General features: G+C 37.2%; 1 protein-coding gene across 1 annotated transcript; it reads right to left on the bottom strand.

The window, feature by feature from the left end:
* Window positions 1-23,794: 23,794 nt before the first annotated feature.
* On the bottom strand, window positions 23,795-60,921 carry SLC6A15 (solute carrier family 6 member 15). Its single transcript, XM_058804945.1, has 12 exons — window positions 60,764-60,921; window positions 49,742-50,218; window positions 40,913-41,070; window positions 40,305-40,431; window positions 38,588-38,769; window positions 37,239-37,349; window positions 33,596-33,837; window positions 33,297-33,489; window positions 31,880-32,072; window positions 29,259-29,418; window positions 26,502-26,664; window positions 23,795-25,146 (listed from the first exon to the last, which is right to left on the bottom strand). The coding sequence occupies exons 2-12, from the start codon at window positions 50,028-50,030 to the stop codon at window positions 24,775-24,777; spliced, it is 2,190 nt and encodes a 729-aa protein (XP_058660928.1). The 5' UTR covers window positions 50,031-50,218; window positions 60,764-60,921; the 3' UTR covers window positions 23,795-24,774.
* Between the last annotated feature and the right edge of the window lie 11,168 nt (window positions 60,922-72,089).

Genomic DNA, 72,089 nt, shown 5'->3' with positions numbered 1-72,089 from the left:
TTGCTGTTGGCCTTGTTGCAGCACATCAAACACAGATGGTTTGGTATTGGGGAATGACTTGCCTAGCTAGAAATTAGGCTGGTAAGGGTGGTGTGTTGGATAGTCCTGACATAAAGTTTCAGCAGTGTAAAGACTGGGCTGCCCTATGTACCCTGGCAGTATGTCCTTTGTACACTGTGTGAAGAATGGTCAGGGACAGTGGTTTGAAGTCAGCTTTTAGACAGCTGTTCAAAGAGAATCTTCATGCAGCACTGGTGTTTTACCTCCTTGAAACCAGTGATGTTCGAACACTGCTGAATTTCTTCATGGTGACTTGCATCTTGACTCCTAATTAGTAAATGCATTTAATAAATAATGCAGACAACCCAGCTACTTTCCTCAGTACAAAGCAGATATTTATGCTCTCTTTAATAAATGTCATATGACTGGTGAATAGCAAAAAAAAGAAGTTCCTGTGAAAACAAAATAGGATTTTTTCCTTTTTTATATGAAACTCTAATACTGCATTTCTGGCACAATGGGATGCTGTTCAAAGAAGAAAATTAACAGCACTTCCTATCACTTTGTCGCTTAGAAATCTGCCCTTGAGCAAACTTTTTTGTTCCCAATTTCTCAGTGTAAATGAAATCCAGAGCAACCAGCAAAAGAACAGGCAATACTGTTCTTCAGGAATGTAATATAGTTATTTTCCCATCTCTGCTGGAACTCTTTACTAGGCTTCAAACTCCAGTTTTCACATTATCCAGATTTTTTTATTCTTTAATATTTTTACTGCCTTTTCCATTGAACTCTTTCTTACTGAGATGTTGGATTATTCTCTCACTGAGAGTCTCTGGTTTATGCTTCTGTTTATCTTTCTGTCCATCCAGCTATGCATTTGTGGCTATGCAATATATAGAAACATAGGTCAAAGTTTTCCACTTAAGTTCTCATGTAATATGTTGGATTTACACGTTTGGTTATGTAGTTTTTATTACCTTAATATAGCATGAAGAAAATGAGTGGTTTCAGGTAGAGCTTTTAGTCTGATCATTTGTAGACTCTTAATTTTTTGACTATTACTTCTGCTTCAAGATCTTTTGTCCCTAGTCATCTTGAAGAAATTTTTGAATACCTATATATTCGACAGTTGTTTGACAGTTGTTTACTTATCTGTTATGATTTATATTTTCTCTTTAGTACACAACTACTTCTAAAAAAGTACATGAGTGAGAAGTAAGCAATGCCACAGAAGGGTGAGCTTAGTACTATTTTATACCTTAACCTCACATGGGTACCTTCAGGAGTAGAAATATCTTTCCTCTGTGTAATCCGTGTAATTGCACGCATTCTGACAGATGAAGTATGGGGGCAAAGTGATCATATATTATATGCATCTTTTACAAAGATTATTATATTGCATGTTTTATAAAGATTTTTTATTAAAAAACCTTATGAAATATATCTCTTAGTGTGGAAGCATATATTGTTTTATTTATTTACCATCTGGTGGCCTGTGAACTCAGACCTGTGCAAGTCCTTTGTGACGGTGTTCACAGGGGTCTTATGTTGTGGCAAGAGACAGAGATCTGCCTCCATATTTCAGAAGGCTTGATTTATCATTTTGTGATATATATTACATTAAAACTATACTAAAAGAATAGAAGAAAAACTTTCATCTCAGAAGGTAGCTAAGCTAAGAATAGAAAGGAAAGAATGATAACAAAGGCAGCTGTCCCAGACTCTCTGTCCGAGCCAGCTGGACTGTGATTGGCCATTAATTATAAATATCCAATATGGGCCAATCACAGATCCACCTGTTGCATTCCACAGCAGCAGATAACCATTGTTTACAGTTTGTTCCTGAGGTCTCTCATCTTCTCAGGAGGAAAAAATCCTAAGGAAAGGATTTTTTATAAAAAGATGTCTGCGACAGTCCTTATTCTTGAAGAAGGCTTCCCCCTTTGAAATTGCTGTAAATCTGGCCACACCAAAGGAAAAGAATTGCACATGTAATTATTTATTCTCTTAATATAGAACTCACATGTATTAGCAGAATAATGTAAATTTTACATAATTGGTAATAATGGTAGAGGAATCAAATTTAGGCAGGTCAATAAAATGTAAATGATTATTAAATAATGTGAATCAGTAATAAAAATGTGCAAGTGTCAGGATTTCAGCTAAAACAAGTGAGAAATTGAACAAGTTCAAATGTCAGTCTACAGGGTGTAATTTCCTTACTTGCAGACTTTTATAAACTCAACTACTTGCAAAAAACTATATTTAATTGGAATGTAAAGATTGAGAAGGTTCTGCATAAACATATTTTGCCCTTTTCTCTACAATTTTTAATGGGATTTTTTTTTTGGTCAAGCTTAAAAACCCAAACACTGATTTTTCTTCTTTAAGAAACTGAAATCTGGACATTTTTGTCCATAAAATTCAGAAATTTGTGTATGTGTTGGCTAAAGAGTTAACATTCTAGCCAAAATCATGTGTTTGTCAAAAGAGTTTGAGGAAAGTATATGCTCTTTTTATTTAACTGAAAACTAACTTAGCAATTGAAAAATCATTTATAGAAAATATTTCTTGGCACCAATATTAAACCAAAGAGTGTGTGATTTAGGCTGTCCAGCCAAAGGAACAGCCATTTATTCATCTTTCTGCTATCACACATAGTTTTAAAAAAGTTATTATTATTGAAATTTTTACTTGCACAAAACCACCAATTTCATGTTTTATTTTATGTTAAAGTAAATACTAAATAATAAGTAACTACTTTGCCTTTGAAAACAATGAGATTTCTGAGGATTTAGATTATGTAATTATCTGAAGTCCACAGAAGAAGCCAGTATTGGATGAAACCTGTATTTTGCATCTGTAAAAAAGCAGTGATTTCATTTAGTTCTTTAATAAACATTTAAAAGCCAACAGTATATTAAATCCTACAATTAAAAAAGAAAACCCAAAAACCTCCTTTCCCATTTAGACCTTAAGAAACATTTCACTATGTGGTCTGGACAGGTACTTCTGATCAAATTACGATAATGGGTCAGATTTCATCTCTGCTTTATGTTGGGATTAGGGAAGGCAATTAATATAGAGTCAGTTTGGGAATCATCCTGTATAAAACAATGTACTTTAATACAGGAGGCTGCAAAAGGTAGCAGATAGTAATGATTTGTTATCAACATACAGTTGCCCTTCTGCCTCGTGTCATGAAGGCTGAATAAGTCAGGTTTCCATACCTAAGCAATAGAACTTTATTGCTTATTCTAGTCTTGGAAACACCTGTGCACCAACTTTGTCATGCCAATAAGGATTACAGATTAAAATGCTTAAATAATTCACCAGTTTTATATGAAAGAGAGACAGATTCTGACAATACAAAACAAGCTAAAATAAACAGAACATAGAGGAGAACAGGAATTTCCTGTAAAAAGCATTGAACACTCCAGATGTCATTGTGTAATTATAATCTGAAAAAACCAGGCATTACTTTAGCATCCTGTAAAATAAATTGGAATCCTTCCTTTGAACATTTTACTCAGTCCCATGCTGCACAATGTGTATTTACCATTGCATTGTCAGGTTCTGTTTTAAAAGCTGTACCCTTTTCAAGTGGTGTGAAACTGAAATGTAAAAGGAAATATGGTACTGTATTATGTGCAGAAGAAAAGCTTATTAGACTTCAGAAATAGTTAATAAAATCCAATCTTGAAACACAAAATATATTTGCAAAACAGAAATATGAGATAAGACTTTTGTCTCAATCAAGAGGACTTTTCCAAAAAGTGTGAAATATAACAGAGGACAAAGTTACGTTTTTGTTTCATTTTTAACAACTTGGAAAAAATACTAGAGCCAAAATGTTGCCTTTAATGTTATTTTCAATATTCCATCATGATTTTTATCAGTCATCTCCCTTTTTAACAAGGCCTTTTTTCTCTTTCCATGTTGGGGCCAACTTTACTACAGAGCAAAACAGATCTTCATTTCCTTTTTCATTTTTAGCATAGACAAATGGTGAGAGGAAACATACCAGTCTGATGTGATCCCACCCTCTCCTTCTCTTTTGTAAAATGAGATATCAATAAAACACTAGATCATTTCAAAGTGTTAGTTACAGAAAATCTAGCTATCTTAGGTGTTGAACATAATAGAAAATCACAAGCCATGTTTTAAGGAGCATCAGTTTCAACTGGTTTTACAAGGATGAGGCAAAGAAGGTGAAAATAAAACCAAGCATGTTTAAAAAAAAAGAAAAATATTTCAAGGAAGACTTCTTTCAGTATGGGGTAAAAAAGCTATAAAAATAAAAAAACAGGACTTTTTAATAGGTGTGGGGGAGGTACTCGCAAGCAGTTGAAAAGAATCAGAAAATGAGAAATCACGGGTTGAAAAAAGTTTAAAAGGTGAAAATAATGAAATGTAAATAAATGAAACATATATCAGAACCAGACTGGCTAAAGTAAATTGAGCAGAATTTACAAGAGAAGAAAGAAATAAAAAGAAGCAGATTTATTTCAGAGTTAAGGCCCTTCAAACAAATCCAAAATGTGTAGGAAAGTTGACCTAAGTGAAATGATGTGCAGTTAAAACTGGAAACATAATTAAAAGTAAAATGGTTGGAAATATTATTATGAACAAAAACCTGAATACTTAAAAATTGAAAAGAACCAAAGAATAAAAATTAATACTTCTGTCTGAAGCATAAAACTCAAAGTAAATAAAATAGAATTTAATTCAGAGTACAAAAATAATATGACACAAAAAGCTGCAAGAAATAAATGTGTTCATTTCTAAAACCTACCCCAATGGAAGACTTGACCTTCATTTTAAATATACAAATCAAAATGGGAAACCATTATTTTACATAAGTAAAACCAAAAGCTGTCACTTTTTATGTGCAGCACTGTTGTGTTTGGGTTTTCTCTTACAATTTCTAAACACAGAAGTTGGAAACACGCTAAAAGCACAGATTTTTTTTTTTTTTTACAGCCGTTACATTGGCAAATGCATTCCCTGAAACAAGGTAAGATCACAGCCCTTCCCTGATACCCCCCAATAGCAGGCTCAATATCTCCAACTTTCTTGACTGAAAAGTGGCTACAACTGGACACAGAAGATTTTTCATACAAAAGCAGACTTTTTTGCATGTATTTTTATACCAAAGGACAAAACTAATAATTTCTTCAATGAGAGGAAGGATAAGAGAGAAAAATCAAGTTTCTATCAACTTTCCTGATGTCCCATGAAAGCTGGTATTAAATTTTCTTGAATGACCAGCTAGTTGGGATCAAGTACATCTTTATTTTAGTTACTGTTATGGCTGCTTGAGGTAGGAACCTGTTCTTTTTCTGTACTCACAGTGAGCTCTGAAGATCACATATCTGATTCCTGTTGAGAAAGAATAGACATTTAACTCATCAAAGACTTAAAGATAATCTGGTACCTAGGGTTAAATACTCTTTCTTTTAACTTAAGTACTTTTCTAACCTCAGTTTGAAACAAAAAAAAATAAAAACCGCAGTGTGAGTCTGGTGAAATGAGGCTGCCAGACTAAATTTCAGATATTTATACTTATTCTGTTTTTAAAGCTCTAGATTTGCTAAGTTTTTATTCATAGTATTGCCTTGAATTTACTGCTTATATTAAGCATCTCTACCATAAATAGTTCTATTTCTTGTTCCGGTGTAATTTTCAGTATATGGATTAGAACTAAGGAAAATCAACACTTCTGAAATCAAAATACCATGTCACCTTCAGTCACATTTTTAAAAAAGAAAACCTTTAAGAATACAGCATGAAGTTATTCTGATCCACATTTACAGTAAGTATGCATGTGAAGAAAGAGACTTTCATGACATAAAATCTTACTAATGAGTATTATATTTCCCACTATTGGAACAATAATGCACCATTCTCTTTTAAAATAGAGTATTTTATTTCAAAATATTACCTGTGGTTACTATTGTATAAGCATCCCCAATGGTTTTAAAGTTGCTTTTGAAACTCAGTTTGATGCCAATAGCACTGAACTTGTGTTTCTTTTGAAAACTCTGTAATGTATGGAACAATGTATTTGAAAAGAAATCCCTATATAGGAAACATTCCCTCATCCAACATGGAACAGAGGATAGCTGCTCTCCATACTATAGAAACATTTTCTAATTTTGTATAAACAAAATGGAAATGAAACTGTTCTTTATGAGTGTATCCTTAAATGTATAGTAGCGTATTCAAGGCTGGCATTGAGCAACAGGATTAGAGAAATGAATGTCACCCAATGATTTGGCTAATGTTTTCATACCAAGAGACAACTTCTTTCCTGTTCTCTGCAGGTCAGCTGCCACAAGCACTCATGATTGAGAAAAATGGTACTGTCTCATTTTGTTGAAAAAGATAAATGTCAAGGACATCCTACACTGGGATTGCAAACCCCTCATGATTCGTAGGCTAACATACGGGGTCAGAGGCTTGTCACAGCAATAAGAGCACTGACACAGTACCAGTCTAAGAGAAGATGATGCTTACAATGAGGAAAAGGAAGGATGGACATCTGTAAGTGTAGCCAAAGGCTACACTGCTGCAGAATCCTGGACAAAATCCTACAAACTATATTCCACAAGATATGAGCTTAGGTGTCAGGATCATTTAACTTTTTCTTGGTTTCCTTTTTGCCATTCTCTTGTTATTTCAACATTGCCAATGCTGCTGGGCTTTGATGCATTCAGACAAGGATTCTGTGTTGCTAAGACCCTTCACTGAAAAAGGAAGGGAATGTTTACTATGCACAGTATGCAGCCTCCTCTGCCTGAACCACAGTTTCTGAAAAACCTTTATGAAAATTAACTTTTTCTAAAGAGGGGAAGGCAGGAGAAAAAAAAGTAAAAAAACCAATATTTGCTCTTTTGCCCATTATTACTGTGCCAGAGAGGAACTTTGCTGTTTCAAAAAATTAATGAGTCTCCCACTTAGAATATGTCACCAGACTTTAACATCATTTTCCATATTGTGTTTTGTTTTCCATAGTGAGTTAAATAATCTGCATCTAATATTATTATGTTGTACGAAAGCTGTCTGAAGAAACATTTTCAAAGTTTTATGACAAAAGGTATTGAATTTCCAGAAAGATGATTAGCTGCTCCTTGTCACAAAACTGATGCATGATTTGGAAGCTTTAAATACAGTTATTAGTTACCTAGGGAGAATGAACAGTTATTAATACAATGTGCATTTGTCACTAATCTGACAGGGCAGTTAAAGTACAAGAAAAAAGAATACAAAGGAATCTAATTATTATGCGTGTGGTTAATGAATTTTAGTATGTTTACTGAGGGAAAACATGAAATTTTTCTTCATTAAATTTGTAGATGACTCACAAAGAGAAAGGGTATTTATATTCAATTTATTTGGCAGGGTTTGGCAGCAGGGGAACTGCTGGGGTGGCTGCTGTGAGATCAGATCAGCTTAACCCAGTACAGTCTTTTCTGTTGCCACACTTGTGCTCTGGAGGAATTTGAGAAAAGAGCAGTAACCAAGAGAGGTGATCAGCAAATCTTGATCTGAATGTTACCAAAAGCAGAATATTTTTGAGAACTATTTTGTAGTTGTAATGTGGTGTAGGGAAAAAGGGTGTGGCGTGCATGTGTTGTCCACCAGCATCAGTGCAGTCATGATATCAGTTCAAATTTGGTGGACAATGCTGTTTATGAATGTATGATTTATCAATGTGTATCAAACCTCTGTGTGAGGTTTGTGTAGACTGTGTGGTGAATGCATATTTTAATGATAATTTTTAAATATGTTCTTCGTAGAGGTGAGAGGGGGATATCTGGGGCTGCAGAATAGAAGTAACCTGAAGGAAGCTGCAGCCTGTGGGGGGACCTGCACTGGAGCAGCTCTGGAAGAGTTGCAACCCATGGGAAAGCCCCTTGTTGAAGAAGTTCATGAAGGATTGTATCCCATGGGAGGGACCCCACAATGGAGCAGGGGAAGGGCAGAGGAGGAAGGAGCAGGAGACCTGAAGCATTATGAGCTGTCCACAACCCCATTCCCCTCCCTCTGCCCCACTCAAGGGCCTGGGGGACACAGGTATGGGAATCAGGAGAATCTGAGCCTGGAAAGAAGTGGGAGTGGTGAGGTGTGTTTAGTTTTGGTTTTGTTTCTCACTAGACTACTCTATTTTCAATTGGATATAAACTAAATTATTCTTCCTCAGTTTTAATCTCTTGCCTGTGACAGTAATTGGTGAGAGATCTCCCTCACTCTACCCATCAGCTTTTAATCTTATATTGTTCCCTTATCCTGCTGAGGAGCAGAAGTGACAAAGTGGCTGGGTGGGCACCTGACAGCCAGCCAAGGTCAACCCACTGCAGTACTGAACAATGAAAGGGTAGTTTCTTATCAATGTCCCTGTTCTCTGCAAAGTCTGTGCAGTTAAAAGAAAAATCAATAAACCACACAAACTGGTGGGCAACTTTTAAAAAGCAGTAAGTAAGAAAAAGGTACAGAGACAGCCAGATGAAGGATAGTTGGTTGAAATCACTTTCTGATAAGTGCAATTTTTGGGAATATCATGGTGAATTTCTTATGTGTAAGCTGAGCATAAGGATTGGAAGGTGCAAGTGTGTAGATCTTGTGATTTCCTATTGTCTTCCTCTGTGGGGCACTTGAGAAATAATTTTTTGATGATGATGTCCACTTCTGGTGTTTATTCAAGAGAAAAATAAGGCAATTGCATTACTTTCTGTTGGTAAGTGTGGAACAAATTTCTTAAAGTACAGACATCTATAACAGGCAGAAATGTTATAGTATAGTCCTGTAGGCTTAAATAAGACAAATTCAGACTAATATTGAGGAATTCCTTTTTAACACAGAGTAGCTAGCCATTGAAATAGCTTTCCTAATGAACCATTGAATTTTATGTCATCTGCAGTCTTTAAATAAAGACTAGATAATTTTTCTCGCATGTCTCTAGCTCAGATGTTGCAGAGTGAATATATCACTTACCAGTTTAAAGTCCACAGCTTCTACAAGCAGGTGAAGCTACAATGATTCCTTATAGACTTGAAATCTCTGTTAATTCTTAAGCGGATTATTAAATATGAGTGATAGGTTGGAAAAGTAATTGCCAAGAACAACAAGGAAACAGGCACAAATTTAGTGAAGTGCTTGTAGAAGTGAAAAAGGCCAACATAGACTTGTTTTGTAAACACAAAGGTCTGCGTCCAAAAAAATGTGTGGATTCAGTGCATGACTAGTGATTTCATTTTAATGCATCTTACTATGGGTTTTATCTCGTAAGACAAACTGGAAAGATTTTGGAGAAAATCAACAATTCTATAGGACAGAGCTTCTTTTTTTTTATTGTGGTATTTGTATTTAATTGTGTACATTTAATGTTTGAATTGTAACATTTTAGTCAATGGGTACAAATGGCAAAGAAAGGAAAGAAAACATGGTGCAGTACACTCATCTTTCTGTATACCTACCCCCCAAAAAATCTGGTTTAAAAGTAGGATCACTAGCATTTCATCACGTCCAGATTTTTGATAATTTTTATTTTCATTATTCAAGTTGTATTTTCTGGAGAAACAGCTCTAGAATAGGGTGAGGCCAGGAGTTTATCACAAACCATATTTCATATGTAGTCGCAGATCATTTGTTATAACTATAGCCATGTCCCTCCATTCAGGCTGAAAATTTCACTGATTTTTGGAGGTGTTTAGAGAATGCTTGAAGACGAAGAAGAAATTGCTCCTTAATTTATCCAGCTTGGAACAACTAGTATAGCATTGCTCCCTGAATTTTTCAACACAAGAAGCTGACTTTTATGTAGCTCTTGACAGCAGAAGAAGAACACAGCAAAAATAACTTGTCTACCATTAAACATGGAGCAAACTTACAAGAGAGCAAATAAGTGTAAGAACTGTTATGGCTGACACCATGCAAATGGTTTTGGTTTTTTTTTCTTTCCAGTCTCTGTATTCTATCAGAGTAGCATTATGCTTTATTATATTAACAATAATGCTTTGCTCCAGAAAATAAGGGTGATTAATGATTGATTTGCCATTGTTTTCTACTTTACCATGTGGTCCTTGCTATGCTTCAATTTAAATGCAGAGTTTATTGCCAACAGCTTTGTTTTACATCCCTTAAAGATTGCTTTTGCACAGTAGGAATAGCAAGGAAAACTGCCAAAGGAAGGCCAAAATTTTCACATAGCACTTGTGTGCACACAAAGGCTGCACATCCCAAGTCTGTCAGAGGGCAGACCAAGATGATCAGTATAGTTCCCTTTTCTTTTAAGGACAGTGTGTCTTGTGGAAAAGAAATGTCTGAAGTTTGACATCCTGCTATGCACTTCCTCAAAAATAGAAATTAGGGTACTTCCCAGTTCGTATGAGGGCTGTTCAGATTTGGGAGTCATGTGCAGCGAAAGTTATTTGGTATGAAGTCCATTTTCCGCTCTGGTTTGATTCTTCCCCTGGCTTTAGCAGCCTACCTGGTTTAGCCAACTGCATTCTCTCCTTTTCTGGATGGCATTCACAGGCAGCTCATTTATCAGCTCCACACTGGAACAGAGTTTTCCTGGAGCAGTTCTTCTTTCTCAGAATTGAGGATGACAGCTCAAATGTTCTTAGACCCCTTGCTAAATGGATTTTGGATGGTCTCTTAAGAAGAGGCAGAGCTGGATACTGATCAGGATGTCTTGCTGTACTAAAGTAAGATGCATGGGTGTAGCAACCTTAACCTTTTTTTCATTTTCTCCTTGTCTGCAGGAAAAAGCATTGTACCAAACCACAGCAATGTGGATTCAAATACAGGCAGATTTTGGAATAATTTTATGCTAAGTATCCTTTGATTGTTTCTCTTCTTTTGGGGCCCGCCAATTCATTAACTAACTGACTGACTAACTAACTAACTAGCTAGCTAACTAACTAACCCACTCTGAACTAAACTGGCACTAAACCTCCATTCCTACATCCCTTAGAATCTAGGAATTTTAACAAGCAGAGCTGATGCTTTCCTTGTGCAATAGGTGGAGTGGCAGCCACTGACACGTTCCAATATTTTATCCTGCTTCTAAACAATGTTTATCCTGTAAAGCACATTTACCAAGAGTAATCCTACATCATTAAATCTCTTAGTATTCATAATTTGTATCAGCTGATTTCTATTATCTTTCACTCTTCAAAAAAAGTTAGAAATCTCTTCCACATGTGATTGCCCAGATAGCTGGGTGTTGACTATGTGTGAGTCAGTGGGGGAAAGTATATCACTACTTGTGAAATTTTAGAAGATACACCAGGGTTCGCATTGTGTGGTTTTATGAAATTGATGATGCATTCAATTGGTTTGCTTCAAGTTATCTATTATCCAGTTCCTGTTTTACATGAGGATAAAGAGTACTATCCAAGTACAAACCTAGACCATTTATTATAGCAAGTAATTCATCTCTATCCACAAAAACAAAAAGCTATTTTCCTAGAAATGTTGTAAAACAGATCATGCAGTTGATTTAGGAAAACTGTGCTTTGCTCGTAGTAAAATATGACTGGCTGGTAAGCAGACATTTCTTTTCAGTGGCATTGATAATGAAATTTCTGCCTGGCTCATACTTGTGGATTAAAACAAAGGGTACAAAGGTCTCAAGGCAGGGTGGTGTTCACCTTTAGAAACGTCTCCCTTCATATTTTAAAATTAAATTTATTTTCTATATATAGAGAAGAGAAATTGAAGATCCAGTGATAAACTGTTTTTTTCTGCATTGGGGGGGTTTCTGTCGTCCCTTGTTACTAGACAGAATGAGACACTACAGCATCCCGTGTAATTTTTTTCTTCTTATTTGGCTGGCAGTACTGTACACTTTCAGCTATGCTTCACTGTGTCTTTTGTGTCCATGAGTTGTAAGTTTCCAAAGCTTAGAAGTTTGAATCAAAGAAGCTATGAAAATGCACAGGCAGCAGAAATGACAACCTACAATATCTTCTGTGGTTCCCGATGGATGGGAGCCATGACTTCTGACTCCTCTCATTTTGTGTGGGTGGTCACTTGACAAGTTATCTGCAGGGATATTACTAATACACTGATACTTTTATTTGAAGTCCAAGCCTATCAGTTAGAATGAAATCATGCTGAAGAAAAAACACATTTTTTACGAGGGCAGTGAAAACTTTCTTTGAAATGAAACTTAGCCTCATGAAATCTGCAGCTCTGGCAAGTGTCTCCAAGTGGATGACCTATTCATCACCAGCAGTTTCTGTAGTTGGTTGAGGAAAACTATCAACAAAACACCTCATTCCCATGAGCATTAGAACATCCCTGCCAAAAATAGGCTCATTTTTATGACTGCATAACCTGCCAGCATCTAAATGTGACTATTAGCCACAACACCGTTGAGAAAAAATGCTTTGATTTTGTGAGCTGAGTACTCACAGATCCCCATTACACAACAGTCCTAATAAGAAATCCAGGTCTCATGTGGCCTGGATTTCCAGGAAGAGCTGCATGTGCACTAGCTACAGAGGTGTTTTACTTCATGCAAAAGCCACCAAAACTTCTTGTGCCAGTCTATACATGGTGCAGTTTTTCTGAAAAAGCTAAATATATCCTTTCATTAAAAATAAAATTAGGCATTAATAAAAGGTTTCAATATCTACTGTTCTCATACTGTTTCTTTGATTTCTAATTCTTTTACTGGAAATAACTGGGGAAAACATTATATTTTCAAGAAAATTTCAGTATCAAATAAGCATCTTTCTACCACACAGAATTTCTAAGCAGCTATCAACTTCAGTTTGTCAATTTCACAAAATTATTACTAAGTCCCAAACCCTCCTTGAAACCTGCACATAAAGCATTCTTTTTGTCCTGTAGTTCTCTGAGTGAAAGCAGCCTTTCCCACATTCCCCTGTATGTGAATTAAGCCTGAATTAAGAGTGCAAAATTACAATATTGAACTTCTTGAGAAGAGCTTCAGTTGATGTCCCTGTTGGATGCATTTCATGTTCCATTCTGTGTGGGGGCAGCATCATGTATCATGCTGTCTAACCCATTCATAATTGATTACCTCAAGCGTCTGTCCATAAAGCTGAAATATTATGCACAAGATTGTATTGAATGGGCTGGATGCACCTTATGACTACACTTGAAAATGAAATGGGTAGATACTCTGCCCAGAATAGTGTGCTCTATACTGCCATAATGTAGTGTCACAGAAAACTCTCAGGCTCTTCTGTCATTGAGAAGAATAGTTTTCATGTGGATTGACCAATCTACTGATCTCTGTACCAATCCATATTTCTGTCTTCATTAATCTATTTCACAAGAGATATGCAGTTTCTCCAGATGTGTTGCATAGATTAGAATCTGTTCTCTTTCCAGCAAATCTTGTGACCCAAAGCACATTAACAATGTACAATGAAGGACTCACAATAAATTAAAATCTACATTTGTTTACAAATCTGTTAATCTCAGATAGTATTTTTCTATTTTCCTTTGAATTTGTGAACAAACTTTTGACTGAAAGGCTAAAAATTAACCTGAATCTCATAATGCCTTAGGAGTGGAATAATTTTATTATCCTGCAGATCAGGTATTGTTACTGTTATTACATTGATCAGATTCATGGTTGTACTATTTCATTCCCAGTGTAGTCCTATCCTGGTAGAAAACTGAATCAGTGGATCAATGACTCTTGCCTTTACAAAGACAATTTCTGTCCTGACCAGCCGCAGCCTAACTAAAGAGGAAAGTGAAATTACTTATGAACCTATATATGAAAGTTCTAAGCCAGCTTCCTTCAGAGAAAGTGTGAGCAGATATTTATGTCTCAAAGTGGTCCCAGCTTATGTGGCTTAAGATACAAGCAACCTCAGCAGTACCTGAGATCCCAGGCTATGAAAGAGCTATGCTTTAGCTAAGTCAGGTGGCAGTGACTGTTTTTGGTGGAAAGAAAAAGTCAAGGGATTCTCTACTCCTGGTAGAGCTGGCTGAGTCTAAAAATGACTGCAGGAGACCTAGGACTTTATCACTGCTAATCTGATATGACTTTCCTTCACTCAAGTGCACCTAGAATTCCTTATGCCTTCTTTAAAAGAAACTCAACATAATAATAGAATATTAAATATTAACTAGAAAAAGAATAATGACTCTGCTATTTGACTATCTTCAATGTAAAAGTGACAAAATATTATTATTATTATTACTATTACTATTACTATTACTATTACTATTACTATTACTATTACTATTACTATTACTATTATATAAGGGTGGCAACATATTCAGACTTTATGCAGAAAAAGACAGGTAGAAGGGAGATAAATTAAATGAAATCACACAAGAAATCTCAGTCAAAGTTAGGTTTAGATCTAGTATTCCCTGATGCATAACTCTGTACTTGAACCTTAAGAAATTCTCTCCTGTCAGCTACTTGTTGCACATGCCGAACTGGTTTCAAGCTTACACTGTATACCTGTCCTGACATTCTTGGTGCTCAGCTGTTTGGACATTTTTGCAACCTATGTCACAGCTCCACATGTGCCTTCTTTGTACAGCACCTGCTGCCAGACAATCTCATTCTCCCAAACACACTTGGGTGATAGATATAACTGCACACCATCAGGAAATGTCAACATGCATTTGAATTTTCTACTTTTAAAGAAAAAAAAAAACCCAATTATTTTTTTTCCACCTCAAAAAAAAAGTAATAGGAGAAAAAGATAGCTAAACCCCTCAATTAAACTAGGGAACTGCCTGCTCCTTCTGTTGGTTAAAAAAAAAACTATTAAAAACCCCCTACTTCAAACACATTTCCCAAGGGTTATAGGGCTAGTCAGCTCTGCAGTAGGTATGTGAAATTGTATCAGTACCATCATCTCTTAATCCCACAAAATAAATTTTAAAGTAAGGACACATTTCTTTCTTTGTCTTTATAAGGAAAGTTTCAGCTTCTTCCTCTCCTTTCCAGTGACTGTGATCTGATCTTTGTTTCTAAATCTATGACAAATTTAGTTTGTGTTTCTTTCTAGTTTTTTCTTCCCTGTGGAATAGAGATCAAACATCCTATTTCACAGGATCTTTGTGTAAGGACAGATTTAAAGTAAAAAAAAAAAAAAGTTAAAAATAAAAAGCACGCATCTTGGGTCCCACAGTACTGGGAAGGGGCTAAAATGATCCAAAATAATCTTGCATTCTCATAGGCTTAAAAATATTGGGGAATCAGTGTTGTCATAACATCAGCAAAGAGAGAAGTCCTATGTATGAGCAGCAATAACAACCCAACCCATTCCTATTTGCTGACAGCATCCTGCCTCCTGTGGATTGGTACCTGCCCCTCTCCAGGAGTAGTGTAGTGGCTGGGAAGGAAGTGTATCCCATGGAAATTGCACAGTTCTACCTGCACAAGAAGACTTCTCCCACTTGCTGATTTGGAGGTTTTTACAAGCTTACCAAGCATTATTCATGACAAAGATGACAATTTCTCAGGTTTTGTAACAAACCTACCTCATAGGAATAAATTCTCAAATCTGTAATCTGTTTTTATTCCTTTCTTCTTCTTCTTCTTCTTCTTCTTTTAATTTTTAATTTATTTTTATTTTCTACTTTTTATGAAAAGAGATGAAAAGTTAAAGGTGAGGAAATACCGAGTAACACAACCTCCTACAAACATACTCTTCCCTCCCATGAAGTAAATTGTCACGGGAAAGAATTTTTTTACAACTCAAATAATTATTTTTAATAACACCTATCAATGAGTGGAACTGTCTCCTCCATGTAGAAAGGAAGCACTTGCCAGCAGAGATGAATTCTTTCTAATGCTGGTGATGATGCAGCTACATTAGTTCAAGGCTGGACTGTCAACATAAATTAGGAGCCAAAGTACTGCAAGTCAAAAAGATACTGGCACTAGCAGCACAGTTTGGCACAATTGTGTGATGTGAGTCAGGATGTGTAGTACATGAAAGATTCAAAAAACAAAATCTTCATTCCTAATGGTTGCACAGTCATATCTCCAAAGAGTTGTGTGGCACCCATTAAAGTAAACAGAGATTTAAAGCTTAAATCTTCTGTCCCACATTCAAGACTTTCCACATTGTAGCATGACTTTCTTCATACAGAGAATGAAATATCATATTTTCCCCTTAAAACTTGAAATCAACAAAATGAGGGATAAATCCCTTTAATTTATGTGCACTTCCTCACTTCCTTAGCATGATATACACATGAAAAAAAAAATAAAAAGAGGCATTATTTTCTCACTTTTGGAGTGGTTTACTTATTTTATCTTTCAAGAAAGGCAAGTGAAGAGGAATATAAGTGAACGTCACAGTTAATGTCTCTTTTTGTTGCTGTTGCATTTTTCTAACCATTTTAACAATTGTAATAAATCTGAGTTTCGGGTGATGACTGGGGCAACAGTGATGCTACCCCACAGATGACTTCTGTCCAAAAGGCCAACTGTAAGAGTGTTCATGATCTCTAAGCTTTTATTTTCTTTCCATTAAAGAATTATATCCATGTCTCCCTAAAGATCAGTACTCATTTGTCCTTTGTCAGTAAAACACTGTCTTGAGGGAACAGTAGGTATCTCCCACTGAGTATGTTTATCATACCACTGCCTGCCAGTACCTTGCCTGAAGCAAACCCCAATTTTCTTCATTTCTAGGCACAGTCTTAAAATCTGTTACACCACTTTCTGGATTTCTGAAATAGTTTGCCTAGGCAGCACTCAAAATATCATATATGTCTGTAAATGTACTAGGAGTCAAATCTCAGATCTGACTTTGGACACATTTGAAGTCTTAAAGAAATGGTTTGCCATAGCTAAGTAATTATATACTGTTAAATAAAATTAGCTATTCAGCCTTACGACTATGATGATGAAAGGTCAACTGCACACTCAATCCCCTTCAAGACAGGGAAACTTCCTGAGTTCAGCAGCAGCAAGCAAGCAGATTTAAAAACTAAAAGAATGGCAAATTATTATATTCACTTTGAAGACAGGATAAGGCTCTAATATTTCCCTCACAATTTTTCCAGAGATCATTAACGTGCTTTAATAAGAATGTGCTTTATGAATTTAATACATATTGTGAAAGTTCATGTACACATAAGATAGGCTTTTAATTGATATAGGGAATTTGAGAATTGCTTCTTCTAGGCCAAAATTTAGATTATCCCATCACATATCTCTCTCGGTGAAATGCTACATGACTGTGCAGATATAATAATTTCATTACTAATAAACGAGACGTGTCCATTCCCTACCCAAAGCCAGCAGTCCATTCCTTTCCTGACTGTACAGCATCTCCTCCCTCCTGCATCTGTGCTTGCATTCACTTTGTCCTGTGATGAATCAGTTTGATTCACAACTTAAAAAAAAATAATTGGAATAAGAGGTGAAGGAGTTTCCTGGGCTAATGAAATGGATCTGTCCATGAGGGTGTGATGAATATGAAGTGGGCAGGAGTGAGAGTAGGAAGATAGAAAGAATCTCCTCCTCCTCCCCTTCACCAAATTGCTAGATTTGTTCAGTCGCTTGTTCAGCACATGCCACAACAGGTGCTTCGGCTAAGAATGGTTTGAAGTGTTGCAGAGAATGAGAATTAAATCCCTGTGTCCTTTACAGAGCCAATACAAAGAGGTGCAGGATGTGTACACAGTCAGAGTGTCTTCTGGAGCAGACTCCTTCTGACCTGTGCAGTACTGGCACAAGTGTTTTCTGTCCAGCACAGCAGTACAGGCTCAGCTTCTCTGCATTCAAACTGCAATTCAGAAAACAAATGTAGATAATTCAACAGTGATTTTTTGTGTGTGTGTGAGGCTGTTTTTGCAAATTCCAGATGCTTCAACAAACTATTGAGTCCTGAAGATTGATAATTCTGTAAGGGGTAAAAGACAGATATGGAAGGATAGAAAACGGAATCTCTGAAAACAGAAGAAAAAGGCTGCATAATGAAACCTAAGAATTCTGATTCAGTTTTGTTTTTAATGATTGTTATAAAGTCATGATTTAGTGCCAACAGTGTTTCTTATACAGCTGTATGGCCATATATCTGTACTCCATGGGTTGTCTAATTTTCAGCTGCCTGACAACTGTAAATGATGTAAAACCCTTAAAAGGCTGGATACTTCTGCAATTTTTTATTTGTTTGTAACATATTTTTCATAGAGAATACTGAATATTTCTAAAGCTGAAGGCAAAACCCCATGTTTCTTTCTTTGGTGGCAGTGGGGGTTTAAGGAATTTCTGCTCTCAGCCCTTCCTTCCTGTCTCCACACCACCACATCCTTTGTGCCTGCACAGCTGCTTGTGGTGAAAATGGGAACCATCTGATAAATCCTGGGGCAGCAGAGAGGAATCAAAATCAAAAGGAAGCTTATAACAATGTGTGAATTAAGATGTGTAAGAGGCTAACCTTGACTTGTGACATCTGTGAGGTCTGTGGAGGCCTTGTTAAGTTGACTTTAAAGAATCTGAGGTCTAAGGAAATTTTTAGAGTCTCTTATGAAAATATGTCTAAAGAGCCCTCTTATTTACTTAATTCAAAACCTCTTTCTAATGACCTTTTTAGCTGTTTGCTGCTTTGAAGATTCTTTATACTAAACTTACTTAAAAATAAACCTTCTTGAGGAGTTAAGACAGACCTTAACTCCTCAAGACCAGAACAGTTAAATGCAAACTGTTCCATCTCCTTTTTGCTCTTCTCTCAGAAAGTAAGATGAACTGTAGATACATATATATGTTTATGTATGCATCTAGGTAAAGGGAATGTGTACATATAATCTTTGCAACATTTTTGAAAGCCACTCTATTTTTTTTTTGTGTCAGGTAAGCAGGTTGGTTTTGCTGCCTATGGGAGAGCAGAACATTCACGACAGCTTTCTTAAACACAACATCCATATAATTAAACATAGTTTTATTCAAAATATTTCATACTTGAACAAAGCTGAACATTTAATTTCTGCAGTGACCCACAGACACTGATGTCTTATCTGTCTGTTGGGCAGCTTCTCCAGAGTGCCTCAGTTCATTCTTTTTTTTGATAGCAAGGGGTTCTGTCACACTTAAGTCTCACATCAAATGTTGCCCATTTACAGGCATGTAATTTTGGAGCACTTCACTGTCCAGATGCTCTGCATATGGGAGGCTGGGTATCTGGTTTCCATTCCAGGGACCAGGCACTATAATGCATATCATTTAGGTGCTTGGAGATTTTGGCTAATTTCAAGTCTGTGAATAATGGTTGGAACTACTCATATCCTTGATGCTAAGCAAATACCCAAGAGATTTACTAAAATGTTAAATCACAGTAACACAGTGATCTCCAACTCCGAGCTTTTAGTCACTAACTCATTTTTCTTCACCTCATATTCTCATACACTGAGTTTTCTGTGCTTTTAAGTAATTATTTTTCTCCTTAAACCTTCAATACATGGCAAAATTTCACTGCTATTTTACCCTGAAAGTTTTGTCTTCAGATCAAGACAGCTAAAATTAAGTAATTTTGGAAGGCTGCATTTCCTTAACATCTTTCTCCAGAACATCTCAAAATGTGCTATGAAAAATAATCAACCTCTTCAGTACACTGTCAGAGACACTTGAATACTTGAAGGGAAATTAATTCTGGCACAGCTCAAGACTTTCTTCCCAGCTCAGCATTCTCCTGTCCTGATTTCATTCCTCCTCTTTCCTTCTCCCACGATGCTAACAAAACTTCAACTACCTTTGATTCATACCTCTGTTTAACAGCTATATCTTACTGCAGGCTATTTCATCTAAAGGCTTGATTACACCATACTTCACCAGCCATCAAAATCTGTTTTCCTTCTTAAGCCCTTTTTTTTCCACTCATACCCCTTTATCTTTCTGATCAACTACTACCTGTTCAATTTACACTTTGTCATTTATTGAATCAGTCTTATTTCCTCAGTATCGTTTTCCTTTTTTAATGTATTCCATTTAAGTTCCACCCCCTTTCATCAATCTTTTGACATGTTTCTTAATTCTTTATTTGCAGGATTGCAAGCCTGACTCTTTCTTTGTATGTTTCCTTTTTGCTTGAATCAAAAATCTGAAAATCTACTAGACTTGCTTTGAAGGAAATTTCTTTTGCCTTTTCACACCATTCTTCTTTCAAACTTCTTTCAGTTAAGAGAATATCTCACATCTTAGAATCTCAAGTGTTGGAAAACACATTCTTTTTTTTTCACCTGTTGAGTTTGGGTTGGAAAGATTCAGAGGGCATCACTAAAACCAGAAAATTACATCCGACTGAATAAAAAGGGAGAATTCCTACACCTGTTTTTTCACTGAATGTATTCTGTAATACCCTAATTTAAAGACTGTGTCATGGGAGCTCTCATTGTCATTCTGTGTACTTTGCTGGATAAAAATCACTAAAGACATGTATTGATGCTGATTTCAGAAAAGGTTGTCTGGGTTAGTCTTTTCACTCAATTGTCAGTAATGATGAGTACAGTATAAATGGAAGACATGGTGGTTTTGTCAGAGCTAGTGAGAAATACTTCACACCTTCCTTACCAAAAGGGTTAAACAGATGCCCAAGGCACATTTACCAGCCCCTAAAAACCAGACACCTCAGTAGCTGCTTTCCTCAGAAACAATGCTGCAGGCCAGAGTCACTCCTTCAGCTGCTGCCTCTTCTCAGTTCCTTGCCACCTCCCCAACACCTTTCATCTGCCTCCTGGCAGCTTTAATCATTTACTGATGATGGCAGTGAGAAGCCCTGAAGTTTTTAATGTAATTATCAGTGTTAGTAATAATATTAGAGTCAAAGATTCTCCTATTCCACTGATTTGTCAACTGATTAATTTGCTAATTTAAGAAATAAAAATAGCTACTACTAAGATATTTAAAAATAATAATAATAAAGCATGTTAGAAAGCACTGTTTCAAAATACTGACTCAAGACCTACTGCCTACTCACAAGATCCAAGTGTACTACTTGAATGTGGGATACTGACAGCTTGGTTTTACTTTTGATAATATTAAAAATTTGGGGGTTTTGAAAATAAAAACCCAAATATGTAGGAAAGCTGCTGAAGGAACAGATTAATAAAGTTCTGAGCTTTAGCAGCACCATGATCATTCAGAAGTCTTGTCTTGATAGAGAATAAAAATATATTATTCTGTCCTTTTCAAACCTCCTGAGCGTCACATTTCCCCAACAGACGTGACATACGAGCACCATCAGGTGGCAAGGCACCTAAATTACAGCTAGCATTTTGACTTCCTCCTTTTTCCTCAAACCACAGAATCTAACTAGGCATTTAGATGTTGATATTAAATTTCTGCATTTTTTTAAAATTCACATAACCGTCTTTCTGCTAACTTCTCAAAGAAGTGGTAGAAGTAGAAAGCTTTATTTAAATACTCTGCATGTCACCTGAACAGGGCACTTGAGTGTTCCATGCTGGTTAATATAGGCAAGTATTTTCAGAGTATCTAAAATTCTTTTGCAAACACATCCTTTTTTTTCTCTGCTACTGCTATCACAATCATAACTGATTTCTCCCTAGTGTGACAAGACCACTCTTCCCATTATAGCAGAAAAAGGATTCATAACTAAACTGTATCTGCTGCTTCCTGAGAATAGGGTTAAGATTGTTCAACCCTTTTTTCATGCTTATATATTTTTCTTTTTTTTTTTTCTCCCTATTCTCCTTCTTTTCATCACTGCATGATACTCTGTAAGGTATCAATAAAATTTTGATCCATCAAAAAAGACTAAAACCAGGCATCAAGACTGTATGTCTATCCTGTACTTCAGTGAATTTGGGAACCTCCACTGATGAGTATGGAGGTAATTATGTGGCCTTCATTTGCGCCATATTAATGGTGACTGATTCTTTTAAATTTCTGTAGCAAAATCAGATCCCAAAATGAATACTGGTTAGAGGAACCTTATGCCTTCTGCAATAAATATATTGGAAATCTATTTTCACTTTCCACATGGATGATCTTAGGCCATTTCCTAAGAACAAAATTGTGTAAGACTCAATTAGGATTTTCTTTAATTTTAAGCATGACTGACTTCTGCAATGATCTCTTCCTTAAACCACTCCCCTCACCCCTCCAGATTAAATGCAGCTATAACTGATATGACACACAGACCTTTAAGCAGGTAAATATGAAACATCTCTCTTCTGCCCTCTCCTTTTACTACTCTGCTCCCAAAGCTGAAGAATCCCTTGGCTTTAAAACAAATGTACATAAAATTTCTTTGCTTCAGTAGTTCTTCCATTAATATGTAAGAACCTGGATGTCACACTTTATAGTAATTACTTTTAGATTTTTTAAGTCTTCACATCTGGCTGTTTTTTTTGACCATTAGTGCTTCTTTAGGCTGGACATATTGTGCCTTTTTAAGAGACCATCATACTAAACCACAGCTAAAGAACTTCTGCACTTGAGCATGCTCAATCATAATTATTATCAAATTATGAATTGAACATCTGACAGCAGACAAGACATACATTCTGGGTTTTCTCAAGCCTGAAACATTTCATGCAGCTCAGGTCATGTGCTAACTGGAGTTAATAGGAAGCAACCAACTGAGAACTAATGGTTTAAATGAGTGGAAAGTCTTAATACTTATAAAAAGTGTTGAAGTAAAGGGCAAAAGGGCAGACATATATTCCAGTCAGAATGATCTTCAGCAGTTGGCTAAAGCAGGATTAGTCCCCTTTGTGATGCATTAAACAGAAGTAGCTATTGCACCTTAATAGTAAGATCTTGCTCACATTCATTTTAAGAGCTCTTCTGTAGCAGCAAACATTTGACCATTGAAAACTAAGGTTTATAAAAGTAAAAGCATGTGTCAGTGCAGGTAACTCATCTGTAAGAAAAGAGTTCTGCCCTCTGTGAACTGGGCACAGAGTGATGCATGGCAACTACCTCAAAGAGTCATGGTAGAAACCTCATGTGTTGTGATGGTGGAAATTTGCTGCTGCTCTGCCACAACAGGATTATTTTGTACATGCTTGCTGTCTCTAATGGTGAGACATTACACACACGCTAATGTTGCCAATACATCAGTTATCAAAGAACAATCTGCTTAAATTATGCAAACTCTACCCCTACGTTCCAATACATGCATTTTAGAGTACTTCTTTAAATGCTTCTTTATGTGCACAATTTCTATCACATGTAAAATAAGCCTGATAATTAAATATAGCTTTTTGTCAGCTAATGCTTCTAGTTCAACTTTCTGATGATTGGAAATTATTTCAAAAGCTTTCAGGTTAAAAGTGGGAAATTATCTGAGTTTATTCTCCTGTGACAGAAGAGTTATCCATAAGGAATTTTATCAAGTTGCTAAAGTGTTTTGGTTTAACATTTTGCTTCTTTCCATTTATTTGTCATAGCTTTTCCATACTGACATGCACAAACTGTGGTCTTGAGACACAGAGTTTCAGAGACTTGCATTTACCTCAAATAAATTCATCTAGTTCTTTGATGCTGGGACAATGTAAGCAAGTTCTTCCCTTTGCTTAGTAGAGGTAGAAAAGTCATAATTTATGCCTAATTTTAAAACACTTCGGGGTAAGGAGTAGATCATGTACCAGCTTCCAGTGTATCCTGCCAGTTTACAAAGCTACATCACCTCCTGTACTCACAGTAACGGCCTTGTCCAAAAGTTTATTTTGACTGATTTTTTGTTTTCAAGTTCTTTTAGCATCTCTATTCATCTAGGAAATATCATTCTTTCAGGTAGTGCAGATGAGGAAAAAACAGGCTGTGTTATAGTAAGTGTATTAGGATACCACAGAGAAATACCTTATCAATCTCTTTATTCATTGGTTAAAATGTAATGCCATACAGTTCTTAACAATTACTGACTGAAAAAAAATTATCTGCATAAAACAGAAGCAAAACTGAAGGAGACTAATTAAAAAAGCCATTTGCTTCAACTTTTGAAACGATTACATACAGAATAATATACATATTTACATTACAAGTATATTATATAAATATAATATATATGTAATCTTGTAACCACAATAAATATCAAGGTCTTTTTTAGGCACACAGCATAGAAAAAAATGCAGAATCTGCACAATCCTTAAGATTCTTGGAGTGACTCACTCTAACATTGTTTTCACACTGAAAAAGCAAATATTTTACACAAAATATACAGCCACAGTTTACGCAGTCCCCAGTGAACAGGGAATCTTTGATCGCCTTCCTATAAGCCTACTCCTTGATTTTCTAATACTATTGCTCTATACAGCTATTACATAAGAAAATAGTTTGCAGGTTTGTTTTTTACTCAGCTAATAGCCTAAGTAATTATCAGTGCTAATAAAATAAGTACAGCATATCTACATAAGGTATATACAGGTGTTTACACAAACACAGGTTTGGTGAACTGCTACTGAGCTCACCATTAATACTTGGGAGTCAACCTGAAATTCAGCAGAAAGAAATTGATTTTCAATGATATAACGTCAGAAATATTTTATCATTTGAGTGAGACCTGGGCTTCAGAAATAGAAAGCTTTAAATTTAGAAGTTAATTTAAAAATCAAATTCTTGGCTATTCTGGCAGATGTAGGCTGCCATTGCAATTGAATCTTTCCTTCAGTGCAAATAAAAACTCAGAATTTTCTCAACCAGTATGTACTATCATGACATTTTAAAGACTGTCACTGTGGAGCACGTGAGATCGCACCCTAGCAAGTGACGCTGACCACTTCTCACAGCAGGGCCGCGATCAGTGAGAGAAGAAACACAGCACTTTTTTTGTTCTGTGGTTACAAATCAGACTCTGGCATGTCAGGCATATCTGCCATCAGGTAGCCAATACCATAACGCCCGTTTGGAGCCGTGTCCAGAGTCGGCGAGCCAGTCTGTTTTCGATATATGTTTTTGCCGAAATTTGGAGATGGCACTTCACTTGGACTCTTCCCATGAATCAGACTTGTATTATCTCCCTCCAGATTAACAGGTTCCTTTATTATCCGACCTCTTTTGTAGGATACAGATGCCAAACTACCAGAACTGTCATCAATAAGGTTGCAACGGCGTACCATGAAGACTATTGGGACTGGCAGTATGGCCAACACCATCAAAGATATACAGACAATCATTCCCCATGTTGGATAGCTGTGGAACTCTTCCGTTGCCTGAGAAACACATCAGAAAAATTATTAATACATCTTTACCAGAAAAATAACAAAAACCTGCAGTCCTCATTGAGGTCTGCAATTTTCAAGCAGAAAACTCCACGGCACTCAGTGTGGGCACCACTACGGATCTCAGATTTGAAGAGCCATGGAGATGCAGGATTGCTATCTTTCAGCCAGTGAGCAGGACTAAAACACTGTTGAACAGTTTTTGAGAGCACTTCAGCAGCACACAAATGAAGATTTTCACTTTAGGCTTTCTGCTACATTCCTCTGTAGCTTCCTGATCCTTTAAAGGATGTCCAGAACAGACAAGTGTGCAGTGGTTATCTGTAACTATGCCTGGAAAATTAGCCCCTGTTCCATAGGCTAATAGTTGGTCTAGACAGGAACCATCTCAGTTACTGCACTTTGCATAAATATCAGGTAAACTGTAATGCTGGGGCACTATTATACCCCCACCTCTACTGCATCCAGGCATCAACAGCCAACAGGCTCTGCTTGCCTGACTTTGTATGTGGAAAGGAATGGCATGTTTGGTATTCTAAGGTATCTCTCTTTCTAAAGACTCAAATGTGACAAGAGCATTTTTCTGAGAATCATGTAGCTGTCTGGGTAGAAGCAGGCATACTATCAATAGTAAAGCCAATCTCCTGTGTTTATCCTTTACCTGTCTTTGCTGTGACTTTCCCCCCGGCTAATTTGGGAAAGTTTCGTTAGATGAATGTCTCTGACATTTTCTCTCTGCCTGCTTTGCATAAAAAGCCTGTAGAAACAGCTGAGGGCTCATGGGCCTACAACTAGCCGAAGTCTTCAGAGTTCCCTTGACTAAAATCTCTTTTTGAAGTCGAAGCTCAGAACTGTCTTGACGCTCACCAAGACAAGTTCTTATCAGAGCCAGGTTTTAATACAGCTGCTACACTGTGATATGTGTTCCCAAAGGGAAAAAATTATGACACATAAAAAAACCTGATGTGATATCTGAAATTATTTATGCAATTATCAACTGTTTTCTGCAGTAAAATATGACTTAATGAATGTGAACAACCTCTCCCATGATTATGAATTTCTTTATCATACGTTAGGAAATAAGTCACCCAGAGCATACAGGTTTGTGTCAATCAGTTATATTTTAAAGCAGAGCTACTTAAAATTAAAAAACTGTTTGTTTTACATCAAAGTTACTTGAGATAAAAGCAATCATGTCATTATTTATGCTGATTTTGAATTTCTAATTGTAACTTTTTTGTCTGCTCATGTGCTTCAAATGCTTCAGATATGATCACAATGATGATGCTGATGGTATCATACATAAATACAAACCCTACATATACACATACATACTATATACATACCGTATCCTCAATCCAAGCATTGTAACCAGGAGGACTCAATCCCATTTGGACAATGCTAGCTACCAGCAAACATAACAATACAAAGGGTGAAACATACTTCCACATGTAGTAATAATACTGGCTTGGAGAAAACCCCAGCATATCCTTCAGGTCTTCCATAAATCTGTGAATGGATTAAAAAGTTATTGTTAGTGTAGACACAGAGATTTTGATCACTATAATCAATACACAGCACTCAACCTGAGGGAATCAACACACTGGAAAAAATGTACATATAGAAATAGGTGTAGTTTAAATTACTTGATGGGCTGAATAAATAGAGCTTATACTAGTAGTTCAGACCAGACGAACAAAAGGAATCCCTGCACACTACAGTGATTTAGTAAGCTGCTTGCTGGACTGTGCTGGAAGATATTTAAACTCACATTTCTTTTAGAAGATTCTTTTTTACATTTTCTTCTATTGTCTACTGGGTTGTTTACCAGCACATCTTACAGATGTGTAACATTAATTTTGAACCCACACATGTGCTGCAGTCTAAAAGAAACCAACTTTATGCACAAGCTATGGTTTGCATCATATAAGCTGCTGAAATAAAACTCTTCCAAGCTATAAAACTGCTACCTTTCTCCTCAAAATTTTAAGTTAAGACATGAACAAAACTCCTATTTTCATACTCATGATGGAGTACATGGTTCCAGAGCCAGCAGAAACAAAGAATGATTTTAGAAATAATTCTTTTGGAGTGTGCACAAGCAATGATTGGTTTAACTCCCTTGTGGTCCCACTCCCTTTTGAAATGTGCATCTCAAAAAAGCTCTTATAGAAGGATGCTTTCCAATTTTTTTTTTTTTTACACATTTTAAGCTTCTGTCATGTAAGCTCTCAGAAAAAAAAACTTAACTGCACAGCTTGAGGCATTCTATTGTTTGTTTACACTGAAATAAAACACATCATTAAAAGGAAGCTGAATTTACAAATGGATTGTACCCTCTATAGGTAGCCTTCTCTTTCTGAGATCTCCAGTTCTTCTACCAGTTAAACATGAATCTGTTATCCTTACTTAAAGGTAGTCTTCTATTGTCTCCATCCTACTCATCCTCTTCTCAAAGTCTCCTTTAGCTGAAGCTCCTTATAGCACTGATTACAGTGTGGGAGATTTTACTTCTTGGCTACAGAAATTCACACGTTGTCTCTTTTCTATAGCACACTTTGGATGCTATGCTTTGGTTTACTACTGTCTGATCAAAGATTTAATGTCTAATAATTAGACATTCATACAGAACTTTATCTATAGGGAACCCTTGGTACTATCACAGCCAATGGCAGCCTGAGGCTGTTGATACTGACATTTTTTGCAAACTGAATTGCTAGGTTTCTGCAGAAACATACATCAGAAGAAACTAGGAATACTGCAGAGGGAATACTCGGGTGGTCATTATAAATTAGAAACTTGGCTGTTAACTTTTCTCTGTGTCCTGTCAGAATCCCTTCTGAAAACATGAATTGCCTGCACTGTGAGTCATAAGCAAAGGATTACCAAATTTTAGCTATGCCTTAACATCAACCTCCTCACAGGTCAGCTGCTGACTTTTGGCATATCTACTTCTATTCACAGTGGAGCTTGGACATTACAAACCTTATAACCAGGTCATCTGTTTTATCTTTTGGTTGCATGTGTAAAATAATCTATGTGGCGTTTTTATATCTAAATGATCAATTATAGGATTATACATGTGGTCCAAGTTGGAATTCTCCCTGAGCAAGCAAGCAGACCAAGTACTACTTGCATAGTCCAGAAACAATGTCTGAAAACATAAAATTAAATTTTCTTATAGTTTTGTTTTATTATGATAAATGATTGCTGGTTACTCAGATCAGACAAGTGAAAAGTCAAATGAAACCCCACTCATTCTATGTCACACTTTTTCTTCATGCAAAGGAATTACAAACATTTTAATTACTACAACATGTTAGTACAGCATGTTCTGTTTAACCTGTGCATGGAATAAGTTATTTTTGATACAAACCCTTCTATTCCTTAAGCATGGCATATACTGATCTCACTTACTGAACACATTCTGCTGATTTTAGACATAAAATGAATTTAACAAAAATCAAAAAAAATGGGATTTATGGTCATTCCTCTTCATCCATCCCTAACAGGTCACTTGACTTCATTGTCAGCTGTGCTGCTTCCAAGTAAGCTTTGACCCTGTTTTTGCTGTCATCTCCTCTCTCACAACTAATGCAAAGAAAAATTAATTGCTATAACACCCCAAACTCAATTGAAACTTTAAACTTAAATTGAAACTTTTTTCTTTTTCCTGCCATTAGAGCTTGCTTTGTTTCTTTCTCAGGCTGCCTGAATATTGCATTGAAATACTCATCCTCATCTGTTGCTTACACCACGGTTATTTATGAAATCTTCTTGATGTCTTTGTTAATACAAATTCCCTATACTTTTCTATCTAGCTGCCTTTCTAAGTTTCTAATTTTGTCTCTTTTGCTGCATTCTCTTGTTTTTGGACCTCTTGCAATTATTCTTTGGGTTTCAGTACACTGTTCTGATGTAGTGTATCTTGCTCCAAACCTGTTCTTAGTAAGAGACTAGATTCTGGACCAGACTGTCATGCTTTCTAATTACTTGTATTCCTGTGTAAAATGCAGACGCTTCATACAATATAATTAAAATAGCAATAATTATTGTAAAGAATGGTGTTGATGTGGACAGGGAGATACATTTCCTTCACTTACTTGTCTATTCCATAAATTCGGATGACGGCAATATTCTCCAAAATGACCACGATAAGCAGGGGCAGAGTAGCTGAGTAGTCATCAAACATTGTCACAAAATAATTTCCAGAGCGCTGCACAAAGATCAGGCCAATAAAAAATGCTACCAAGCAGCAGATGACTGGAATAAAGGACAGAAATGTGAGCTACAACTACAAAGTTCCATAGACAAGGAGGAACTAACACATTATTTCACAAAAGTCAAGTCAGTAACATTCTACTGTTTAGGGACTCTCAATTTTAAGAATATTAATTATCCTACCTCTTTCCTACAAAACAGAGAATTATGAAATTAGAATTACTAGAATCCCCATATCACAGCAGTCCTGATTAAGAGATTAATCAACAGAGATTAATCAAGTGACTATTTCTCACTAAACGTAATGTAAATGCAGAGGTAAAATAAACCAGTAGGCAAAACATCACACATCATGTTAACTGGTCACCAGCTCAACTTTTGGAATTCAGAAGCGAAAGTAACTTAGAAGTGAAAATATGGAGAAAAAATAATAGGAAGAAGTTTCTATGATTCTAAAAAATACAAAGGCTGAAGAGACTGCTCCTAGAAGATCATTAATGGCATAAAGTTCTATTAGATCTGTCTAAATGTATTTGTACATTAAACAACATTTCTGTCCCTTCTTTAGGGACAACCCAAAATATATTTCTGATGAATGGCTGATCCTGCATAATGGATATCAATGTAATTTTCTCCAACTAAATTTGTCAGCAACAGGACTTAATGCTTGGGTAAGTCAAATTTCAATAAATCATGGGATCAGTTGTAGGCTGAGCATCAGTAAGACTGATTCTTACAGTTTTAAGTGCTCTTTTTTTTTTCTCAGAGAACTTAGGCTAAGGATGCATCTAAGTAGTCCAAAATTAGGTGAAATTAATCTGGGTCAAAATATAAAATATCTTTACAGAATACACCCATTGTATGAATCCAAAACATTTGATTATTATTGATTATAGTACTTAATGTAAGACAATAAAACTGTTTCAAATACTATGGTAGAAGTCTTGAACCTTGTAGGAACTACTACTATAATGTCTTTAAGGACTTTCCATCAATCAGTATGAGGCATTGTTAAATGCAAAATAAATTAAAGCATTTGAGTTGGTTTCTCTGAACTCGAAGAGTTGCAAAGGTACTAACAATCCTGTAAAAGTTGAAAGGTTCTGTCTTGTAAACACAAAATCTATTGCAGCTATAATCCTTCTAAAATACCACTAGTACTGCATGAAAAATAATCCAGATATTTCAATTTTTTTCTTTTAATTAACAGGATAGCACACCAAGTTGTAATCTTTTGAGTACAACTGAGTTTAACTAAAATCATGCATGCACATCACTTTAAAAAGTTACAAGAGAAAGACAGCTCTTGAATGTTTCTTTATCTTAATTATTTTTTTTGTCTAAGAGAGTAACAAGGAATTACTGTAAAATGCTCCATTACTCCAGTGTAATGACTACAAATCATGGTACTTGCACACATACTTAGGAAGAACAGCTAATTCTAATTGTTGTACTGGTTATTCAGCAAGAAGTTAAGACCCAATTAAAAAAAAAACAAACAGACCAAAAAGGGCTCAGTAACTTAGGACTTCTGAAAAATCAGTGGATTTATCTTTTTTTAAGAATTTGATTTTTTTTACCTATCAAAAATTACTTGTTATCTCAGTAAAGTAAGGAAAGCAACTGGGGAAAAAAGCAGTTGCTCTGCTACATCAGGGGTTAACTCTCATAAAATGTACTATTATTTCTCTCATAAAGTTTATTATTTTCTTCATAGAGTTAGCCAATGTTAAAGTGCCATTTTTTAAAATTTATTTTCTATCCCACCTTTTATAGGCATTGATAGGAAAGCTGACTTTGTGCATAACACATCAAATCTCTTGCTGAAGGTTTTCAGAAACCTAACTTTCACACCTTTGGTGGTGCTTTATACAAAAAAGAGAAATCCCTACAAGTCAAGGCTATGTGAACGTGCTACACCTCAAATAACTTAGGGCATTTAAGTAATTTAAAAAGCCCCAAACAAGTAACTTAGGGCATTTAAATAATAAAAAAAAACCAAACAAAACAACTAGACGTCTTGTTTAAGACTTTATAAACATTTAACAGGGAAAAATATGTTTCTCTAGAGAGTTACTGTACTGATTTTAACATAATAAAAATTAATTATAAATTAAGATTTCATCTGGCCTACTCAGGAATAATTTGTAGTAATTTGCAATGTATTTTCACTCTCCCCTTTTCATTTGTTTCTCCAATGTGTGACACGGGATGGAATGGAAAGCATTCTGAAAGAGCCCAAAAGGACCGACCATTGTAACTTGTAACAGAAATTGAATTAAAATTTAAGTTTTAGGGTGTTTATGCTACTATAACATTCAGGAAAAAAGGTTTTATTTGCAGATATTAACGTGCCTGTGCATGGAAGTACAGTCTGGAACCCAGTGATTTACTGCTCTGTAAACCTTCATGTCCAAAAAAAGAAAAAAAAAACCAAAAAACATAGTGCCAAAAAAAATTTCGTTTACTGCTCTATGGAGAAAAGAATGTTTGTGTAACTCACCAGTAAGAATTTCTTTCCTGACCTTGAAGGTATCAACAATGGGCGTGATAATGCCTTCAATGGTTCCAAACATACTTCCAAGTCCCAAATTTACTAACATGAGAAAGAACATGACTGACCAGAAGGGAGAAGCAGGGAAGTGGGTCATTGCTTCTGTAAATGCAATAAAAGCTAAACCAGTTCCTTGAACTGCCTGTCAGTGAGGAAAAAAAAATTATATCATTATTCATGAATTTTTTTTGGTTTTTTGGTAGTGTGACAGCCTGACAAGTCTGACTTTGTGTTCATATGGTGTCATTGATTGCCTCTTGAAGGCAGAGAGGGAAATTGCTATCTAATACATAATTCTTCCAATTAATACTATTTACTGAAACATGAGAATTTGTAAGTTGATTAGAATGAACACATTTCTTTCATAGAAAGCTATGAGGTTTGAAGGTGTCTCATGGATCATCTGGTCCAGACTTCTTGGCAAAAGCAGTCTAAACACGATGGTCCAGCACCCTGTCCAGCTGAACCTCAAAAATGTCCCATGACGTGGAAAGCACCACGTCCACTGAGAGATTGGTCTGAGGGCTGACTGCGCTCATTATGAAGAATTTTCCTCTCTTGTCCAATCAGAACTTCTTTCTCTCCTTCAATGATAATTCTGCATGACAGCTACTATACAGGACAGTTACAAAATACACTCTGCATTCTCCAGTAAACATATAAAGGATTTAATTTCTATACTTTTTTTTCAAATCTAAACAGCAGCCATAGTATAGAAACCTTAGAAGTCTAAGTCACCAATTTCATATTTTATCTTCAGGTGCTGGTGCAACTATATAGAAGTCAGTGCTTCAATCTGCAATTGCCTGTCTAAAGCTAGAAAACTATAATTTCTGTTACAGATTTGGCTTACTGAAAGATTTAAAAACAGGATGATACTCATTAAACAACTACCTAAGCAGATAATTTTTTGTTTTAGTGAAGTAGTATTTATATCTAATAATTGTATCTTAACACTAAGATACAATTATTATATATAAATAAATTATATAAATATTATTATATAAATAAATATAATTATATAAATATAAATTGCACTCTGAGACATTGAATAGGTAACACCTCTGTTTAGTCTTTGGAAAAACTCTTATGCTCAGTTCTTCTGAAAAACAGAGCTTAAAAAACTTATCACCTCTTGAGAAGAATGATTTAATGATCAAAATATATTATAAATCAGTGAAGACTGTATTAAGACATCAGACCCAAAAGTCCTCAAGTGAGCTGGAATCAACCATGTTTCCATCCAGGTCTTTATAGGTGCACAGCTCACAGGTACTGACACTCCATGTAGGTACATGTCACAGCTCACTTCATGGTTGCAAATATTCATCTCTTCCTAATCTCTGTATTCAAGACTGAATCTCACCTTGTCAAGTTCATCTTCAATTTGACAAGATTTCAGACCAAGAGAATCAAACTGTTCTTCTTTGACTTTCTGTATAATGTCATAAACTAAATTGTAATCTTCTGCTGTAATGCTTGAGAAATTGATATGATGTGGGATCATATCTTGGCTGAGATTGCCCATTTTCAGAAGTTTTAAAATCTTCTCTGAATTTCTGTAAAACACAATAGAACAGAGAGAACAAACTCAGTGGTCTGTGTTAATTCATAAATGAAATAAACCGTAAAAATAATTTTAAAAAAGGAAATGGATATTCATACTGGGTAACACATTTTTCATTTATGATATTGGCTTTGAAGCCCAGAACTGCAAACACCACCAAAGTTGCCAGCACAGAAGTGAAAAAATTGATGAAGGACACCAGTACAGCATCAAAATGGCAGTTGTTGTCTCTCTTGTTGTAGCTTGAAAAGGCAATGACTCCACCAAATCCAAGCCCTAAGGCAAAGAACACCTGAGTAGCAGCTTCTCTCCAGACCTTGGGCTCCAGCATTATTTCAAGCTGTTTGAAATTAGATATAATATATGTCAGCTACAAAATGCATTTCTATTATATGAAAAAAACAACAGAATAAACACTACATCATAAAAATGCTAATACTCCACTACAACCGTATTTTCATTATGATAAAATGAAAGCTGAATGCAACCCCTGAAGCTGGCAAACTTATGGGCCAGAATTTCTACTTATTTTATATTATCTAAACATTGAGGAGAAACATGCTATACATATGTTTCAAACAATGAGACACTACTGGAGCTATCTAACTGAAATATCAGCAAGTTATACTGAGAAATAAGAGAGGGGGTTTTTTTACAATACTTTTTTATTTACAGTATATGTACTGACTTCTGCTAGACTTAAGATGTATTTTAGATTGATCAACCCTTTTAAGAAATGCAATGAGTAAGATTAAAGTTGCCTTGCTGTCACTTTTCAAATGTACAAAAAGAAGGTGAACATGAGATACACATGCTTATATGGAATTCTATTACATGCAAATAAGTAAAGCAAAACGAAATACGTGAAATGAACACTTGCCACCACAAGCTGTATAGTGCCTGAGTCAAACCTCTGAAGTCAGATGCCTTGAACTTAACCCTTTGTTAAATAGGTCATGTATTACAGGAGCAACTAAGTCTTATAAAAAAATTTAACAGTATTGCTCACTCAGATCAACTGCATTGCTCAAAAAACCTCCACGTTTTTACAAAGTTATGAGTCATCATCTATCTCAAATTCTTCTAGATACTGGTTCACAAAAAAGCATTAAAGAAGAACATGTCAAATTTAAACATCAGATTTGCTCAAGCTGAATCAGGGCCTCTATTAATTCAAGTGACTTTTATTTTCTTTAAGCCCTAGGTTTATTCATAGAAATAAAAGCATCAGCATAGATGCCAGAATTATCAGACTGACTGTCTTACTCTGAGGAAAAAAAATCTGCTATTGTTACAACATTTTGGATAAAATGTCGGCTTCCCATGGAGATATATTTATTATAGATAAGCAGCAGAAATCTCCTTTATTCACTTATATATAGCTGAAATACAATAAAATTAGGAAAAGGTGTTTATGAGAATAAACATATTCCTGATTACAATTTAGATTATAATTGCAATGCACAAGTGGCTACTGCACGTAATTCTAACTCAGGGACTGTCATGCCAGAGCTTTCCCACCAGAGGGAGAGCAAGGAACACTTAACTGTAACAAATCTCCAATTGCTTGAAATACCAAAACCCTACTCACTTCCTATAATATATCCTTTGGTACCATCAGAAGTAGTATGTTTTTGGATGCATGTAGCCCAAACTTTCAAAATTAACTCTAGACTGATTTGCTATTGGGTATTGTATGTGAAATTTTGGAGTCTCTGTACTTCAGCTTCATATAATCCTACAATTTAACTGCAGTAGTTAAGTGGGCTTTTCACATACCTTTCTTTAGGTTTTCCACGAATTTTCTTATTTAGAATTTCTGCTTTGTTTAACAGCCATGCCAAACAGAGAAATCCTCCCCTTCTGCATTAGTCTTGCACTCTCACACCTGCACCAATGTGTGCCAATCCTCTCCCACTGATGGGAATTTCCTGCAATCATCTGTTCTCAAAATGTGGCCATTTGTTCAGCTAATTGGGCCAAAAAGATGCTTCTCCCTCTGACATCTATCTACCTGGATAAATTTCATGCTAGATTGGTTTAGCATTCCTTTGTAGAGCCTGGATGCCCAAATAAAGTGTTAGCACAGTGGAGTGAATGAAACAACAGGTGTGGGGGTCTGAATTTCTTCAGGTAGTCTCCTATGAACCTACAGTCCAAATTAGTGCTCAAGTACAAAAAATTATAATGGAAATATTTTGTAAGGTTTATATTCACATATAATACATATCACATACAGGCCTCCTATCTTCAAATTTAAACCACAGCTTAAATTTTGATACAAAACTGGAAACTGTCAGAAGAAATTAAGAACAATTTTTCTTTTGATATCATTTAAATGAACAGTTGAAACATTTGTATAATCAGGTATAATGTAACCATAAAGTAAACACCAGCTGCAACTATTTTTAAGTATAACTGAGGAAATAGTGAATACTGAAGAGGTGTTGGTATTCAAGGGCAGTTTTTATATTTATTTTCCCTCACTATCTAGTGGTAGTTCTCCAGCCAAAGGAAGTATTAACACTGTGGTTGAGAAACCAAATTATATCTTACAGAGGTCTGTGTTTCACCTTTGCTTAGACTTTCTCTCGTTAGCAGGCATTACATTTCTCTCTTCCTCAGGTTTCTCAAATTTGCCTGAGCAGCCTGCAAGTTTCTGCACAAGCATGACTCTCTAAAGTGGTGACAGTGAGTGAAGTGGAACATGACTGCATCAATGTGAGAGACCACAAAGGTCATTTTCATAGGATGACAGTTCTCCAGACTCAAAACACCTGGAATCAAAACAACTGACAGCACCCTGTCATCTGGCATTAGCCACTCTGTGCATTGATTTTGATTACGTTATTATTTAGTTTTCATTTTTGAAATAATAGTCCTGTTTTTCTCAGCTGTATTGTGGACTCATTGGAAAGTCCATTTCACAATACAATATGAAGCCCAGACTTATTAATTCCTGAGTATGGCTCTGACTATTCAAACATGCTGTTCCTATAGTATAGATGTAGTTGCAAAGCATTTGAGATAGGTGTGGGTAGTATTTAGATCTTCAAGCCAAGTGATTGATAACACTCCTTATCACCTCCATAGTTAGAAAACCTAAAACTGTATAAGGCATGTTCCTGGCAAAAATACTGGCAGTAAAATAATATGCTTAGAACTGCTGCTATCTTGGCAAGTCATAAGAAAATTGATAAGGAAAGCTGAGTGGCAAGTACTTATATTAATCACTATTAAATGCAGGTCACCTGTACTTTGGGCTACTATGTAAACAGCTTTAAGTTTTTTCTAAAAAGGAGGGAAAAAACCCACTCTTTTCCAAAAGGGACAAGTTAATTATTCATGCCGTGATAAAAGTGCAAAGTAAGGCACTGACAACCCAGAATTAGACATTTCAATATCAGAAAATGGCAAACTTCTCCTTTCAGTATTTAAAGCTCTCTAAACTTCCTGAATCCTCTAAATTGCACTCTCAGTTGTTTAGCTTTGTAGAGATGTATAGCTCTGGGAGCCCTCACCTAAGAAAGGTAACTCTACAGACCCTGGGAACACCTAGAGCCTTTGGACTTTAGGGCTTGGTACTGTGCCACTGAGATCAAAAAAAATTTGCAATTTAAGCAAACAGAAATACAGCCAAATGCTCTATGAGAACAATAAGCTTAAATGAGAGCAGCATTCATAAATGGTCATATTGCCACTGAAACTTCAATACCCTGCAAACAGAAATTAAGCACATACCTTAGGGGTGAACATGTGACGAATTCCATCCACTGACCCATTAAGGAGCAGTCCTCTGATCAGAAAGCATAAAAGTACCACATATGGAAAAAGGGAACTAAAATACATGATCTGAAACACAAGAAGGCAAGAAAAAAATGTAACATGACATTTAACACGGAGTTTCTTTTCAATATGTTCATTCACTGCACAGTATACTTTGAATATTTTACTGAATTGATGATCATATGGTCTAAGAACACTTCCTCATATGCAGAACACTTCCCCTTCCCCTTGTCTCTGCAGAAGAAGGCAAAATCACATGATTGTAAAAGAAATTAAATTCTGTACTGTACAAAGGCAGTACAACTGCCTGATTATTTACCACTAACCGATAAAGAACCTCTGACTTCCAGGGAAATTCAGTATTAATTCAATGAGATGAAAACAAAGACAGAATAAACTGTTGGAGAAGTGCTTCTCTTTACAAAAGCACTTTGATTGGGTATGGCAAAGGTATGCAGCATGAATAGAAACTAATTTTGTCTTCAGAAGGAAAGGGCACAAGAATCAATAGAAAGCACATAACCAATGAATTCAATCACATGCTTACTGTCAAAACAACAAAAAATAGTAATCAAATCTGATATTTCATTACCCATGACTGAAAAGAAAATTTATTCTGTAAAGCTTAGTAAAATGATTCTCTAGTTAAACTTGCTACTTATTTCTTTAACTGAAATGCCCCAAGGAGGTCACAGAAATTGCCATGTCAGTGCCAAGAATTTTGCTATTGGGACAAATTGTTTTTCCTCTGAAAATCCCACTGAGATCAACAGATCTAGTAAATCTTTCACCAGCAAATCCAGCTGGCTGCATGCAAAGGAAAGAAGACAAGTTAACAGTACTCAGATGCAAAGGGATGGTAAATCATTAGTCAAAAGAAACAACCCAGAATCCTGGAAAGCTGCTGTGTTCATGCCAGAAGCATGCATATGTGAATGCACTGCAGTCATACGGTGAGTACACATGGAAACTTATTTCCTTAGACACTCAAAACACTTATGAGACTTATGCTGCACAATAAAGCTGAGGTACAGTTACAAGCAACATCTATGCTGATGAGAAGCAAAATGATTCTTCTTCAGATCTCAAGTCCCACTAAATAATTTCCATTTCCAATAAAACTGATAGAATTTTAATGCTTAACTACTAATATTCTTCTACTTGAGATTATACAAATGCAGGAGTGCAAAGCACTTAACCTGCTCCTACATATTTCGTGAGAGTAAACAGACAGTGTGGTGAACAGAAATGTCCTGAAATGCCTCAAAATTAAGCAATGACATGCAGGTAAACAGTATACTCACTTTGCCTGAAGACTGAATGCCTTTGATCATGGCTAAGCACACCATGACCCAAGCAGCCAGCAAGCAGATAGTCATCTTCCAATTCAAACCCCCACTCTCTGACAGAGAGCTGGAAATATTCAGTGCTTCCCTGTACCAGTAATAAGTGGTTGCAGAACTTTTCTCACACTCAGGCTCCACAACTGTCAAAGAGATGTTAGCAAGTAAAGAAAGGGTTCAGGAGAGATATTTCATAACAGTGTTCTATCACTTCTCAATATTTCTAATTGTGCCATCATCATTTATTAAAAAACTAAACTCAAAAAACAGTCTTAAGACTTTGTCTAAAAGAAAAAGTGACTGCTATCAGTGAAAGCTTCTGGGTATATCTTTTAAAATATCCTTTTGGGACAATGTATTCCTCTGCATTATGGTTGAACCTACTCCAAGGCAGAATTTATTTCTCACTTCAGAACTAAACAGTAGGCAGGCTTGGATGAATATATTCCATTTATCACAAATAAAATTACATTATCTGCATATGATACCATTAAGCACATACTATGAAAACTACCTCTCTGCAATGAACACAAATTTGAAGACATATGGAAAATGAATAGTTGTGTCTCCTTTGATATGACACTCAAATAAACTGGGATTTAACTACCACTATAAACAATAAAATAATAGCATAATGATACCAAAGTGATGAGAAAAGGAAAAAAGGAAATAAGTGGTTCCTACACAGATATATTTAATGAAAGTTGCTATGTATATTCCAGAAGTGATTCTTTGGATCATACTGTAATTCTGTTATAGTCATGTTACCAAACAGTTTTAAGAAACTATGTGTATCAAGAATCAGAAACATAAACAGAAAGATTTCTTCAGAGAAAATATTACTTAATAATCTTTATAAATTATTTACACCTAACAATGAACCATACATGTAAGCATGTCCTGAAAAATAGGGGGAAAATACACTCTTTTTAACCTAACCTAACACAGATGACAGATCTTCACTGAAATAACCTACTAAAAACGGTAAGATGTTATCAAATATATTAGTTTTCTTTTTTTAAACTTAGTTCAGATGGCTTCTGCTCAACTTAGGCTGACATGCTGTGTCTTAATATTTAAGAAGGATAAGAGTACATAAACAACTACTGCTGCTCAATTAATGGACAGTAGCTTGTGGAATACATTCAGTTTGACTGTGTGTCAACATTTACAAGTACTATTTCTGAATAATAACTGAAGCAAGCAACTCTGGAAAAGACAGTACAAAAAGGCAGAACTTTTCAAACATCCCTGGTTGTTCCTTATTCAAGTGGTATATAAACCCACAAGAAATAACTAAAGAAAATTTAGAATCTGCAAAAAAAAGGAAAAGAAGAAATAATTCGTATTTCAATAGCAATAATAATACAAAATATCTACTATTATGAGGTAACCAAACCCAAAAGACAAGGAACTTTTCATGCTGTTATAGAATATGTCTGTAAGAGATTATCTCATTATAGCAAAACTCAAAGGACTGATTATCTCATTTCTATTTACAAAGAAATTTAATTTACATAGAAAACAGTGCTCTTATAGGACACTTAAAAACACACAAATAGAACACTTTTTCACACAAATATCTTCTTAAATTGTACTTTTTCTCCTTTTTGTTTGAAAACCTCAAATTTTATATACTTTAATGATTTTTAAGAACCTTATATTAACACAGACTTACAGGTATGAGATGCATTTTTAACTAAAGGACATTGGTCCCATGGTAACGGATGCTGAAAAGACTGTGAAAAGTAAAACAGGCTCCATCCAATAATGACATTGTAGTACAGGGCCACAAAGAAGCATACCTAGTAGGAAGGAAAAAAAACAACCAAAAAGTTACATTTATGAAGCAAATAAAATAATGCCTGCTGAACTTCTGCATATTTCTCTACATCAGTCAATGAACCTGATTAACTAAATTTAGTTTTATTCAACTAAATCAGAAGAAGAGAAGGACTTGTCCCCTTAAAGTACCTGACATTTTCTAAATTTTCACTTTTCTCCATAGTTATGTTACACCTATACTGTTACAGGGATTTTTCCTCCAGAAGGGTACTCTGTTCCACAGTTCCTAATTTCAAAAGAATCACAGAATACAAGCAGACTGACTTAACAGACACATATATGGCAACAGTTTAAATGGATCGATTCAAGTTCTAAGATCTTCAAAAACACTGAAAACTGACCTTGATGCCCAGCTATAAATCAATGGGCTTTCCCTGCAGCAAAACAGCAAGTCTAAATCATAACATCTGAAAGCAAACAACACTGTGCTAAAAAACTTACCACACAGCTTGCAAATCCAATCCCTCCAAGTTTGGGGCTGATATAATTCCACACACCAATACTCCCTCGACGGATCCTCTGCCCGACAGCAAGCTCCAAGAAAAAGAGTGGAATCCCTATTATCAGTAGCAAGATTAAGTATGGCACAAGATAGGCACCTATGAGGGGAACAAAGAATAAATCAGAGTAAATGGAAGAAGAGTCAGAACTTGACAGAACAAATGTGAAAATTTCTAATCGCTTCAAATTTTGATTAGTGTCCTTCACTGCAAAACTTTTTTGATCACATGCAAGAATAATTTTAGCTGAACCTCGGTCACAAGTCTTGTAAGATACCAAAAACCCAGACACCTAATCTATAAAGCACTGTAACATGTTTGAGGCAAGCCTTTCTGCAAGTGAGATATTACTGAAATGAGTTATTGGTTTGAAATATTGGACATTCAATCAAACTTTTTAGAGATACAGAATCATCGGGAGCTAAATCAGCATTTCTTAGAAAACCTTAGAGCTTGACTTGTACCAGAGCAGCAAGACTGAATATAAAGGAAATATAGAAAACACTGTGTACACAACGTTTTGAGTGAGCTTCAATCATAAGAAGTTTCAGAAGATATCTCTTGAGTTCTCCATTTCTCAGATGCTCAAAAAGGGGATTTCATACTGTACATAATAATGATGCTACCCAGCCAAGCAAGGAAACTGTATCAGCCTGTTGCCACAAGGCTCCAGACAGAAAACAGAAACATGAGGCAGAAGAGAAATGGAGTACTGTAGATCTCTATCTTGCAGTACTCACCAACTCTCTTCTTCAAGTCATATTTGAAAATGCAACTGTAACTTCACCTTTACATAAACATATATATAAAAAGCAATTCCTCTTTTTAAAGGTCTTATTCCCGGGAACTGATCATACACAATTCTAACTTAAGGATGCATCTCCATTTATTTCAGGAAGCCTGAATACAAGCAAATATATTCATACACTGAGCACACTGACAAGTTCCAAGCCTATCTTCCTCCTTGGTGTTTTGGCGTATTTAGTACCAGAGCTAACAAAACATGCAGGCATCAGCATAAGCAACATGGCACCTGACTTTGTGTGGCTCTAACACTGCAATATAGACCACTGTGCTGGACAACTAACTCAAAGGCCTTAGAACTTCTGCTTGAAACTGTTTTAAGGCTAAAGGAAAACCTTTGAGAGGTGCAGACTGCAGCATGTTGAAGCAAGCTACAAAGCAAAGATCTAAAGACCTCAGAAGCTTAGATTCAGAGCTCCTAACTTGTATAATCAATGTCTTCATCCTGTGATTAAAGAGAAGCTGAGCAAAGTTCAGAAACCATTTTGGCACTTATCCTCAACTCCAGCTAAGTACTACTTCAAGTTCCCTCATCCAGGGTCAACTTTCTAGGGCTTTTTTTAGGAATCTATCAAAATGCACTGGCATTTTCATACCCTTAGTGGGCAATTTATCTCATGCAATACAGTTTATGTTAGAAAAGCTAAACCTTCTTAGGATATGCAGGAGGTCTCAGATGTTTGGGTAGCATTCATTCCCATTTAGGTCCACTTGCTATCTTGCTCCTCACAAAGTACACACTAATTGGACACCCCCTTCCATTACAAAGATCCTATAAAGATATTAATTATGGATTAACTGCAGTCTTGAGTTCAAGACTAGAGGGGAAAAAGGGAGAAATAAAATCTGAGAAAAATGGGACCCCTGACATAAGATGTTGACCACCTGGAATGAGTCCACAGGCACCAAGCTGGTCACAGGATAGCAAAACAGACCTGGGAAAGTTGGGGTTATTCAGTTCTGGAAAAGAGAAGGTTCTGGAGAGACCTTACAGAACCTTATAGCAGTACTAAAGGGGACCTACAAGAGAGCTATAGACCTTTAATAAGGTCTTGTGTGATGTAGTGATGTAGTGACAGGATAAGGAGGAAGGTGCTTTAGATGAAGGAGGGTAGATTTAGATTAGATATTAGGAAGAAATTCTTTACCATAAGGTTGATTAGGCACTGGAACAGGTTACCCAGGGAGGTTTTGAACTCCCCATCCCCAGAACTGTTCAAGGCCAATTGGATGGGGTGTTGAGTAATCTGCTCTAGTGGAAGGTTCCTTGCCTATGGCAGGGCAGTTTGAACCAGAAGATCTTTAAGGTCCCTTCCAAACCAAACCATTCTACGATTCTATGAAAAACCACTGTTGCACCAGACAAAGAATATTGGTCACAGAATATACCTCACAGTCTATAGGCTATGTTATAAATGAACTCCATGATAACATGCTATGCAATGATATTGTCTGACAGGGTCTACTGAAGCAGTTTTTACTGAGGTAGCAGCTACATTCCTACTCAGTATTTTAGTGTCTCTCACAGTTCATCTTCTATGTGCACATCAAGGAAAGAATGCAAAAGACTTACTTGCTATTAATAAAAGAGACAGAAAAAAATAAATGTGAGGAAAGCTGAGGAACAGAGAAACAACCACATTCAAAAATGAGGGGGACTACCTGTCTTAAAAACGTATAACACAGAAACAATTAAATACCCTGACTGACTCTCAAAATTTCTGCAACACAGAATTTACATTGCAAGTGAGAAGCTTTGGCACCACTGTCTTTAAAAAATCTGCTCATACAATTCATTGAAGGCAACAGTACACAGGTGTTATATCATATAATGCTATTGTAAATTATACCTTAGATCTTAATTAGACAGATGTGCCATAGTTGAGCAGAGACAAACCTATACAGCTCAAAAAAATTGGGGCCTAGTGACTTACCCTGTATCCCACTGGATGACTGTACTAGAGCAGGAACTGAACCCAGCTCTTCAGTGTCCCAGTCCACAACCTTAATCACAAGGCTGCAAAGTTAAGCACACGTTTAAAGACTGGGCTGATGTGGGTGTTTTATGGTGCAGTATCAAATGTAAATTGCAAGATTTATCAGTTAGACTCTACTAAATGAGTTCAATAAATGTGGTGCTAAATCCACATTACACTAGACATGACAGCTCTGGAATTCAGTGGGTAGCCAGACAGCAGAGTTCACCTCTATACTGCTAGGTTTGTGCCAAGCACCTGAAGTGCTGGTTCTTCTGATTATTCAAACCTCCTGAGCTTCCTTCTGATCTTGTTCTTGTAGCCAAAATGGCCACAATGGAAAATTGTGCACGAGTGAGTTTCGGTACAATAGAGCTTGGATATAGCTGGATTATACAGTTGTATCACAGCTGCAAAGGGGTCTATGCCCCATAGTCAACAGGAAACCACAGCTCCACTGGGCAAGTATTTTGCTGAAGTCTTCCCTTGAAGCTAGACCTACTTTAAAGAACTCTAAGACATCCTAATTTCATCCTAAAAAAGAATCACTATGGAAACATCCCAGCACGACTCTTGCCTGTGCATGAAAACATGGAACCTTGCAGTTATTATACTGGAAAAGGACAATTCTAATTAGAATTTGAATAATAAATTGGCCTTGAACAACATCCTACAATCAGTTGTCTGCTACACCTATCATCTAAGCTGCCTTCAGAATATTACAATTCTGTGTAGTTCAGGATCCTCAGGTCTCCATTCTACGCTTACGAAATTATTTAACTGTGAAGTCACTTTTGTTTTTGCCTGTTGTGATCTTAAACATTGGCTTCCATATTAGAAAAATCATCTCAATAAGAAAAAGAAACCCTCATCCTTCTTTACTAGAATGAATGACAAAGATATAAGAGATTTCAGGAAGATTTCATGATTGTTATAACTGTGCACTACTTTGATTTCCTTTTTTTTTTAATTTTATTTAATAAAGCACCAGAAAGGGATATCTGGTAAACTGTCTTTCTTGAGATTACCATAAGGACTGCATTTGGCAATATTATTGACAAAAGTGGAATAATGACCTTGGTTTTGACTTAAGCTCTTAGAAATGCTCCAAAAAATCATAAAATTACATGATTCATTAGTGATTAAAGAGTTAGAAAATACTTTCAAAAGCAGTAACCCAAGGCAACATAACCATTACCACCCTGATACTACAGACAAATTTTCTTCTCCTAGCAATTCTTGCTGTAACCTGAAAAACTTATTAACTTTCCACATTTGTTTCAGCTGCTGCTGGACTAGATTTTAATTAAGTGTCTGGTGTCTGATTTAATTCTTATTCAATCAAGATAGTTTACTACTGTCTTGAAGAGTGATCCCAGCTCTTAATGCTTACTAGATGCTTTCTAACAGAATGCGATCAAGAAGCTGACATTCAGATGAGGATAACCTGATTTTCAATATCAAATACTTAAATTTTTGAAGTTACAAGTGAGCAACAAAACACTATAAATTAACAGTATACTAAGCTTCCATAAGTAAAATTATTTACCTCTACAAAATGGAAACTGCTTCTGTCAGGAAAACTCTGATAAATGGTTTTATGTTTTATCTGTAGGTTTTTATCTGTATCCTGAGATATCATAGTCTTCCTGTCACTAGTTTCAGTTTCAGAATGTTCAGGTGTGCCTGTTTACAGAATTGTGCTTAAAGGGTGAGTATCACCTTAGCCAATCGCCTCAATGAAGAATTACACGTGCAAAATAGAAACACAACATTTTCAGTACACCAAAGTACAACTAAATTTTGAGTCTGATAATACTGAACTCAAAAAGATTATACTGTAGTTATCAGTGAACTCAAGGCACTGAATATAAATTACTGATCCAAAGCTACATAATAAAGCCTCTGAATCCATACTCGAGTGTTGGAGTACAAGGGAATATTTGCTTTGCTCCCATTTCTTCTTCATTAGTTGTTTGCTTCTAAGAGGAAAAGTACAACTGCCATGCTTTTTCATTAGAGAAAAGAACTTTAATGTCAATCTGTTGGTGTTTCAGTAAAAAATTCAGACTAATTAACTGTAAAAACTCACAATGTGACTCTACCCAAGTCAATCTTTTCAAAACATAATGACAGCATCATCTGCTACCATCTCTCCTATTTTGCTTACAACTTTTATCTATAATTGTTTAGTTCTTTTGACTTTTTAAATCACAGAGATATTAAAAAAGACTTACCTTAAAAAAAAGAAAAGGAAAAAAGAAAGGAAAAATTAAGTTAATGCTCACAAAAATGCAACACAAAATCTTTGGACATATAGTACCTTGGAGACTCCTCACTTTTCTTCAAAGTAACACTTAGTCGTTTTAGCAGAATAGCTAATGTATTTTGCTTTTGTTACTTCTAATTATGTAACAGTATCATTATACATCTGCTAATCCTAAAGGGAAAAGACAACCAAACAGAAGAAACTTTAAATATTTTCTTTGTTTGAAAATAGTGAAAGGTGCGTAATCTCCTCCAGATGACAGGAGCAGCAGGAAATTGTAAATCTAGTTTGTCACTATTTATGAGCATCTTGGCAAGACTGGGTAGACTTGAGCAGTTCATTTTCAAGGCTATGAAGCACAGGAAGCTGAGGCAGCTCTGAACCTATGCTATGCTAACAGAGGTTATGAAATTGTTATATAGTTACTGTGCTTATCTGAACAAACACACATATTCACCTTCATGGAGCAAAGGAGGAACAAACGAATCCTACAGCGCAGAAATGAAACTGAGCATACTCAGCTCCAGCATAAATTGTCTTTATCAAGAATCAAGAATGAAACAGCTTTTTTATCTGTTAGGCTGCAAAGAGTGGCAGAGGTGCCTTAAGTGCCAGGTGGAGTCTGGGCATTGTCTGCCAGGGGTAAGAAGGGCCTGTGGTGAGGACAGAGAGATCCACAGTCAGTTCTCAAAACTTTACTGAACATCTTCAGCCCATGTTTCACAGAGCCTAAAACTCCTTTGCGCCCTCCCTCTCAAAGTCAAGAAAACCAGCACCCTGGAGTGCTCTTAGCTGCTCCCAGACTCTTTTTTCCACTTGATACTTTTGGCATTACAGTTACATCCCCAGAGTGGAGCCAAGTATCTCCCAGCTGTATATCAGCCTTTTCTCTCACCTCTCCCAACAAACATTTTTCTGGGAATAAAAGAGTGAAAGTCAGCAAAGAGCTTCTCAGTCTAGTTTTAACTTAGTTAACTACAAAAAATACCAGGTAATACTCTAAATATTTATGAGCTGCTATGAATTAAAGCAATAATCACAAGAAATAAACTGAAGGAAGTTGGTTTGGTTAAAACAGACCAGACCCAGAAACAGAGATTGCAAACATATCTACAGACATCCAAATTCCCTCTGCAGCATAGTGCTGCCCAAGTTACTTTTAAAGATTGTATCACAAGCATCTCACTGAAGCAGTAGAGAGCTCTGACATTAGGAGTGCCATTATACCATGGGCCACAGCCATAAACAAACTAGATCTCTACTGAAAACAGGGTGGGAAACACACAAATTTTCTTCCACAAAATTCCTGAATAACATATATCTATTTGGGCTAACCTTGCTGTGTATTACCTATCTTTATTGTGCTGTTCTTGTCACAGAAGTTAAAAAAAAGATAAAAATTGAGATTATTTCACAGTTAGGATTTGCCTTTTCTTTTACTGGTGGCTTTAGTGTTGTAAGAAGGCTGTGAAGGAAACTAATAGGTAACTATGGTTTTTACTTCTTTTTGGTTAAATTGGAACTGGATCTATTGGTTTACTACTTTTCAATATACTTCCTTCCCCTCATATGGTATTTTTCAGATATAAGTTCCTTAAACACAGGGAAGAAAATGAAGGTCTAAACTGAAGGTAGAGACCTAGTATACACTAGGAAAGTTTACCTTATACAAAGAGACTTCAACAGGTATTTATCAACTTTATCAGCAGAAGATTACAGAACAGTTCTGACACTAACGTTTACATGGGTCACATAAAACCACTCCAATTTGACCTAGGAAACTTATTTGAAATATTATGTGTAGCAGAAAACAGAATCTCATACAAAATGTGTGTAGGTTTTCTTACCATGTGCTTGAAGTTTTCACTCCCTCCCCCTATTCTTCTATGCACTTGTGACAATTATCTGTCCATCTGCACACACATACAGGCACCAATGTACTTTACATATTTCCAAGCTTTGTGTCACCTTCTCCATCTTGCATTATGATTAACTTGAAAACCAAGTAAGCTTCAGAGCTAATGATAAATTCCTTTCCTCTGTTGCTCAGAAGGCTGCCATTTGCTAAAATGGTGCAAAATTATTGTTAAAAGCCAAATACACTCTTGTCTCAGCATGAGCAGAAAGCACTGTATCTCCACAGGCTGTGCTATGCATCCAATTTCCTGCAATCACAGCACAGGAGAAAACACTTAACTACAATCTCAAGTGACACCATAGTGACTTTTTCAAATATAATTAATAAAGTGTCATAATCCTTGAAGATTGGCTAGTTTACTGTTTTAGGGGTTCTGTTGTGGTTTTTCTTGGTTTTCTTGGTTTTCTTTTCCTGAAATGTGAAATTATTAAATAAATTTATTTATATTTGACCAGAATTAAATTTACCCTCACTGACAGAGTAACTTTAAAAGCACCTGAGGCCATGAAACCAACAGCCCAAGGAACACACCAATGGATCCCTTCTCTTGGTTCAAAGGAGAATCCGACTGGCTTGCAAAATTCCTGACATTAGACAGACTTTCAAAGGGACACAACTTCACAAAATAAACTGCTGTAGTCCATTGTCTCTGAGACTACATCTTGACACCATACTTTAAATCAATCATTAAATTACTTTCTCTCCACAATAAGAGAAAAAACAAAACTTAAATGGTAGCGAAAAAAAAACCCAACAAACTACTGATATAAAAGGATTTAACTTTATCCTAAAAGCATAAACTTAATTTTTAGTGCTTGAATTGAGACAAAACAAATAAAGAATTACACTTTTATCATATTCCAAGTTCATGTCTATACTCCTCAATTACATCAGTTGTTTCATTCAGCTTTCAAAAAAGCAGGAGTAGAATGCTCTTCTTCTTTTTCTGTACACATTCACTTTCTGTATCACAAAAAGTGAGAGGTTTGTTTTGAATTCAGCTTAGTAATCAACTGCAACAGAGTGTGCATTAATGTAGTACATTTGGGTAAGGTATAGCATTGGATGAAATACTAATCCTGCATTCATAGAGGAAGGAAAGTTTCCAGCCTCATACTTGAAACTGCATTCAAGACCACAGATGGTCAACTAAGAAACAGCTTGATGCCGTTGTTTTAAGTGAAAGGTACCTTGTTATTTACAAAAATAGTAAACTGTCTAACAGCACAAAAACAGATCATCAGTAAAAAAGCAAAACAAAACAAAACAAAGCCCCTACTTTTTCCCTTTCAGAGTATTCTGAAGTTCTTGCCAGAAGTAAATAACAATCAAATGGCCAGGAGTTAAAAGCAATTAGAAAGTAAAGCTGTGAAACTTAGTACCATTAAATACTAAAAGATAAATGCTGCTTTGGTCTTTAAAGTGGATGTAGCTTTAATGTCTTGATTTATTGTCAAATTACTATAAAGAACACTTAAGCACAATAACCAGGTCCTAAACATTGCAACCCTCCATAATTATGTGTTATGGGTAGCCACTGGTTTGAGCAGTAGCTAAGGCTGTATCAAGAGCTTTCTACCCTAAAATGAGTAAATGGCATCTTGGAAGGATCTGCTACTTACTTTAACAAATGCCTCTTTCTAAATAAAGAGAATGTGGGTTTTTCCTCATAGGCTCTGGCAAAAACTAAAAGAAAAACTTGACATGTTGGAGCAGGTTTGACTGTGGCTCTCTCTGCTAACTTTGAAATCTGAAAGGTCAGCATCATCATCTAGGTACAACCAGCTGTATCACAAAACTTACCTCCACCATTCTTCTGACACAGATAGGGGAATCGCCACACATTCCCCAATCCCACAGAAAATCCGACTTGTGCCAGAATATATTGGAGTTTGCTGTTCCAAGCAGGTCTTTCATCTTCTACATCTGAGCCTTCTTCAACATCTACATCTTTTTCTTCTGGATCCTCAACCATAAGTTCACTCTTCTTGAAGGCATCATCTGAAGAGTCCTCATTAGAGAGCAGGTCCTTAACTGACTCAATGACCTCATCATCTAGATCTCTTTTCACTACCTTGCTGTTCTTAGGCATTTGTGATTTGAAACAAACAGCAAGGAGATGACGTTCAGCTGAAACAGATGGGCACTGAAGCAGACTCTCCCTCTGCTTGGGATAAAATACTGAATAAAAAGACTGAAGATGGTGCCTGATGGGTCCTTGATACCAGGGAATCAAGAGTAAGGCCTTCTGTTTCTCAACACTTGCTCTACTGAAAGTATCTGTGGAAAAAAGAAATTAAAAATGATTTTATATTATTATGCAGAAGAAACTTAATTTTGAAATTGTGTCCTTTGTTTTACCCATTTTTGCATAGCTCATTGATTTGACAAGAGGGCAAAACAAGAAGAAAGGGATGTTAGACCACTTTCAAATTGTAGGAAGTAAGTCCACTATTTGGTCTAAAATGTTTTATAAATTACATTTCATTCACTTGTTTTGTTTTAGTTCCTAAGGACTGATAGGCTAGCTGCTCATACTTTGATACCATAACAAGATTCTTCACATCAGGCATAAAAGGGTATGCACTTTGCATAAAATGCAGGAGCCCAACTCAATTACTTCCTGATTTAATGGCTTTACTTGAATTTATTAAAGTATATTTTAACCAAAGTAAATTAAGTTTTTCAGACCATTTCAGAAAGTCAGGCAGCAATTAAAATTTTGATAGAGAGGATGCACCTAGTAGTTCAAAAGCAATGGTAACTTATTTTCTTGTTATTCTCCATCCTGGAATATATAATCACAGTCATAGTTTGAAAGGAGAGATGCTCATCTCTTATAAGCTTTGATACTTTAGATATTTTTTAATTATTTCCTCTTTCTAAGAAGCTATCTGAAATATCTGAAATGCCAAATCCATTTTAAAAGCCTACTGCTTCAAATGTGCATGCACAGAAACAAAAATGCCTGCATTTGAATACTTGTTTTTCTTAAACACAATCATTTAAAAAGACAGACTTGCTTGCAGCTGCCATACAAAAGGTAACCATAAGATTTTGGGTAGGAATGTATTTCACTAAATTCTTCACTAATCACATGGGATAAAACTAGTGTGTGCAAAGCCATCTGCACAATTAAGAGTCTTAAAAAGGATTTAGATTATGTGTTAAGCTTCATGAAAGCTCTAAAGAGGGTTTCTGTAAAGAATACACAAGAAGTCTAATCAAGAACTGCTAACTGATGAGAATCAGAAATTACTTCAGGAAAAATGAGACCTTACAGCTTTTGCTTATGGACTTGCTGCAACGTCTATGTGATCCATAGCATGAAGGCTGCATCATGTCCTGACAAAATGCCATGCAGTGGAGAGCTGCAAGGTACTGCTCACACAGTCACTGAGAGGGCAAGCACCTCGCAGCCGCTTCTGCGCCAGAGCCACGGCAGAGGCGATAAGCCACTGGAACCCAGCCCGCAGCTTATCAAGATGCGACTTCACAGCACCAGAACAAAACCTCTGCACCACAAGTCCTAGCACCAGCCTCCCAGCCAACAAGGCAATTACTTTTTCCAATAATTCCCAAGGATTGGGAAGTTGAAGTTCACTCCAGTTGCCTACTGAACTCTTGTTGTAACCTCTTTTCACTGATTCCCCAGACTCCGGTCACTGTCTTCTCACTTTCCCTTCTGTTACTGCCTCCTCTCAGCAACTCTAGCTCTGGCAGTCAGCCCAAATTTTTAAAACATAGTAGAACCTACTTGGCTTGTAATCTGCTTCATGTTCACTACTGTCACTGAACGGCTCAGGGTCCTATAAACCTTCCTTCTGACATGTGGTGGGACTAGCTAGCACCAGGCTTTGCTTTGACTGATACCAGTTCTTCAAAAAAAAAAAAAAAAAGGTGTATGAGCTATACAGAGAACAGTAAAATAGGGGAAAAGTTGTTTGTTTGTACAGGAGAGAAATCCTAATACTCTATCCTGTGTATCTGGGCTAAATGAATGTCTGTGTGGGCCTCTTTTCATCTGTTCTGTCTTTTGCATTGCAGTCTTCAAAGGACAACACCCTCTTCTAGTTCATACATGATTCAGTGGCTCTGAGTTCTGACTGAGATACCTATGTAGAACCAAAATGCAAACAATACATTAAGCTGAAGCATTTAAGCAATCCTAATGGAGCTCTGGGACTACAAGGCACAGCACCTGGTACTTCAAATATTACTTTTTGTCACATTTCAAACTTGTTTTTCCCTTTGTTCCACTGATGTAAATTAGAAAGCAGCTTCTCAGTTCCAGTAATTAGTAATAAGTTCAGGGATTACATTAAAATGAAACAGCTGCACATGTGAAACGACATCAGTAGTTGTCTCTAAGTCTGAAATCCTTCTCTAACTGTAATAACAAAAAGAGATTTTCAGTCAAAAAGACACAAGCCATAGATAAGTATTTACTGAAATGTTTTAAAAGGTCATACCTGTTTTAATTATTTTAGATAGAGTAACTTGCAGAGCAGCAATATGATTTTCTGGAGCTCCCACTGATGAGTCAATTCCAACAAAAATTGCATCACTCTATCCTGTCATGCATTAAACATTGCACTGCTACGCTTCAGGATAAGCTGGGCTTGAGACTTCTACTCCTAGCACAGTATCATAATAACTTCCCTTTCATTAACCTTCCATTAAGCAGTATGTTATCCACAGAAATATCCCTGTATAGACTGCAACACTTGCAGGGCTTGAGAAAATGCGGGAGGCATGCTCAGCAGACTGGTGCATGGTTCTAACAGGACTGCTTTCCTAACTCAGCACATTATCACTGGCCAGACTGCACCAAGGATGGAGGACAGTCCTTCTGGACACACCACAGATCCAAAGCACTCTCCTACTGTCAGATTTAACAACTTTTCTCTGTACTAAAGGAGCTGGTACTAAAGCAAATAAGGAGTCCTCTCTCAAGAGATACTACCACCAGGTACAAATGTTTGAAGTGCGAGCCCAGCAGGTTTGTGCAAGGAGTCCACTGCTCCGTGCTCAGCACTCCCAGAGCGCAGTCAGTGACACGCACAGAAGCTGCTCTTTGATCCAGAACAAACCTGCACAGAAGACTGATATCCAAAGAAGACTGATATCAAACTACTCAGCTTGAGCCAGGTATAGACATGAATGCTCCTGTGTCAAGTCTGAATAGGGAGAAGAGTAGAGTTACTCACCAGCACTGATTAGCTAAACACGAACCACTAAACAAGCTTTCTTTTTCCTCATCAGAGTATTGAACCTGAGCACCTCACCACATAAAATGCTATTCTATGCTCCCACACCACTTGGATGCAATCCGGTACTGAACCTCATCAGCATTAAACTAGGAAATATGACACCAAATTCTGTTAAACATCTTCAGTTAGTTCCAGTACTTGTTACCTTCTACATTGCCTTGTAAATAAATACAGAACTATATTGTCGAGAGTTTAGTTCAAGCACGGCTTAAAGAAAAAGGCCATGAAGCCATGCAATTGAGAGAAAAGTAAAAGGTAGTTGCAAAGCAGTTCCAAAAGCAGTTCCCAGCCTGATTTCTATAAACAATTAGACTCTCTCAGGCATCACTTTATAAACAATAAGGTTCTCAGGCAGTCTTCCCATAACAAGCAAAACACCCTCTCTGGGAAAAGATGGCACCCTGGGAACAGATATGGAAGTTTTGGGAACCTTTCATATCACAGTGGGAACACTGGTTTTGTTTTGTGTAAACAATTGTCGGTATCGTAAAACAAAAGGAGTGGTTAGAGTTTTCTCTGTTAGCCTATCGTAAGCCTGGATTTTGGAATATGCATGAAGTTAATTAACACTGTTATTTAAAGTGACTGATCGATCAATAAATTGGAGTTCGATGCATTATAGGATGGTCGTTCTCCCCTCACTTCAACACTATATGATGAGACAGGTAATTTTGTAAATCCTTAGTAAAATGGGGATTTGCTATGTCAATTTTCAAATTATACTTAGGAGAAACTATCATTATATTAGGATTCCAAGTCCTAAATCTTGTAAGCTATTTTAAAACATTACTATGACTTAACCAGTACCTGGGATTAAAAGTAAAATGCCTAAAATATAATTTAGCCTTATTAAAGCTGTTTGTTTGTAGGTTGTATTTTTTTTCTGTCTTGAATTTAGATAACGGAGTTTGACCAATTGATTATGTTCCCAGCATCTCATCCTTTTCATGACTCAAACGACGTAACCTGTCAGATGAAAACACTGAAGGGAAATTTTTATTACCACCTTTATTGGAGAATATACTATTATTCTGGAATTCGCCACGACTGAAATGAGCAAATAAGAATGATTTTCCTTTTTTTATGTAAAATTCCATTTATAAAGAAATCTAAAATTACTCTTAAACTGACCTGACAAACATCTGTATTGTTTGATGGAATTTAACAGAATGGAAATTGATGAACAGTACATGGTTCAGTTAAAGGAACATTTAGAAAATTATTCTGTCACTGAAATAAGCGCAATCAATAATCTGAGTTGGCATAAACAAACTTTTGCAAAAACTTTACTAAAACAAACATATGAGCTAGATTTTAATTATGTCTTACTAGCATTGTCCTTGATATGCTAATATCTATTTCTTTCACATACTGAAAGATAAAACAGTAAGTATTTTCTGACTTTTTTGATACCAAGCAAACTACAGACCCCACCTTTCTCTCTCAGAACACAGCAGGAATTTTGTTATTTTTTTCCATGGAAAAAGAATCAACCCAATGCACCAGCATGCACAAGTAAAGTAACCTTATTAGACCTCCACACCACTAGCAGATTAAGCAATAATAATCCTTTGCCACAGGGAATTCAGACCCAAATTAGCTCCCTGGGAGATCCAAGCTCACTATAGAACTTTTGCTTCAGCTTCAGGCCTGCATTCAGAAATGCTGGCACAGGAAGATAAGACTTGCAATGCCTCCACTGACAAAACTTGCAAGCATTTGCAGTAAGACCCAAAGGAACGTCATTAGTCAAAGCACCAAAAGACACATTGAAACACACTGCTGCATGTCCTTTTCTCACAATCTTTGTTGCAAGGAATGCCTAGTAAGGGAGTTGTCCTGGTTCTGTTCAGCACTGCTGCTCCTCTTCACCATTACACTGGCAGTGAATCTTGTGCTGGGCTCCTTCCCATGCATCTCTATCAGACAGATCTGCATGCCAATCAATATAGAGATACCTACTAGAAGAACACTGTACTTCTGGTTCTCTCAGCTGTCTAATACCAATAAACAATTAAAGTTACAAGGCTGGAGATTTTCCCAACATGTACAAAAAAAGAGGCACAAAAAAAATCCCCTCACTTACAGATTTGAAAGTATAATGAGAACAGCTGCCCCACGTTCCTGGAAATTCAGCACAAACCTCTATAAAAAACCATTTGTAAGGCAATTTCATGTTTAAAACATCCCACAATACTATTGCAACAACTGATATAACTAAGTATTAACGAACTTCTAGCAGTGTTTTTCAAATATAAATTACAACACAATAATTCTTACATCGCATTTCTTCTTAAAACCAGCACTTCCCTCGGAAAAGGAGAGTGAAAAATATTATTTTTTAACACAGTGCACTTTTTTATTTTATAATCTTATTTTTACTTCTGATGGAAACACAGTGATTTCACAAAATTACTTACATTTCATTTTTAATGCTTTACAAATAATCCTCAATACCTTTTTTTGGTTCAATGTTTACCATTGAAGGGGTTAAAGAGATCAACATTCTATTCTTCAGCGCACTGCTTTCTTCCCTGAGGAAGCAGTTACATACCAACATGCTGCTGTGAGGGAGGCAAAATGCAATAAAAAGCTGCAGCCAGTTCACATCACTATAATCTCAGTTTTGAAAGTAGATTATGCTAGTGTAGTGTACCAGTCCAGTCCCACAAGCTTGTGTCCTACATTGCTGTTCACCAAGTCTTCCCTTTGACTCCCAATGAAGAAAGCAGTATGGTTAAGCAGAGGACATGGAACTAAAAGTCAGGATTGTCACCATGACACATGTTCATAAATGATTTTTATTGGTATTCATGCCAAATGTTTCAGTCTGTATGAAATCACTGGAGAAGAATCATATGCAAAAGTGCAGAAGAGGAGCCTTTTGCACTAAAAAGAAATGTACAAAATGCATCTCAAATATGAGTTGACAAGCTGGGAAGAAAAAGCATGATGGGAACAAGCAATACAGAAAATGAAAACTGAAGTTTTAGGAGCTATGGATGGCTGTAAGTCTGCAAAAAAGAAATCTATGCAGACAGGATGTGGGGAATACCTAGTGAAAAAGAGAGGAAGAAGACTGCAGGAGCAAACCAGGTTTCACGGGAGTACTGTGACTGTGAAGAATGGCTATCGCTGGGGGAATCTGTGTACAGATAATTATTTCAGGAAGGGTTACACTGTGTTACAGTACTCATTGCACAGACTGAATTACTGCTGCAATGCAGCATTGTGTTCTTTGGTGGAAATAGGAATACACACCATAAACTTTTTGCCCAGTCAAGCCCATCTCTAGCTATAAACTGATGCAACCATCATGCTGCTTTTCAGCATGAACTACATGAGCTAGCATTTTTCCCTACCTAGTTTAATACAGCCTGTCAGTAAGATTTAGATTCAATAGGTGCTTAACTCAATTGCAATTAAAGATAATTATATTCTATACAGTTGTATTAGCATGTCTCAGAAAACATCACTGAAGAATGCAGAGAAATCTGTTACACATTCACAACACTGTAAAAAAAAAATAAGAGCTCTGTGGGCTATGGGAGACTTAAATGCATCAGAAGAAAGTTTTTATTCTGGTGTCTACAACAGAATCATTTATATTAGGGGAAAACTATTTAAAAATGCCAGACTGAATTCACACCTGCTGCACATACAGGTTATACAGTTTTCAGTGACAGTGCATGTTCCATACTGCTGGGAAATTTGTTCTCCATTCGTACAAAATATCGTTCGTGGCTTTATCCTACAACAAAACCCTGCACAGACTCAAATGGAAAAAAATTCTCGTCCAGATTAGTCTCCTTACATTTTAGTTACAGGACAATACTTCCTACTATTATAGAACAAACACAATAAAAACAGCAAAGTCTCTTTTCCAGGTTTGTTCATTATCAATAAACTTGATCTTAACAGCTTGTATGACTACTGCCAAATCCCTGGCCCAACAGAAACATCTAGAAACAGAGTGTTACAACCTAGAGCTCTTAAATGTCAGGGTTTTTTTCACTGCACATAATCTCTAAAGAATTAATTTGCCTTATTGTAGTTTCTCACTTCTGTACAGGTTTCTCAGTATTTTCTTCTCACAAATCAACCTCACTATTTCAGAGACTTACAGGATAAGCTAACTGCAACCTCCTTTTCAAATGGAGAAAGTATGTCACTAATTCAGCGGTCTTTTCTTATATGTACTTCATTGAAGGAACAAATTTAGTGGTACCACTCCTTCAAGTGAAGCAATATCAGCAATTATGAAGAAATTCTACCCCTGGTTGGTCAAACTGAAAAGATGTAACTATTGGCAACTTGAAACGAAATATCCATATTCAAAACTCATCATATAAGATACAAGAGAACCGTGAATTTATTGTTCAATTTTATCACACTTCTCAGAAGTGAGAGGTTGCAAAAGTATGTTTGCTATTTCAATAAAGTATTAAAGTTACTTAAGTTGCAAAATCAATTACTGAAAATTAGATATTACCAGATACATAGTTGCCCTGAGACCCTAACTCTCTGACCTCTGTGCTTCAGAATGCATCAATAAGTAAATCAAGTTGTCCTTGGGAAGAATTTATGTGATTACTTCTTCCTCATTTTTATATACAAGCAAAAAGCCAAACTGAACATATGCTTTAGCAGAAATCTTACTTCTCATCACATCTGATTATTTGATTTCATTGCACAAATCATGCTTTCAAGTTATGAACACTGTAAATGTCCCACTACAATTTTCATCTCGTCTCCATTTTGGCTTAAGGCAAGCTGAATTATTAATATTGCAGTACACATTTCTGACACTTGAAATGCAAAACTATCATTTGCCAGCAGCAAGAAACTCTTTCCCCAAAGTGGGAAATAGACTACTGGCACCAAATCTCGAGGCACTGCTGTCCACAACATAACACTAACTTTTTCTTTGCTTTCTCCCATACAAACAAGGCATCCCTAGCCTGAGGAGTGAAGGATAAGAACACAGAGCTCTGCTTCAGTGTAGGGTTATGGGAAGCTCAGTCCGGTTACTGCCATTGCCTAATGCAACCGTTCTGGCAGTTACCACTGCATTTTCACACCACTTTGTACTGCCTCACCAGGATTTGTGCTTCCAGCTCTTCAGTGGAATAGCATTTGGTTGTCATTTGTCAATGATGCTTTTTTTTTTCCCCTAAATTACTTCAATGTGTTTCCTGAGTAATGGCAAGGTTACCTTGAATCAATTTTCAAGGACAAATGGAGTTGCCCAAGCAGCCACCTGCTGATATGTCAAAGTTATTCTGCAATTGAGATTTCAGAGATCTCTAAAGTCACGTGTAAAAGCTGCTACCACTACTATGCTGATCTATTAAAATTTGAGACTGAAAACTTCTTCCAATATCAACAGGTATTTTGTCTTTTAAGAACATTACTAATGGAGATGAGTGAAATGGTCAGAAGAATGGAAAGTAGTTGGGAAAACAGGTAAAAATGTCCTTAATGTTGCGCACACTTCTGGTACGCTATTCTAGAGAATTTAAAAAAAAAATCTTCCCAGAAAAATTCCACCACAAATACTTCAAGTGGTAATTCCATACCACTTGAGCAGTGACTACTCATCTAAATCAAAAGGAAGAGGTGCAATCAGTAGATTGTGTTTCTGAATAATTTGTGATTTTTTTTTCTGACTAATTCAGCATTTGAAACATTTTGTGCATATGGGCTTTTGCAATATGGAAAAAAGACAACAGTAAGAACGACAAGACATGAAAGGTCAAAAGGAATCAGATTATGCTGTAAAACTAGTTTCAAGATATCTTGGCAGTTTCACATTCTCAGTTTCCTGTACTGGTGACACATCTGAACAGCTATGAATGGTCTGGTTCTTCATGCACAGATCAAAACCAATGAGATTGTTTGTTCTTGAGTCTGAGGCACAGAGCTGAGCCCAAAGGGAGTGTCCAACATGCACTGTGCGCAGGCTGTGAGTCTATAGTTATCTTAATATGGGGTGTGGGTAAAAAAACCCACTTGTATATTAGCCAAAATGAAATGAAACAATCTTTCCTAAGTATTTTTCATAGTTTCCTTTCTAAGGTTAGGCAGATAATTGGAAATATACTATTAAATAGACAGAAACTGATTATGTTGTCATCACTTTTTAATCAAATGGAGAAAGCTGCCTTCACAATATAGCCAGCATACATTTATAGGACATCAGATAACAAAATCTTTACTTCATTTACACTTTGTAGGGGGGAAATCGGGTCCATATCCTATGGTACTCCACAGTGATACACGGATGGTAACATACTATTTAGAAATTATTAGACTTATCTTAGAAAACAACAATACAGCAGTGAGCTTGTTATGCAGCAGTAGCACACTGAAAATGAAATCGTTGATGATAATGTGGTCTTTAACAAGTAAAACACAGCGCAATTTACTTAAATAGATGAAATCCCATCACAACTCTCACGTGTGCCAGATCAGTGTGACTGTGCAGACATATTACAATCATCTCATTTGCTTCCACAACAAAAGCAAAGCCTTACGAAGAAATTCCACTTCGGTCTAACACTAGGAAAACGAGAACAAAACCGGGCAATGCAGGCATAGAAAATCAGAAGGATTAATAAGCAAATCGAAGAGAAAAAGAATCACTGGGAGAACACTGTAGGTATGAATCAACCCTGTGGACATGTCGTAGTACACGGCGGGCTGCAACCATCAAAATCCCGCACAGCAAATACATCCCAGAGGCACAAAGGTGGGGAGAAGGTCCTCATTACCATACCCACCCAAACATGGCTGACACCGGGGCGCAGCAGCCCCCGGCCGGGGGTTGCCACCGCCCTGGCGGGGCGAGAGCCGCGGGAGGCTCCGGGCGGCCCCGCCGGGCGACGCCCACGCTCCGCAGCAACAATGCAGCGCGTCCGCCCGGGCACATGCCGGGGCTGGACCCCGCTCCCGGGGTACCCGGCTCCCCCCGAGCCGGGCTCGTCCGTGCGGCGAGGCGCATGCATCACCGCGGTGCTCCGGCGGGGACAGCCCGCGCTGCCCGGAACACGCGCTACACTTGCATCGGAGGTTTTTTACGCAACACACGGGAGATGAATTAAATTTCTTTCACTCGGAAAATGATATAAGTTTCTCGTCCATGCCAATAGCAATAATAATAATAAAACTGATTAAAACAGCCCCGTACATCCTTTTAACCCACCGCCGAGCTAAAACACATGGGCGGCTTCTAACCGGCGCTCGCTATTGTTTCCCGAGGCGCCGGCTCTCTCCGCGCCAGCGAGAGGCTGGCACCACGGCGAAAACCCCCTGGGCTGGGGGGACCCCGAGCCGCAGGAAGGCGGACACCGGGCGGAAAGGAACCCCCCGTACATCCTGCCCCTTCCCGCCCGGCGACACACGGAGGCGGCCACGCTCCCCCGCGGCCCCAGCCGCATGGCAGGGCTGGGAAGGCGCGGGCCGCCCCGCGCAGCCACGCTCAGCGCCGTGCCCTGCCATGCCGTGCAGTGCCCTGCCATGCCATGTCGTGCCTTGCCCTGCCGTGCCTTACCTCCGCCCGCCGGGCGCCAGCTGCGGAAAGGGGGGGCCGGGTGCCCCCGCGGGCGAGGATGGCGAGCGGGGCCGTGCGGGCGCGGGGCTCAGCGGCGGGCAGGCGGCGGCAGCCACATGTGCCCAACCCTCACTGCGGCGGCGTTTAAAGACAGACATAAAAGCGGCGGGGGGAGAGGAAAGGGGAGGGCAGCGCCGGGCCGGGGGAGCCGCACCTCCTGACGCAGGGAGGAGCGCCCACCCACCCGCCTGCAGCAGCATCTCTGCCGGAGGCGGGCGGGCAGGAGGCAGGCGCGGCAGCCAGAGGACAAGGAGGCCGCCGCGCCAAAATGCTCGCGGCCACACTTAGGCACGGCGGGTTCCTCGTTGTTATCCTCATCCTCATTCCTTGCCGCCTCCGCCTCTCTGCGCCCAGACTCGTGGCGGTCCCCAGGTCCGTGTGGCGCTCAGGCGGGCTGGAGCGGCCCGCCCTGGCCTTCCTCTGGTGGGCTAGCGGCACACGGGCGGGCGCGGCCTGGAGGCGGGAGGCAGGAACACAGGAGAGAGCTTCCTGGGGAACGCGTAGGTTTTCCTAGAAAAGGGAGTTAGTGGGAATGAGGGCTGTGGGAGCCAGGAAGGAAGAGAGGTCTGTCGGAAGCAGGGGGGCGGCCGCAGCAAGTGCAACACCTGCGGGATGGAGGGATGGGGAGGCGGTGAGAGGAGGGGAAGGCAGCGGCCATCCCCGTGGTGATGGGGCACAGCTCTTGTAGCCCTGACTCCTGCAGTCGCAGGAAGGTGATGTTTGGCTTCAAGGCCTCCCCGAAAGGTTCTGTCTTAAAGTCTTCACTGCCCTTCGGACAGTTTTTTCACTGCTTGCACTTCTCTTTTGGGGAGAAAAAAAAAAAAAAAAAGGCAGATCGATCCTGCCTAGCAAGGAAGACGTAGTAAAGATGAGGAAGTGAGCTGTTCGAAGGCGCGGCTGCCAGGTGGGAGAGGCCCATTGGCTTTGCTGACGATGGGCACGATCGAATGGAGAATGAACTGGTTTTAATGCTCGCTGTAAGAACAATTATTGCAACAGCTTCAGTTTTAACATACATAGTCTTATTACACCTCGTGAATCAAGCAGAATAATTCCAGAGTATGGAAGATAGTCTGCCTGTATGATTTGTATTTCCTTCATCTTGTACTGCAAAACCTGTGATACAAACTTATTTTCATTTTGGCTTCATTATTAAAAGTAATTAATCAGAGCATTGTGTGTCTCTTGCTATTGGTGCTAGTTCACTTAACTAATAATTTCCACAGTGTATTTCAATTATGTGTAAAACTAGCCCTGTAGATAATAGATTATGTACTCACTGAATATTCTTTGCGACTCAGAAAAAATGAACTTGCCTTGAGTAAGTTTCTAACTGTGAATTGTTTCTTTTACACTAAGTACTAATAAAAGGAAGAATTTATGCTTTCATTTGCCAGATCATGAGTGATACTTCTATTTGGTAAATTAACTAGTAATGTTGATCATATGACTGCATAGTTAATTGAAACAGGAAGAGGTCATTTCTGGATCCCTTTAAGTTCTGTGTGCCCTTAATGGTGAGCTTAGGTCTGATGTGGTGTGTTGCACAGACACAGAGGAAGCCTCATTGCTGGTCTGACTCTCCAAGTGTCTCTGCTTGTGACTCAGGAGATCTGAGGACAGAGAGAAAAAAATCTAAGTGGAAAGCAAGAAATGCCAGCAAGACAAAAATCATTATCATAAAAAGCAAAGCCCAAATGCTGATGTACAATAGTTCTACACCATCAAACCTTTAGAGAAAAAAAAATGCAGGAGAGAAAATGACTGGAAGAAAAGCAGTTATGCCAATTTTATTTTTCTGCTAGGTTTTGCTATCTTGTCACTCGTGTAGAGTTTTAAATGCTGTGAGTTGGAAGAGACCCACAGGGGTCATCCAAGTCCAAAGTCCTGGCTCTGCACAGGACAACCCCTCACACAGCGTGTGTCTGAGAGCATTGTTTGAACACTTCTCAAGCTCTGTCAGGCTCCATGCTGGGACCACTTCTCTGGGGAGCCTGTTCCAATACCAAGCCACCCACTGGGTGAAGAAACTTTTCTTAATATCCAACCTAAACCCTGACGTAACTTCAGGCCATTCCCTCGGGCCCTGTCACTGGGCACCACAGAGAAGAGATCAGTGCCTGCCCCTCCTCTTCCCCTCACGAGGAAGCGTTAACTCCAGTGAGGTCTCCCCTCAGTCTTCTCCAGGCTGAGCAGACCAAGTGACCTCAGCCACTCCTCATGTGGCTTTCCCTCAAAGCCCTTCACCAACCTCATGTCCTTACCCTGGAGGCCCTCTAAGGGTTTCATGTCTTTCCGATATGGTGGTGCCCAAAACTGCCCCCAGCACTCAAGGTGAGGCTGCCCCAGTGCAGAGCAGAGTGGGACAATCCCCTCCCTTTCCCAGCTGTGATGCTGTGCATGATGTCCCCAGGACAGGGCTGGCCCTCCTGGCTGCCAGGGCACTGCTGACTCATGTTCAACTCGCCATCAACCAGGACTACCAGGTCGTTTGCTGTGGTGCTGCTTTCCAGTAACCCCTTCTGGATGGATTCATGGATTTCCTGACTGCATCACCTAGTTTTTTGTTCTGTAGACACTGAGAAAGGTGCCTGATTCTTCTCAGACTGGGGCAAATCGAGTACATTCAAGATTGGCCCAGTCTGTCCATATATCCAAGGCTGCCCTATCCCAGGTGCAGAATCTGACACTTGGGCCTTTTGCATGCAGGTATCATTGATATTCTCAGTGCATATAAATGACACTTTTTCACATGCTGCATAAATGTGGAATTAGTATTGCATCTTATACCTTTTGAGCCTGTCACTGTTATTAATATTCTGTCTTAATGTTAGCTCAGCGCTGAATTTTACCTTAAAATATTGCACTCTAGAATATGGTAGATTATAAACTCAGTGATACCAGTAATTAACAGCTATACTAGTTTGTGTATCAAACAGCCATTACTATTTTTTCCATATTTTTCAAAAGGTTTCATGATTTAGTAATTCTAAATCACTTATGATCTTTTTCAACATTTTTTTCCATTTTATTAAATGTAACCTCTTTAGTTAAGAACTGTAGTAATCTATTCAAGAAAACAAAAATATGCTGTTTCCAAGACTAGCAGTAGGATTAATTAAAAAGACAGAGAGTAAAGATGTTTTATATAAGTTGCCTATTATTACTGATTTTATGATAATGAATATGTTGAGGAACTTCAGCTGAACAGAACAGAGCCACTGGCAGTCACTGTGACTTCATATTGCTGCATCATTCTGGCTGCTCTTAGTTCTCTAAGAGATGGCATCTGGTCAAGGTTCTGAAGGAGATTTTGCCTTATTGCTCAAGACACAAATTATCCCTTTGGACATAGCAAGCATAGTAAGCATGGATTTCCTGACTGCAACACTAAGAAAGGCACCTTCTTCTTCCAAGACTGGGGCAAATCGAGTACATCGCAAGCATTGGGCCAGTACAGAGATTAAAATAGTTCCAGGGACACTGTCGTTTGAGGGTATGGCTGGTTAGGGTTTGAGATTGGTGTTTGAAATTAAATTTTCACTAAATTGAAAGTTTAGATATAATTAATGGAATGGTATAGTGACCATAATTTCTTCAGCAGAATAAATTAAATAAGTACCTTATTTTACTCAGAGAAGAAAGAAATAGCATTCAAAATATTTAGATAGATACAAAGTATCACATAAAGTATAAGTGTAGCCATAAACTTACGAATTTTGGTTTAGAAAGTAATACAGAACCTACTGCTTGCTAAGGAATGCTTCCATGTGTTGTATTCCTCTATGTAACACATTTTGAGAACCTTAGAAGCTATAATCTCCTCTGAGACCCAGTGCTTACCATAAAGTCATAGCAATAAAATCATACCCATGGGAAGTTCTTTCCAACCCCCAGAATTCACTGAGACTAGAAGAAAAAGATTATAGCAACTCAAAACTCTGCATGAGTAAAAAATAATTTCCTCTCATGATGTGCTCTATCTGAGATGATCAGTTTTCCAGAAAATTGTTAAGGATGTAGTTTTTTAAATAACTTAATACTTCTATGATAGAATGAAACAAGTAGGAACTATTATTTCGATTACTACAATTCAGAATACCATGTAAATAACAGAAACTAATATTAAGACAAAAGAAGAGCATTTATTTTCAGAAATCCCCAAAAGACTTTTACAGATTTAATCAATGATAAAATAATTTCTGTGACAGCAAGGAATAAAAAGCATAGGATGTTCAATAGCAAGCCATCCATGAGAGATACTTAAATGTATTTAGGCATGTGAATGGATGTTTCTATAGTGTGTTTGAGACCATCAAAGGAACCTTTGAAACTGTGCTAAGGCACATGGAAAATAAGGAGATTATTGGTAAAGGCCAACATGACTTCACTAAGGGCCAATTGTGCCTGATATCACCTACCTGTAACTGGTATTCCTCCTGGAACTGTACAAAGCATTTGAAACTGTCCTGCATGAATTCTGCTCTCCAGACTGGAGAGACAGATTTGGTGATGGAATACTCTGTGGATAAGGAATTGGCTGCCCAGAGCTGCAGCCAACAGCTTGATGTCCAAGTGGAGACCAGCGGTGAGTGGGGCACCTCAGGGGTTGGTTTTGGGACTGACGCTGCTTAAAATCTTTGCTGGTGGCATGGACAGTGAGATCAAGTGCACCCTCAGCAAGTCTGCAGATGACAGCAAGCTGTGTGGTGTGATGGACATGCTGGAGAGATGGGATGCCATCCAGAGGGACCTGGACAGGTGTGACAAGTGGGCCAATGCAAACCTTGTGAAGTTCAACAAGGCCGGTACAAGGTCTTGCACCAGGGTCAGTACATGGCAATCCAAAGCACAAATACAGGCTGGCTGGAGAATGGATCAAGATGAGCCCCAGAGAAAGGACTTGGGGGTGTTTGTGGATGAGGAGAGTGACATAAATTGGGAATGTGAGTTTGCAGCCCGAAGGCCAACTGCATCCCAGGCTGTATCCAAAGCAGTGTGGCCAGCAGGGTGAGGAGGTGCTCCTGACCCACTCCTCAGTTCTCATGAGACCCCGCCTGGAGGGCTGCATCCAGATCTGCAGTCTCCAACATGAGGAAGACTGTTCCATGTAGGGAGATGTCAGGAGAATGACAGGATGTTGGGAGAATAGCAAGTGCTCTGCTCCAGAAAATAGAAGAAAAACAAGACCTCAGCCATGGGTGTCATTGCTACAGCTGTGCTAAAAAATACTTACCTTGAAAATTAGGAAGCCAGCAGTTTACTGAGTTGTTTTCTTTACATCAAAAATAGATATGTATTGCAACACAGCATTCAAAAAAGAAAATGTTTACATGGAAGTCTAATATTTTCAAATTGTCATATACTCAGTTTTAACACATTTTAAATTAATATAAACCATTATATATGCACACACATAGACATCACATAATAGTTCAACATACAGCTGAGCTATGTATGTACTGTCCTGAATGAAGGGAAAATGATGTCAGGAAGTGTGTTCTTTTTTTTTTTAAGCTTGGAGAGCAATCATCTAAAAATTATCATTGTTTGTAGAAAAATGCGTCCCATTTTAGGTATTATATTGAGGTCGCAGTTCAGAATGGCCTTCAGGTTAAATTCCTGCTTAAAAGTGCACATGGTACTTAGAATTGTTCCTTAATGTTTGAGCCAGTTACATTTTTTTAAATATAAAGTTTTGCTATGTTTTGGGGGTTTTTTATCATTGCATAAGGACATGAGCCAGAATGGAATCGTGGTGTCCTCAAAATGAATTGTAAAATTCTTGGATCTAAGATAACGTGAGCTGTGTTAATCTGTGCATTGCATGAAGAAAAGTGGTTTGAAGAGAAAAGTGGTTTAAAAAAGGTTGCAAAATGTCTCTTGTCTCATGAGATTTCAGAGCAATCCAGTTTGCCAGTATATTTTAACATATGTCCTGTGATGACAGGTTCTGGGCTTAGAAAACCCAAGCATATTTCTTAATCCCAGGACTGGCAGGGGCAAAATGTAAGGCTCCACTAATGTGTGCAATCCTGTGAGTCATTACTGCCCACAGAACCTATAGTTCTCTACTTGCAGCCCAATAACTGGGTTATTCCATAATAATATAAAATCCATGTTAGATTTTGCCCATGTCTTACACACACTGTGTCATTTTTAGTTATTGATGGGCAAGGATAGAAATTACTTTTTCCTCCTGCATGGAATTTTGTTTAAAATCTGTTTACAAGGGACTGGTGTTTTCCATATGCCTCGATCTGAATCCCTTATGAATCAACCACAGCTTGACCCTTGTGTCAAAAGACACAAGCAATTCATGTGAAATAATTTTATTTCAGTACATTTCAGTCATAAAGCAATGAGGATATGTAAGCCTATGGTACATTAATAGAATTAGAATTTAATTGTTGACTATCAGTTAAAGTCAGGGAGTGAGGATCAGGATGTGTGTTCATTCACAGGACTAAGAGACTGGAGGGGACAACTGGCATTAGCAAATCTAGATCTGTGATATCCTAGTTAACCTGCCTGGATAAACCTGCCCAAATTTATCACGTTCATTCTGAAAACTACTTTGGTTTCACTACTGCATCTTGCTGAAGTTTCTCTAGAACTTCTCTCCTGTGATGGTTTGAAACCTTTGAACAGTCACAGCTTATTCATCATTATTTTTTCTTGTGCCAAAAGGTTATTAAACTGCTTTCTGCCTTTCTATTTTATGTATCATTATGTATTTTTGGAGGGTCGCTGCATTGTTCCCTCCCTTTGTTTTCGAAGAGTAAAAACCTGAGGGTTTTTAGAACAACGAAAGATGATGCAAAACTAGCCTCATGCATATTAGTCATGCAGATCATGAAAAGATATTATCTTGAGTCTTAAAAGGAGCAGGCATGTGATAGTTTACTCCAATATTGTGATGGAGAAGTGTTTGTCCTGAGTTGATCTGCTACATCTGTGTGGAACAACAAGTAGCTCCCCTGCAGCAGAGTACAGTGCTCATGCAGCACACATTGTTTCCAGTTAAATACAGGACCAGAACAAAGGTCCACCTGCACAGTATCTGCCTTCAGCAGCTAGATGTTTGCAGAAAAGCATGAGAAACAGTGCAAGTAGGACTTCTGATATTATAGCAAATGTTTAATAAGTTTCTGACAGCATTTCCTACAATTAAAGTAAAATACTAGTTTACTCAATAAAAAATATGAAGGTAGTATGCATGAATTATCCTTAGCAAATCCACAGAGCTTACCAATTTTTATTTCTCTTTGACTACGTTTTCTTTCAATTTGATTGAAAAATCAGCATATGATTGAAGTCAAATAAGTAGTCTCACTGTTTATCTTAAATATATATATTTTCAGACATATTTACTATTCTTAATTTATTCATTGTCAAAAATTACTAAGGAAAGTCTTAGAAACATGTATGAGAATCTATCATGCATAGTACTTCTTGGTATTCTGGGATGGAAATAATTTGGCTTTTTCCTCCCTTGGCTGTCTCCAGCTACACTTCCAGAAATGGAAGTTTTATTATTGAGATGTGCTCAATTTTAATCATTCTCATTAGCGACGCTGCCTTTGCCACCAAGAGTTGCACCACCAATTTTGCTGGAAGACTCTAGCAAGCTATCTAAATTTTTTGCATATTTTACTTCAGTACACCCTGTACGTACTCATTGCAAAAGTCCACAAACTTCTGTAATAAGTTTCCTAACTTCTTACTCTTGGCTCCTCTGAAACTCAAATGTTAGTTACGGAATTACTTAACCTCTGTGTTTATGTAGACCAAGTTAAAATTTTCAGTGGTGCCTTTAGTTTAGACTAGAAATTGTGTTTGGACTCCTAATTCCTTCAAATATCAAACTAGCTCACTCATGAAATTGAGATGTTGATTTGGTTTTTTTGGTTAGGTTTGGTTTTAGGGGGTTTGGTTTGTTTGTTGGTTTTGCTGTACTAAATGCAAAAATACCTATTGGTGTATCACAATTTCTTCACAGACATGATTTACCTAACACAGTGTCATCCAGCCCAATATCATTGTTATTTAGATTCCTCTGGGGGGATGTGATAAGTTTGGTTGTGGATACCTGTTCTTCCAGCATCTGAAAAGAAGAACCTTAGTTTAATCCAGACTCCTTATTTTGCGGCAGCTGGAAAAATTCTATTTCTCGCTCAGGCATTTTACATAGGTAGAGATATGAGATCCCAAGTTGTTAAATTGGTCTCATTATGACAGAAATATTTTGACATGAGTTTGAAATTCAAGCTAACTGGTTGTACACTTTGACTAAATCCATATTAATAGAATTTGTGATGAAGAAATGTTTGAAAATGACAGTGTTTGAATGACAATTTACTGCTAGGCTATGTAAAAATTCTAGTTTAAAAATAACAGGCTGTAGAAAAATAGACTTTGGATTCTAGATATTATTTTGCATCCTAAGTACTATATGAATACTAGAAAAAGACCAATTCAATTTGGGCATAAAACTTTCTCAAATTATATTTTTCTGAATATGCATTTACAAATGCTGGAAATTTTAAACTCTTATTTGCCTGAAAATAAGCACTATTTTCTGTACACAGAAATCAATATATGCAATATTTACACTGATGATATTGTAGAATGCTTTTTTTACAGAATACTCTAAATTAGTTTCCCCTTACTAGTAGACAAATGATGTATCAAGGAAGGCATTCAGCTATACAGGGTTTGTGACTCAAAAGCAAACCTTAAATGCACTTTTCAGAGGTGATAGTGAAATTTGTAGGGACTGAGGTGCCAGACCAAGATTTGGTGGCTGTGGAGACCTTGTTAGGTTAGTTCTTTCTAGTTCTTTCTTCAGGGCTGTTGCTTTAGCTTGGACATTACTCTGCACCTGAGAGCAGTGTGGGGTGTTCTGCTGTGGAATTGAAATCATCAACTAATGAGTAGATTGTTAGCTTAATTCTCTGTACATGTGCTTTTCGGTTCAGGCCTATGGCAGCTGGGATTGATCCTGTTCCTGGCAAAGTCACTGGCAAAATTTCCATGGTAAGTAGCAACTAGAGTTTCCCAATCCTTGACAGTGTTAAAATACACTTGAACAAAAGCTTTACTCTGCTGCAGGTATGAACTAGCAAGAAGCAAGTCCCCAGAGTAAGAGAAGTAGGCAGGAATGAGTGCCTCAGGGCAGACAGACACTGTACTTGTAAGTTCTGCTGCTTTGGGCACCAGACTTGCTTTAAGCCAAAAGCTCTCAGGAAGTCAGCACATGTAACCAACATTTCAAGTGGTAACTGGGAAACTTTGCTAAGGTTGACGTCTGTATAATCATATACAGGTGAATCATATACTTCAGGTGAAGTATATGATTAAAAAGACAGAAAGCTTCCTCATATTTACACGTTTTATTCACAAAAATACTGTGTTCAAAATAATGAATCTCTTGCAAAAATTTACAAAGAGACAATTAATACTGAATGCATTACATGAAAGCACCAGTTAGAAAACTGATTTTCCTGGTGTCTTATCTTTAAAATGCAGTGGCCCTATTTAAACATGACAAATGAGGACAAAACCCTGCAAAACAAGCCTTGTCTAGTTCGTAGGGCTGATATCATTGTTTAATCAATGAAAAGAATGAATTTTATTTTAAAAAGTGGAAATATATCATGGATTTCCGAAGGGATCCCAGTGAAAAAGCATGCATATAATATTGTTATTTAACCTGTAAAAGTAAACTGAATACAAAAAATCAAACTTTAGTTCTTAATTATGGGAAATGCTTATTCATATTGGGGCAGAGAATTACGATCATGTTTACCCAATAGAACTGATAAATGCTGCTGAATTCAACTGGGTATTTTTCCAGCTGTTTTACAGAGGATTATTTTCAAAAGCTTTTCATAAATCTGTCAAAATAAGCAAAAAAGTTAATGGAGGACAGAGTGTCTTGCTAAATAAATAAGCTCATTGATACGGCAAAAGTTGGGAGGATGAGGTTGGCTACATACTTCATGGTGGCAACTTGAGTGTTGTGTAATTTTGGCAACCAGATTCACATATGCATAAGAACTCTGGTGTTTGCTGGAGAATTAGCACAAATTGTGGATTTGGAGAAGCAGCAGCACCAAGAGTTAAGCCGAGCATATAGTGAAAGAGTCAAGAGTGGACTATGTTGAAAAAGGTGATTTAGTGTAGCAATTAAAGTTCTTCAAGTATATGTTTACGTGTTTCCACTTTTGGGTAAGTACCCAGAGCCCAGTTTTATTCCCTTCTGTGACAATATTGGAGGAATAGAAATGCTCCAATAGAGTGGGTACATCATCCTTTAGACCAGAAAGGAGGTCCAGAATTTAATTTTCAGCTGCCAGGTACAGGGTCCTGAACAAGGACTCTGGCAGGGTGCACACATTCTGCAGTGCCATGCAGAAGCAAGTAGAAGTTTCAAGTAGATAGCAAGCAGAAGGCTCACTTTGTGGTACCAAAGAATGTAGACACCTTCCTCACCTGTTTGCTCACCACTGGCTCATAACATGTCTTTAATGATCAGTTAGGAGTGGGAAAATGTTCGGTTTTTATTCAATAGAAATTATATGCTCATTTTTTGAAAACAGAGAATTGTTAAAAATCAAAAATTTAAAGACAATGCTTTAAAAATCTTAGATCATTTAAAACTGTTAATATTTTAGCCTAATTATTTTCTGAGCCCGTAGAATATTTATATATTTGACAATTTGACTTTGTATTTAAAAAAACAAATTATCTGTTGTATAACTTCATTAAGCCAGCTCTCTTGTTCATGTGGTTTGAATTTGGCTAGGGTTACAGTACAGTAAATACTTGAGGGATTGGCATTGGAAACTAAAATGGGGTCAGAGGAGGGAAAGATGGCTTCAGACATTTTAGCTTTGCATATTTAGAAAGTTTATTTTTAAAAAAAGACTATTAAAAAAAAAGACAAACAGATATTCTTGTTTTCGTTTTGCAGTGATTTAGCAGATTTTATGTTTAGTTTCTTTAAAATTTTCTCGCTTATATCTGAGCCAAAACACTGAAATCTCTTCTATGTCATCGCCTTTGATGTGAGAAATAGAAGGATTATAAATCACAAAATCCCTGTGAACAGAGTCTACTAAGTCTCTTGGAAAAATTGTGTAAATTAATTCGGACACACCACTGGGAAATCCAAACTGAAACAGCTTTTGTTGTAGGAAGAAAAAAAGATAGCTCTCACTACCTCACATGAGCCAAAGGAGGATAGCTATTTTGTGCAGAA

This window comes from Ammospiza caudacuta, chromosome 5 (genome assembly GCF_027887145.1).
Source record: "Ammospiza caudacuta isolate bAmmCau1 chromosome 5, bAmmCau1.pri, whole genome shotgun sequence".
In the NCBI taxonomy this organism is placed as follows: domain Eukaryota; kingdom Metazoa; phylum Chordata; class Aves; order Passeriformes; family Passerellidae; genus Ammospiza; species Ammospiza caudacuta.
Note: the sequence above shows the minus strand (reverse complement) of the source record. Positions and strands in the feature narration are given on the sequence as shown.

What these genes read in the sequence shown, in the direction of transcription:
- SLC6A15 (XM_058804945.1), bottom strand. Translation starts at nt 50,030, where the DNA reads ATGCCTAAGAACAGCAAGGTAGTGAAAAGAGATCTAGATGATGAGGTC. An exon ending in GTGTCAGAAGAATGGTGGAG is followed by an intron (nt 41,071 to 49,741) that starts GTAAGTTTTGTG and finishes TTCCCCTCATAG; the next exon opens with GTGCCTATCTTGTGCCATAC. An exon ending in ATGCTTGGATTGAGGATACG is followed by an intron (nt 25,147 to 26,501) that starts GTATGTATATAG and finishes TGTGTTTCTCAG; the next exon opens with GCAACGGAAGAGTTCCACAG.